At 50.5% G+C, this 70998-nt stretch overlaps 8 protein-coding genes across 8 annotated transcripts in view; 4 read left to right on the top strand and 4 right to left on the bottom strand.

The window, feature by feature from the left end:
• Window positions 1–9710: 9710 nt before the first annotated feature.
• MIND_01125700 (uncharacterized protein) lies at window positions 9711–11027 on the top strand (the record flags this gene model as incomplete). Its single annotated transcript, XM_037367811.1, has 10 exons — window positions 9711–9780; window positions 9832–9857; window positions 10270–10362; window positions 10397–10406; window positions 10466–10539; window positions 10614–10676; window positions 10722–10812; window positions 10856–10914; window positions 10960–10973; window positions 11021–11027. 10 exons carry the CDS (start codon window positions 9711–9713, stop codon window positions 11025–11027), a joined length of 507 nt encoding a protein of 168 aa, XP_037215643.1.
• An 8161-nt stretch (window positions 11028–19188) lies between these two features.
• MIND_01125600 (ATP-dependent DNA helicase) lies at window positions 19189–19629 on the bottom strand (the record flags this gene model as incomplete). Its single annotated transcript, XM_037367810.1, has 1 exon — window positions 19189–19629. One exon carries the CDS (start codon window positions 19627–19629, stop codon window positions 19189–19191), a length of 441 nt encoding a protein of 146 aa, XP_037215642.1.
• A 7582-nt stretch (window positions 19630–27211) lies between these two features.
• On the top strand, window positions 27212–27874 carry MIND_01125500 (CCHC-type domain-containing protein; the record flags this gene model as incomplete). Its single annotated transcript, XM_037367809.1, has 1 exon — window positions 27212–27874. One exon carries the CDS (start codon window positions 27212–27214, stop codon window positions 27872–27874), a length of 663 nt encoding a protein of 220 aa, XP_037215641.1.
• Window positions 27875–32654: 4780 nt separating this feature from the next.
• MIND_01125400 (uncharacterized protein) lies at window positions 32655–33122 on the top strand (the record flags this gene model as incomplete). Its single annotated transcript, XM_037367808.1, has 3 exons — window positions 32655–32690; window positions 32741–32893; window positions 32943–33122. The coding sequence occupies 3 exons, from the start codon at window positions 32655–32657 to the stop codon at window positions 33120–33122; spliced, it is 369 nt and encodes a 122-aa protein (XP_037215640.1).
• Window positions 33123–39769: 6647 nt separating this feature from the next.
• MIND_01125300 (uncharacterized protein) lies at window positions 39770–40678 on the top strand (the record flags this gene model as incomplete). The annotated part of the gene is made up of 4 exons (XM_037367807.1): window positions 39770–39790; window positions 40136–40320; window positions 40371–40611; window positions 40661–40678. The coding sequence occupies 4 exons, from the start codon at window positions 39770–39772 to the stop codon at window positions 40676–40678; spliced, it is 465 nt and encodes a 154-aa protein (XP_037215639.1).
• Window positions 40679–41190: 512 nt separating this feature from the next.
• On the bottom strand, window positions 41191–41643 carry MIND_01125200 (uncharacterized protein; the record flags this gene model as incomplete). Its single annotated transcript, XM_037367806.1, has 2 exons — window positions 41191–41541; window positions 41593–41643. 2 exons carry the CDS (start codon window positions 41641–41643, stop codon window positions 41191–41193), a joined length of 402 nt encoding a protein of 133 aa, XP_037215638.1.
• A 21444-nt stretch (window positions 41644–63087) lies between these two features.
• On the bottom strand, window positions 63088–63835 carry MIND_01125100 (uncharacterized protein; the record flags this gene model as incomplete). Its single annotated transcript, XM_037367805.1, has 8 exons — window positions 63088–63094; window positions 63147–63252; window positions 63300–63340; window positions 63381–63389; window positions 63447–63463; window positions 63602–63629; window positions 63689–63719; window positions 63781–63835. 8 exons carry the CDS (start codon window positions 63833–63835, stop codon window positions 63088–63090), a joined length of 294 nt encoding a protein of 97 aa, XP_037215637.1.
• Window positions 63836–69766: 5931 nt separating this feature from the next.
• Window positions 69767–70998, bottom strand: part of MIND_01125000 (uncharacterized protein) — a gene marked incomplete at both ends in the record, with an annotated part of 1455 nt that continues 223 nt past the window's right edge. The window contains one exon of the mRNA XM_037367804.1: window positions 69767–70998. This exon is cut by the window's right edge and continues 223 nt beyond it. Coding sequence (XP_037215636.1) covers window positions 69767–70998 — 1232 coding nt within the window.

The raw sequence follows: 70998 nt of genomic DNA, 5'->3' as shown, positions 1-70998 counted from the left end.
CTATGCAGGCTAGGCGGGCCGATTGATGTCGGCCGAATCAAATCGGCGAGTGTTGCAACAGCAGCCGATGGCTGTATTCGGCAGTTCCGGACTGGCTGATCAGCACATCGGCGAGCTTGTCACTTAGCTGGATCAAGTCGGTGGGTGTTGCGACAGTGGCCGAGTGTTGCAACAGCAGCCGATGGCTGTATTCGGCAGTTCCGGACTGGCTGATCAGCACATCGGCGAGCTTGTCACTTAGCTGGATCAAGTCGGCGGGTGTTGCGACAGTGGCCGATGGCCGTCTCCGGCAGTTCCGGACTTGCCGATCACCATCATCACACATCAACAGTCCAGGAACATTGGTCTTGGCAAAGAAGATCTTATTCAAGTCGATGTAGAAGTTGTGTAGAAGTGCAAACTAGTATTTCTTTGAGCTTCGAAGCTTCGCCAGAGCTTCCTCGACTGCTTTCCCACCCGCTTTCTTCTCAGCGGCCTTCGTCTTCTTACAGAAGTTGATCAATACAGTCTCAATCGGCCAACGCTTCTTGAACGCGTTAACTTCAGGGAACCTTTGTGCCACCTGCTCCGAAAGGCGGTCCAGTTTATCGGGTCCTGTTCCGTAAACACGACTCCAGCCGGGAGAGAACTCTCTGCAAGCTTGATGCCAAAAGCCTTGAAGCATGAGTAGTGAATCAGAAACAGCATGAAGACTCGGACACACTGTGAATCGTGCAATAAACTCTTCAGTCCACCCGGTAATAACAGGGAACTCTGTAGCTGTGACCCGTGATGCTCCTCCCTTTGGCGCTTCCTTGGCTGGCTGGGTGTCCTCGGGTTCAGCAATGACAACGTGTGCGATCCGTGTAATCAGCTTGGACGCTTTGGACGGCTTGGGCTGCACGAAGGCAGGAAGATCTTCATGCATAAGCACGGGCGGCAAAACGCGTTGAGCAAGCTCGGTATGGGTTAGAAGAAGTACGATGGGAGGAGGGGGAGGGTCGACACGAGCAATGAAGGATTCGGTAGTCGACATGTGGGGAAGAAGGTGTTGGTCCTTGTTCTTGCTTAGGCTCTTATTGTGTCGCTTGGAAGATTGATACCATCAGTACTCGTAAACAATTAGTTGCTTGTTCCTAATCTGGTTGAATGCGGCACATAAAAAAGACGCGGTCCTGAGCCTCCGTCATACATCTGGATGAGCTCCGACATCACCTATTCGTTGCAGTTCCAGCTCGACGGCCATACTGGCGCCGTTCTAACCCTGGCATGCCACCACGATGGGAAGTATCTAGGAAGCGGAGGTGCTTCTTTGTATATCGTTGAAATTACACACTCAACCTAACAGGAACGGACGGTACAAAAATCTGGGATCTGCAAGCCCGCAGCGAGGTGCAAGTTCCCGCATCCTCCACCCTCCGTGGTGCTACAACGTGCTTGTTGTGGTTGAAGAGGGATGACGACACCACCGAGGCGCTGGTCTATGGCACGCAATCGGGGTATCTGGTTTGTTGGACCGATGAGATGGACAAGGTATGACTCTTTGGACCATGAGCATGACTGAGTTACTGTTCAGGAGAAGGGCGTTACCGTGTTTAAGGAGGCTTGGTGTCGGCAATTGACCGAGCCGGCCGAGATAACGGGTTTGGCCTTCGACCCAATGATGAATCGACTGGCCGCATGTCATCGAGGGGGAGTCCTCCAGCTTTACGCACTCCGCGGAGCTACTATTCGTCAGGAAGTTTTCTCCTTCAAGATCTCCAATTGTACTCCTCAGGCCGTGATGTTCGGCTCAATGTTTGGTAATGAGCGCGAGCTCATGCTGTTTGGGCTTCACTGTGGGCTGGTGTGAGTGTCTTTTACTTGGAAAGAAGCATTTGCTGACTTACTTGATAGATATACAGTGCGTGGCAACCTGCCGCCCTCCGTTGGGAATGCATGGAATCTTGGGTGCCTGATGTACGATAGTTTCTTGTGGGTATTGGCGTGTGTTGACTTCATCCGTTTCAGCGGCGGTGTTGCCCTCGATGGGGCGAATAGCGTGCTCTGCATCAACGATCCATCCATGGGCGTTGATTCATACAGCTTCAGAGATAGAGAATGCCTGAAAAGTTTCCCGGTGCCGATGACGAAGTCGCAACGCGTGCGGCAAGTATGTTTGGGTGATAACTGCACCACAGTCGTGAGTGGAAGCGACCATGGGACCGTCTACGTCTTCAATCGGGCGGAGCGGCAAGTTGATGACAAAGGTTGTTGTCGACGCAAGTGAATGGGTTCAAACCATGTCGGTTCGTGTCCTCCAACAACGACATCGACATCCTGACAATCGACAGATGGGCAATATTAAGGAAGTGCCTCATATCTTCACTGCAAAGTCGCGCGAGATGACAGGTCGCAACGCGATCTTTGTATATCGGAAGAGGTCTAACGAGCGTCGTGCGCTTGCTCGCATTGTTGGTATGCTCTGGTATCTTATGGCTGTGGTGGTTGTCCTCTTCGCGCTAGGATTTGCCTACCAAAACTTCGTGTTAGTGATGCCTTTTCCCATATATCGGTAGTCCAATCACATACAATGTTGACTAGAATAAGAATAACAAGGTTTGGGGGGATGCGCGGCAAGCTGAGTGACTCCCAATGTGCAACATCTGAGAGGTCACGTCAGACCGGGAAAGCGTGTGGGGAGAGCTGTGGGGAGGGACGAGTCGGCGTGTGACGTGGCAAGAGGAAAGAAGCGAGGGCCAAGAGAATTGATTGCCGCCGGATCCTGTGGGCCGGGCGGCCAAGCATCGGCTGATCAAGGATCCGCCATCAGCCACCATCACGGTTGTTTCAAATTTAGACAATTACGGTGGGAATGGTTGACACAGCAAACCAGGGCGGTACTCTCACCCTATTGTCCCAGTTAAATGTACATCTCATTGTTCGCAAGGCTCAGCGGCGCCACAAATTTGTCGGACTCTCATCTCACAATTGTTCACCCAGTTATAAAATGAAGCAGGTTTCTGTCTTAACTCCCAGAGCTCGAAAGTGTTGCACACTTCGAGATCATCTATCCTCATTTCCTCATCCTATCAGAATCCCGTGTCCATGGGCGACGACATAGGTATACGTGAGCCGCCATCGAGCAACGTCAAGTGACCTATCAAACGCGCCCTCGTTTCTGGTCCCCAGCGCCAAAAGTTTGACGCGGCACGCGAGGAGGCCGCGTACCACAAGGAGACAGCAATAAACGCCAAAGCTGACCGTCGTCAGCTTGCGGATCACAACGCCCTTCTTACCAAAGCCCTTGAGGAGGCGCATCGGGTCCGCCTTGAACAGGATCAACAAATCCTTGCAATGCAAGTCCACATCGCCAAGACCGCCGAGCAGATCGCAAGTCTTGAGCAAAATGACTCCGCCATGCGCGACAAACTTTAAGAGGAGCAGAAAAAATTCGTCAACATGGTGCGTGTATTGATATTTCAACACATTCCAAGCAATTGACAATATCACAGGCTACCGAGATGCAAGGTTTAGCGGCGACAACTGTAAATCTTCATCGTGCAATGGTCAGTACAAAATGTATTCAAGATCAGTCACTCACGCGAATCGTCAGAACGAACGTGATGACGAGGTCCTTGAGCTGCGCTCCCAAATTAAGAGAGCGCGCACTAAGCTGAAGTCATCGGCCCCTCCGATACCGAAGCGTCGAGGTAGATTCAGTGGCGACTTGCTGCAGAACATGAGCAATTCCACGCCACAGCTTCCGCTGAACCCGGGCGCCGATCGCTGGCCCCACCGCCAATCCCTCTGGAGACGACGACGACGTAGATGTGGAAGATCTGGTAGCGAAGTTGAAGAGTCTGGGAAAGTTGGGAGAGGACAGTCGCATCACCATCGTGGTTGATAACCAGACGCGTCGAACGAGGTCAGAGAGCTTGGCAAAGGAGAGTGTCAAACCTCCAACAAGAGAACTAAAAGCTATCGCATTTGTGAGACTGAGATCACTGATTCACTAATATCATGCACTGACCGAGCGGAACCTAGGGTATGCTTCGCGACGCGATGCGCGAGTTATTCGGTGTCGACCAAAACTTGGATTTTGCCGTCCATAAGTCAGCTACGGCGGAGGAGGTGCAGAAATTTGCAATAGAAATGGAGGACGTCATGGAAGGGGAGATAATTGGGCTTCCGAAAGCAATCCCTCAATGGGATTTCAACCCGGCTACCGACATTCGCTCTGGAACGAGGTGCACATGCAAGCTGTGATCGAGAATGTGATCGCCAAAGATGCAGAGGGAATGAACTTAGTTGGAAAGGGCAAAATCAAACGGGAGTTCTTGGAGGCCATATTACCAGAGCAGCTCAAAAGAATCCGCGGAGACTGGAATAAGTTTCAGCCTCGTTTTATCTCGAAGGAACATCGTTTTGAAACGAAAGCGGAGGCAATGGCACGGGGTAATTTTATGCTGGCTCAACGTCGGCAGTCATCCAGATTGATTAACGCGCAACACTCGGGTATGGACGTCGATTACCATTGAGCAATGATGCTGATTACAACACAGAAATTTGAACGACGTGTTCGAACAGTTGAAGCTGTGATATACTTCAAGTCGATCGACCGCGCGGGAGATTTAGCTGCATGGAAGTGCATGCTCGAGCTCCTCCAGCTCCTCGGCCCTGGCGGTATGTCTAAGGAAGAAGAGGCGGACTTGTTGGTCAAAGGAAAGAAGGTGAAGACGTTCACGATAAAGCTGTGCGTCTGGCGCGAGCCTGTCATTGTGGACTACATGCGAATGGTGGATGACCAAACCGACCGCATCACCGAAATCCACCATGGAGGAATCCAAACGGCGCCCCGAGATCGCGGAAGCATTAATGGAGCCAGAAACCCGCCCAAAGGTCTCCCACGTTGCCTCTACAATGCGACTTGGCTCCAGTCCCAGCCAAAATTGTACGAGAAGAGCCTGAACATTTCAAAACAGAACTTTGCTCTGTTTGTAGCTGCTACTGATCGTATGTAAGCCGAAGGTAGTAGTGTGGGAAGTAGGCGTACACGTAGTTGTAGCTCCACTCGATGAATGCAATACAGACTGCACAGAGGACGCAATTGGCGTGATGAGAACTTGACGAAGCTCAAGCTGTCGTGTCGGCAATGAGAGTCGAAGATGTCAAAACAAGCAGCCAACGTGCAACGTATGGCTCGCGTGTCAGAGACGGGCTCATGGCGGAAGACCCTGCATGAGTTTATAAGTGAGTACTTGTATCACTGCGGGCAATGGAGCATATTCTGCCCTAGAATATGTTGAGAATATTATGAATATTACAGGCTGTATTCATTCCATTTTCTAGGCCGGAATATGACAGGAATATCCGTGGAATATTCTCAATTTTCTCACCATCTGTCATATATATGACAGCCTGGAAAATGTTAAGCATATCCGTGGAATATTCTCAATATGCCTCATGTTTTCTTTCAATATTCCGGCCTGGAATATATCACATGTTCCAGGCTGGAATATTGTGATTAGATTTTGACACTATTATTGATTGGGATTCTGATTGGGATTCTATAATTAACTCTATTTAAACTACATGACTGCTGGCTAGTACGTACTTAGATACCATGAAAATCAATCTAACCATCTCCACACCTAGTCCACAAGCAAGAACTTACTGGACCTGTCCATTCCACAAAGGAAAATTCGATAATATGAACAATTATCATATCTACTCCCGATCTATGTAACGACTCGTGCATTTTTCCAGTCCTCGACTCACATTCTGGCACCAGCAGGCGCATAAACTCACTTTGTTGGTAAAGTCGCACCTATGTATGGATGACCAGGGCTTGGCTCTCCTGGTATGTCTAATTTGTCAAACGAGGCCTTAACTGACGTCTTCTCGAGGCCGATATCTCTGAAGTCGTTCCTCGTTTCGGACGATGAGCCGCTCCCAGAAGCCAGCTATTGGACACGACCTGCGACACTTGCCCAGCCAAAGGGTACAGGCAAGCGTTGTCAGAAACGAGGCCCCCAGTGCGTTTTCTTGCCCTGTATCTATTGTCTTCACCAATGTTTGCGCAGCAGGCAGTACCAGGTCTACTTTCTTGACTCCAACAATGAAGGATCAAGCGAATGCAGCAACTTGTGCTGGTGTGTCTTTTCCTATGGCCAGCGATGAGCAGTACTTACTTACTTCATACTATCTCTTTTAGAGGCGTACGGGTCCTCTCAACAGGAATGTGATGTCGACAAGCAGCAAGGCCGTTATCCGAGTCGCGTTCGCGAAGCCCATCTTTGTTGGCTTAGCGCCCCTTTGCATCCCCCCCACCGTATCCTCACGCCGCATCCGTCCGAGCAAGACACTCAAAAGAAGCGCATGGTCGCTGACACATTTGATATCCATTCCCAACAATCTTGCGAGGCCGGAATCCCCACCATCGTTCCACGTCTTCTCCTCTCTGAACCGACAAGACCATCTAGCGCAAGTCTTCGGGCTAGCTGGCGCCTTGTGGTTTCTTTTTCCTGAAGATTACGTGACATCACATCCGAGAAACGATGTTTCGCCGCTGCTTCTGCACCACATACCGCTCTATAAACTGTATCTCGCAGTGCGGCACAAGCCTCCGACGCCAACCAATTCTTTTGGGACAGTCTCATCGACAGGAAGGCCTTCGTCGACACCGTTTTCGCCAAGGTCGCCACTTGTGCTGCAATCAGGTATACGGCTGCCTCAACGGCGACCCCGCCGCTATAAACTGTCTCTCGTTATGCCAGCGCACATACCCTTCCACTTCCACATATCTTTGGCAAGATATCGGTCGCAAATCGTTGCTCTGTCGTTCTTTGTGGCTGGAAATCATTGTTCGTGGGCTTGAAATGGTTCGCGAGGCGGCGCGTGGGGCTCTTTCGTCAGCCAAGCGTCTTGGGAAATGTGGCAGCTTGTTTTTCAATGTGTCGACCCGTGACAAGTCCTTGAAGGTCGAAAGGATGACACCAATCTGTGTCGTTCTTGGTGAGCGGCTTTTCTCGCTTAGCGTGCTCGGCAGACCTAGATATCTCCGGACCGTGGCGAGCACAAGACCGCTGAGTTGCCACTCAGTAGTAAGAACTCGACGGGGTGCCCCCATAGACAAAACCCAGACCGAGCACGTCGAGATTGGGAGTCAGGACAAGCGGCTGGCTCAGAGATTCGTCCCGGAAAGATGGTCGCTGCTGTTCGCGCCCAGCATCAAGACAAAAGCCATCGTTCCGGCGGGTAGAACAGATTTTTCAGCACAATGCACACGTAGTTCACATTTTTTTCTCGCGTAGGCAATGACATTATTGCGAGGATGGTGGACGATGGAGGAGTCATTCAACGCGTTGCGGCGTTGAGACAGAACGTGGAGGCATGCTGGACGGCGGGAGAGAGGCAAGGGTTGGACTTTTTTCTTTGGAGAGGGCTGTTGTCGACTTGTGCTGTCGAGGGTATTGCCGGTGTTGAGCTTGGCTAGTCGGCTTCAAGATGTGGGAAGCTCAATAGGCAATAGTGAGACTGCAATCAAGCTCCAATTCTGAGCAACAAACCGTGAACCAGGATTTTCCCCACTCCAATTGCTCGGGCATAAATCCTGCCCGCCCACTGACACGTTGTCGAGCTCTAGCTTGAAACGGCATCGGACCACCTCCAAGATGGATATGGCCACATATCTTTCGTGAGAACCAAGACCGTGACACTCTACGGGAAGGAAATTAGTACTGCAAATACTACATTTACAAATAGGCTTACCTGCGCTGGGGGTATGAGTAATACCACCCGTAATAGTGCTCTCAGTCCTCTGAAGACTGAGATCTTCTGTGAGCATATCTCCTCTGCAGTCTTTTCTCCCTGCACACGCGCCAAGATACCAGCACACTGTTCATGACCCCGCCGAGGTGGAGAAGGCATCGCCAATGGATTTGGGGTGTCGGGTTCGGTGCTGACACTGCTGAGCGCAAACTTGAAGGCGGTCATCTTGGCTCATGGAACAGTCGCATCGCAAGCGTGGAAGTTAGAACAGGGAAGGAATGGCATTTCGAGCGAAAGGAAAGATGGCAAGATCGCGCCCCGTTGTAGTACTTGCACAGCATGGCCGTCATAATCATCTGGCAGGGGATAGGTGCGGTAAAAAATGAGAGCAGGGGTTCAAGCAGCAATCTGCTGCGCTAAGAACACCACAAACACGCCCATATACGCCCCTTCCACGACCATATCCCCTCTTCTCCGTCCCCCAGCAAATTTCCAGCTTTGCGACCACGCCGGCGACAAAGTCCAGTCGCGAATGAAAACGCGTTCAGCAGAGGCCCACTAGCACAGGCGAAAAGAAATGAGCACCATGTGTGGGTATAGCACTGGCAGCACCATGATATCCGGTCGATAGAGTCCCAGGACGCGACTTGACAGAGTATTATTCGTGTCGTCCAATCGAGTGACAGGTCACGCGTGACGGCACGTGCAGAGCGGCGGGAAGGAAGACAGTCAGAGACGCGACATTTGGAGTCGGCGCGGTGAGCTGAGGAGATGGGATTGCATTCGCATCGCGTCGGTGAAGAGTGTTAAAGCAGTATTGAAGACTCTGGTTTGGCTTTCTCGTTCGTGGAGACGGCAAACAACTTTGGCTTGGGTTGGCACGAGAGGTATTTCCCGAGTACGGCTAGTCGTTAGCGACCTTCCCACTTTCTGAAGCGCAGCAAAAACGGCCCCGCGGACCCCTCATTCCCATCGTTTGCAAGCGGGAACAAGACGGGCAGCCTTTCGTATGGTCGTGGAGAGCGGCGAGTGGCAAGTTGTGTGGTAAAAGAGAGCGGCAGGCGAGTGGATACATGTTCTCGTGCCGCTGGGCTGTGGCGAAAGATTCGAAAGCAGTTAGAAGAAGTTGGAGAGGAGGAGATAAATAACGCACCTTGTCGCTGTCTGGTTACTTCAAGTCCGCCCCTTCTACAAGGCATTCGCAGGTCTCGAGGCGTGCTGGTGCAAGAATGAAAGTGTCATGCCGAATCTTGAAGGAGGCCAAATGTGTGGGGTATTGAGCGAGGAGTATGGGTGAGACAGGCTCGATGGGCTGGTCTGTCAAGGAAGAAGTCAGTGGATGCGCTGAAAACTTCAGTGGTTACGCACCTTTAGCCTTCCCAGTCTCGCTTTGCGACAGTAGTTTGAGGACAAGAGTCACAAGACGGTCTGAAAAGAGGACGTGAGATTCAATGCAAAAGCACAAGCAAAGTGGAGACGTACCTACATAGTAACCGCCTGCAACCCCGATAGGCACCGTGCAGCGCCGAAGGAGAAGACTCCCAAGCCATGAAGAGTCTATATACATAGTTGTGATGGTTTTCGTGTCGTTGGCCCGTTGCGGAAGCTACGAGAAAAATGAGCAAACACCGGCTGACAAACCGGATAGCGGACCTTACCGGGCTTGAGCCCTTCGCTGTCGCTTCGACCCCGTCAATATCTCGCTCCGTCGACCGTGAGCGGCTCCATGAGGTTACACGGGTAAGGCCTTATTACGCATTGCCCGCCTTTCCCAATAGATGAGGAGATACTCGAAGTCTACGATGGGGCAGCCGCCACAGACGATGGTGTTGGAGCACTTTACACGAGCGTGGCTGCTGAAAAGGGAAGCAGAGTCGTTGCGTATGTAGGTCATCGTGGTGGAGGGAGAAGAAGATCGAAGATCACGTGCTCCGAGTCGGACCGGTGCCGATCTTCCTTCTCTCTTCTCCACCACAACCATGTACCTTCCTCCTCGCTGTCCGACACCGCTGAAGGCCATCCGTGGCTCGCCCGAGTGCGACATGGGAGGTGCGGGCCCTAGAGTAGTGCATTTTCCCTTGTGCTGACCTGTTTTACTAGTGCTTCTTGCCCGACGGCGGGCGAATGTTGTCGCCACTCTCTCTTCTCCCACCACGCGACGGCCGACTACATCGTTCTTTCAAAGCTTGCCGGCCCCGCCATGCTCTCTCTCCAACACCAGCGCAAAGGCTCAGGGTCGTGAGCGTAAGCGACAACCACCGGCGTTTCGGGTCCATAACCGTGTCGCTTACCATCTTCTCCCGCCTTCGTCATCCCGCACGCTCACTTCACCGACGAGCCCGCTCGCAGCCCAGCTCGGACGACATGGCCGTGTCCCGCATCTGGACGCCGCGGCAATGCTACCGCTAACTCAACGCCAAGCTCCCCAAATCAAGCTGCAGTGTGCGAGGACGCATTACCTCCCTCCAGCAACCGGCAAACGCTTCGCACCTCGCGGCTGCCTTCGGAAACTACGAAATCGACACTGAAAATGGCAAGGTCATCAGCAACGGCGCTCTCCTCAAGGCGCAGAAGACGTACAAGTCGGAAATCGCCCACAAGACACGGGGCCGTGCTGCAATGGAGGGGAAGGTACAAGTCTACGGGGGGTTGTCTATCCGCTCAGAGCGATGTCGGTGCGTCGCCACAGCCATTCAGATCTGGAACGGTCTGATTGTCTTTCGTGGTTTCATAGAGTGTCAGCTTATGACCACACTACAACCAGGCGCGAAAAACCACCGTGGGGGAGTGCATGGATATGGACACAATGTGCGTCCCCGCTCGGCGTCCTCTTCATCACGACAACTGACACTGCATCTGGCAATCCGCTCTGGCGCGTTCAGTGTCTCACCACGCCAATGTCTGGACTGGCTGTCGCGCCGCTGAGCAATCACGGAGTCATTACGGTATGTGTTGTTTTCCGGTTGTTCCGTCTGATTCTCTATCCGCAGCTTCCTCCGGGCTTTCATCTACAATGGCCTGTGTTGCCGCTCGAGCGATCGATCGAGCTTCGATATCAACGGACGCTGGACGCTGGTCACGGTGTGTGGTCCCCAAGCCTCCGTGCCCGCTTACGTTTCCTCAGGCCGAGCGTTCCTCAAGACCAGCACGAACTGGACTGAAACTGGGCCGCGTGGTGCCGGTGTTGGGAACGCCCGTGGGATGGATGCAGGTGTATGGGTACGGTAGGCGAGATCGATTTGGTTCGTTTTCAATTTTGAATTTTGAATTCTGAATTCGCCGAGGACAGGGAATGACAGATGGATGGCGGATTGGTGATGGGAAATTGATGATTGATGTTATGATTGATGTAATGACATGACGCAAATTTTCCTTGCCTCCCCCCCCCCACCCTCCAGTCAATCCTGACTGGCGCCCGTGTTAGGGTTGAATCAGACCACATAGCAGGTGTTACCGTTGGTCTGAGGTGTCTTTCTTCTCCTTTAATCAGGAATAACATTGGTTTTGGCCTCCGGTAAGCCTTATTCAAGTACAAAAATTATGGTCCAGCTAATTTTTTGGTCCAGTCTGTCCTCTAAATCTATTTGCTGTACACAGATAGAAAGATTCCATGCCTAAGGTGATTTTATAACTTATTATTTGGGGTGAATTCAACACTAAAATAGAATAAACGCAAACGGACCCAAGACGAAGCTAATATTGGGTCTCGTAAGGCCAAATCTGGCAAGGTGCCTATAGAAAACAAGTCTCCTCTTCCCAAGAGTTGCAATGTTCTTCCACCATCAACAAACTATGTCGCTCCTGCTGGCTTTCTTCCCTCGAATACTGGCGATTCTTGGAAAAGCTTAAGGTAAAGCGAGGACTTACCATCCGTGAACATATTCTACGTGGTAAGGTAGAACATATCTTCAGCGAGATAACTGTTTACCATCGGTCTGTTCCGCTCATTCCTTCCATTATGATTTTGGCTAAGAATTCCACAGCCATCTCTTTAACTGGATCTTCCCTTCTCTGGTTCAAGCCGAACTTGATGACTTTCGTAGCTATTGGAATTCACACAAGATTCGCTACCAGGCAGACAAAATCATGCCTTCAGGCCATGTTCCTTCAGATACTGCAGAACACCCTCAGCTGTTTGGAGGTATCAATTGCTTCATCAAGGTACCGGTCGCAACAGTAGAAGACCTTCGCGCTGCATTATCAGATGAGGTTGGACCACGAGAGCAACACTTGCGCTGAGTGTCACCTGAGTTTGAGCAGTTTGCACAAACGGTCTATGAGTCACTTGGGAGGCCCGACCTCACCTTAGCAAGTAGCTGGGACGTATTCTCACAGATGTCATTAGAGATTGAGAGACTAGGACCAGATATGTGGCCAGAAATGGAGTAAAAGTATCACTTGGCATGTATTTCCCTTGCACCTCAACCCGTAGACACACAAATCTAGTACTTCCTAACATATAAGACTTGAGAGAAATAATATTAAATAAGTGGCCGCTCTCAGGTTTGAACATCCGCCATCCATCTGTCATTCCCTGTCCTCGGCGAATTCAGAATTCAAAATTCAAAATTGAAAACGAACCAAATCGATCTCGCCTACCGTAGTATGGGAGGATGAACTGGTGGGTGCACTAGTGCTTGGACTATAGTATCGTGTGTCGTAGCGTAGAAGATACATCGTTTTTTGATTGTGTTGATTTATAAAATGTGGTTGATTTTTCGGTGGTCATCACCTTGCTTGCAAGGTCCCTGCCCGGTGACTACTGTACATGATGATGTAATGTCGATCAGACAAACAAAGACAAACTAACCCGAAGACACTGACCAAAAACCCAAAACCTTCGTAGAAACCTCGGAGCAACATACACCGCCTCCTCTGTACTTTGTCATCTAGTTGTGTAATGTAATGTAGCGTAATTATCAATTAGTAAAATCGAGTTGCTCGTGTTATCAAGCCGTCAGAGTTCAATGATCGACAGAGACTTCCTATTGGAAATGTTCTTTCGACAAAGCTATTGCCCTCACTCCTTTCCATCTTTACATTGACGTTTCTCCTCCACAACCGTCAGGAATAACGTAAGCGTATTTACCTATATTGTTCGTTTCTCCATAGATATCGGGCCCGATGACGACGACACGAACCGCAACTAATCCAATGCTGCAAATCGCCTTCGTCTTCGGATCCATATATGCGTCCAACGGATAAAGTTTGCTGGGCGGTATGAAACACTTCTCCCCAAAGTCCGTGTGCACTAGCAGAGGCTCGAATAGCTGGTTAGGATAAACCATTCTTTGCAGCTCTATGTAGCCACAGTTCCCTGCTTGGATGGCCTCGACTCCGGTTTGGGTGGCGGCATTGGACTGATGAAATTTGACGTCAAGTCGTCGGGAGACAAGTTCGCGTCTGCATAGCCATTCTGGACTAGGGCGATAAGATGGAATTATTTGAGAACGGCTTTCGCGTGAACCGGTGTCGATTCTGACGTCGACGCACAGAACCTGGATCTTGGAGATATCAGCGCGAAGTTCCCACTAAGATATTCAGTGAATGGCACCGTTTCTTGCCCATTACTTGGTGTTGTCTGATCGTCAACTTTATGTAGTTGCTTTCGATGATTTCGTTGTCTTACTCACCATTTTCACCTCCAACGCTCCAACAATTTTGAGGTTAGGGCTGAGAAAGATTCTGCGTATAATGGTTCCTCGTTTGTCTTGGTAGGCGCCTCGGATAATGATGATTTGATCACCAAGGATGAAGTGCCGACGAAGGGACGCTATGTCCACGTCCAAAAAATCGTCGTTCTGCTTTTTTACCCGGACTGTTACCGCACCCATTTCACTCCGCATGCTATCGACGTATGCTGTCCCCATACCTCTGACCTCGACCCTTTCTCCTTCGATTGGTTGAAGATCGTGCGCAAAAAGATGACGTTGGATGCATCGTAGCGGCACAGACACTACATCGTTCGGATGCCACGGTTTGAGGAGTTCTTGTACTAGAGCGGCGGATTCGCTGTTGATGATTTCCCCTTGGCTGAAGACCCCACAGCGTGCAGTCAAGGTATCTGGAAAGTCGATGATATAACCCCCCGTTTGGAGAACATGGGTGGTTGGAGGTGAAGCCAACACGTGTACCTGGGGACAATTCCATGCCAGGTAGGTGTGTTACAATGCTGCCAAGTAAGAGAGAGTTCGACTGTTGCCACCGATTCAACATTGTTTGTGGTGGGCTTAAACCGATTAGAGAGACGCAGTCTTCGATGGCGCAATGAGCGGATAGCTTGAATCTTTGCAATATTCCTTCACTTGATTCGGCCAAGAAAAATTCGTGGTCTTCAAGAAGAATCCATTGGCCCCTGGAGAGCTTTCCTAGGTTGAATTGGAGTTGCGTCCACCGATATTGCCAAGCGTGTGGGTGTGTGGCTGAATTTGGGCCCCTCGGACTCGTCAACCGGTCGGATTGGACCATAGAACGTGCATCTACCGTGTTGCAGTTGAAGGCATAGGAAGAAATAGATTTTCGCGGACGTACTGCTTTGCCGCGTCACCGTATAGTTTTCCATTTCTCGTATCATTTCTCTCACAACTGGGACCTGGAATCCAGCAATAATTTGTTTCTAGCCTTAGGGAAGAAGTAGGGAAGCGAGTGATCATACAAGAGAGAAAGGAGTCATTGGCACGTGGTCAGTCTAAAATTAATTTTTTATGTTCATCTACAATCTCTGATAACGAGTTTGCGTTGCAATCGTGCAGGCATCTAATCTCGCGTCCTCGTCCCGAAGTTGCAGCGAAGGGTGAACTGTGAATAATTTCACATCAAACTCTCTTAAAATCCGGATGTTATCTCGGCCATGGCTTCTTGAAAGAGCGACATACGCATTGAAGGCCGTTAATTTCCCTGAAGGTGGTGGCGCCAAGTCAATGACGACGTGTTCTATAGTTTGACCTTGTGCTTTATAGTCCGTAAAGGAGTAGCCTGGTGTCATGGCGTATTGCCGTCGCGCGATTGTACTGGGTTCTTGTGGAGTGATCACTTCAAATTTCGCCACCGATGGTACAATGGGTATCACACCTGTTTCAAGGCCTTCGAAGGGGGGGAAAGTGCTATGATGAGGCTTGAATAAAACGACCGCTGGCGGGTACTTCAAGACGGTATCACCTGTTGTTGGATCTTCGTGGAGCGGCAGAGGCTCTCGATAGTCGAGGACGATATCTTTCACGGTCCCTCCAGTGCCGTTTGCTAACTCTGCTTCAGTAGAGATATTCCAGAGTACCATTGCTTCCATACCAATGGCAATTTGGAGTTCGTCCGGCAAACGATTGGATTTCTTAGTACTGATACTAGCCACGGCTAGCCTTTGCCAAGCGTTTAGCTGACCCCCACCTTTGCTTACTCGATCTTCGCTTGGTGAGCGATATACACGATGCCCTGTTTGCGCTGTATGTTTTCTCAGGGATTGGGTGTTCCACAGCGTTCTTGCACTGTGTCGTGGAGTAACCAGATATGCCTTGTCCCATGGGGGGGATTTCCAGTCCACTGGGGTGCTCTTCGGACTATCGATGAGCAGAGTTTCCAATAAGTCCATATCTTCGCCAGTGCATGCCCCGACGCGCAGTCGCTTGAGCAGCGCCATCCAGCCAGGATCTGTGATTCGTCGCTGCTCAGTCAGAGTGACCACGGTTGTAAACTGGCGATAGAGTAATAGGCCTTCGCTGCAGACTTGTGAGTCACCGTAGAACAAAGCTTGCTGAATGCTGCCAACCGGAGGAAATTGGTGAAGATCTCCGACCAATATACGTTAACTAGGCCAAACGCGTCCGATGGGAGTGCCTCTTTTCTATCTTGCTTTATAACACCCATGATCTGTGAGAGAAGGACTAGAATTTTTTTCGTGAGCATTGAAAACTCGTCGATGACAAGATACTTGGTGGGGCCAATGTTTCTTTGGCGTTTCGCTTGTGTCGCATCTGATCCTCGAGGTTTCGTGTCGCCGAAACCAATACCAGCCCAGCTGTGAACGGTTTGTCCCCCAAACATGCTCGCCGCAACCCCTGTTGTGGCTGTCAGGGCTAGCATTTCCCGAGCATGAAGTTGGTCAAAGGTTCTAGCAATCGCACCAAGAGCAACTGTTTTCCCCGTCCCTCCTTCTCCACGGATGATCATCAGCAACTGTTCGGGCTTTCTGCCAGCCAGAGTCTCGCGAAGGTGGTCCGCGACAATGTTGTGAGCTCGTCGTTGTTCTTGGTTTAACTCGGGCCCAATTGTCTCCCGGGAATCTGAAGTTATGTCCGTGATTGTGCCCAAGTTGCGTCCTTGATCACTACCAGAAACTGGAGGGTCGATGTCCATAGAGCCTGAAAGCGGCATGATGTTTGTGTCGCCCATAGTCAACGGTACATGCGGTGTAAACGCGTCGCTTTTGACATATGCAGCTACTGTTTTGGCCCATTGTGCGTATGTTGACATGTCTGCTAGTGTTGCTTGACGAACGTGAGGTTGAGGAGTAACTCGCGTATACTCATCGGAAAATATACCTTTTCGCAGGGCGACATCAAGGGCTTGCTGGCCATATAAACGTTCCCGAGGTCCTTGTTGTGCCTGCCGAGCACATTGTATCTCAGCCTCGGTTGGTTCTTGTGCCACGAAAACTGTTGAAGCAACACCTTGATTATTTGCTGACTGGACGACGGGTTCTGATGTCCTCGAACCCTCATTGTTTGCAGACCCCGACCTATCCTTCTGGCGACGAGCAGCGTGATCCGAGCATTCGTAGAAATACTGGATATTGATTAGGATCTGGTGTTGCTCCGCTGTCGCGTCGGCGGCAAACTTTTCAAACGCAGCGGTGAAAGTAGGTTCTCCGCCTGGCAAGTCTCGTAATGAACGCCACGGCTTCAAAAGCATCAGCATTTGCGCACTGTAATACTCACCGGCCACCCCAACACTTTTACGTGCAAACCATTGTCCCATGAAATGTAAATTGACTTCCTGGCTTTTTGCTCGGAAGATGCGACAATGACCCTTTCACTTTGCTCCTTCACGATAGGGTACGCGAATGCTAGGGGGTCTTCCGCCCCTGTTCCGGCTGGTGGGTGGCGGTTCTGTTGCTACTGGGATATCGTCAATGTCCATTGCATCTTCTTGCTGTGTCGCTGCAGGAGGCGCGGATTCTGGTGGAGCGTCGGTGTCTGCTGCAGGTTCTAGTAGAGCGTTCGGGACTTCTGTATTCGCTGTCTTGGAGCGTGGTGTGTTGAGCATCTTGCCATCGTATGTGAGAGTGAAATAGTCGTAAAGATTCATGTTTTCCAACTGGTCGCCACGGTCCGTGTACTCTTTGAGTTGATCCTTTAGAATGAATGTTCCGTCTGAGTTGCGTGTTAATGTAGATTTTTCATTCTGTTCACTGGATTAGAATCGTTCTTCAGAACGACAGATGACATACCGGTTCGTCCTCTGTTATTTCCGAAGTCATTGTGGAGAGTAACCTATCGTTTTCGCTGTAAAATGAGTGCAATCAGTGCTAAGTTTCAGGTCAAAGACAACACCTACGAAGCAACCATAAGATATGGAAATACCTGACGCAGTTGCGCTGTCATGCGGTCCCAATAAATCCGAATATAGGTATGAGAGATATATCGATCTCCCCAACCCATCAAATATCCCACAACCTCCGGTCCGCTAAATTCTTGTTGATGGTTGAGTACATTAGCACACGCTTGAACCAGCCGTTTGTTCTTGTCCAAGTTGCGCGTTTGTCTCGCGCTAAGTTTTTCCTGGAATTGGATGGCTTTGGCCATCAACGCGGATGCATTTGCTGCTTGGATTTGTCGCTTTGCGATATACAGTGTGATGTAGAAGGTGATGTCTTTGGTTTCAGCTCCATTGGTGATTAGTTTCATGTCGTGGTTGGCCCTCGTGATTTGCAGTAGTGTTGGATTCCAGGCGTTGATGAAGCGATACAATCGCTTTGGCCCCCAGTCTCCCGTCTCTGTGACCCAATCGTCTTCGGCGGTCCGCCATGGTGCTCTTCGTTTGCACTCAAAACGACCATTTTTCGCTTTGAGACAAGTTTCCAGCTTACAGTCATGAACTTGCACCACACGTGCAAGACGGGCTTCGGCAGCAGCGGCCCGAGCCGGGTAATTTGGCTTTCGTGGATCTTCGGGCCGAGAAAATGCGAGATTTTTCTTGGCTGGCAGCTTCATCAGCGTGTCTCCCGTGGTTCCAGCGATATGTGCGCGCATGTTCCTCGATATGAACGCGCGCATTTTTGCTCGAAATTGTTCCGATAACAGAGCCTCTTTCATCATTTGGGCGGTTGGTGCACCACGGAGCCAAAAAAGGACATGAAAATGCAGGGAGCCGCGAGCTTGTGCCTCCACAGTGCCGATGTAACCGTTGACGTAGCCTACTATGCCACAGCGGCGTTCGATTCCACCGTGTGGATTAACCTTGATACCAAAAACCTCCTCCAGAATGACTCGAATAAATAAGTGGAAAAATTCAGCGGAAGCGAAGGGATCACCCGCAATGGTTTTGAGACGAAAGTTGCTGTCTGGGCCTGCCGTCGCCATGAAGTTATCGAGATCGATTTCTACCCCAGCCAGGACTTGCGCAATGGGATCGCTAGTGTCGGAAAGATTGAAGGTTGCCCAGATGGTTGGAGGATTAAACCGCAAAGACATCCCCCATACTTGAGCACGAATGCTGATTCGGCTCTCATCGGTACCTGTAACCCATGCACGAACAGCTGTAATATGTTTGCGAAAGGTCAAGATGGTGGGATTGCTGATTGGTTGTTTGCGTTCTTCTTCCCTGCTTGCTTTCAAAAAGTCTTCTGCGGTGAGTCGTTGGAAGGCATCTTGGTTTTGAAAAAAGGTCTTGAAATCCAGCTGTAGGCATGCTGAACGACAGACCTCTCGTTTAACTTGAACCCCGAAGGCTTGAAACATAAAATACAAGTCCTTTCGAAGCGCCCGTCGTCATATTGCAGTGCCCATCGAACATGTTCCTCGTGCGACACTTGGTCCTGGCGATCGACTTCAATCCCGCCGAGGCCATATGGAAAGAGGAGGGGGAATGTACCAAGAAGATGATTGGCGTCCAATGGTCCACCAGTTGTTCGCTGACCATTGACCTCTCGTGGATATTCGTTCACAAATTGATTGCCAGGGCGGACTGCATACTTGCGAGTCTCTTCCGGTGCTAGGTTTTTCGTTGCCGCAGCAAATAACTCCTCACTATTAATGGAATCAGCAGATATATCTATAGCCCCATGAGGCTGGAGAGGAATAACATCGCATTCTAGCCATTGTGTTAGTATGGGGAAGACAGGCCGCTGAAGTTCACTTACCATATTTTCCTTGGTCATCATGATTTTCATTGTCTAGACTATCCACCGGCAATAAATCAATGGGAAAGAAATGAGTGAAATGGCAGATGCTGCATGAGGACGACCTACCGTGTCGCTGGCAAGTCGCGCTCTTCTGCTTCATTGACTTGAGTATCTGCGCCATCATCCGCATCGGATGGCACATAACCACCATGTTCACGAGCTATGACCGAAGCATCTTCTGTATATCGAGCTGTTGTTGTTAGCTCCTCTGGTACGCCGTGTTCGGGGAGTTCTGCAAGGCGTTCCGAGGAAATTTCGATGTTGGCATATAACGGGTTGTTGGCTTGAAGCCACACTAATGCGTCGTGAACCCTTCTTCGCTGTACCTCGAACATCTTCGGAAGGACAAACAAAGGTACATTCTTTGCCCCGACGAACGTGACAGAAATTGTCGCAGCCAAAATGCCGATAGGACGAGGCATTAGGTTGCCGGTAACCATTTCCTCGATGAGGGTAGGATTCAGTCTGTAGGTCGAGACATTGCCTCGCATTCCAGTTTTCATGGTGTCGACGTCCCCAGGCATCGCTTCCGGCCTTCTTTGGGAAAAGTTTGACGACAAAAGCCACCGGAAAATAAAGTCCAACAAGTAGTAGTTCAGGCAGGTTAAGAATGGACAACACAGATGGAACTTGGCCAATCCACATGTTGTTTGCGAGGGACAAAGGAGGGCGCAATCGAAGAACAAGTTTGGCGCGACATTTGAGACATAAGAAATGAGGAGGAGCCTGACCCAGTGCCGGTTGGTGAAGGAGCATGCCTCTATAAAGAACATGGGCACTATGTGGATGTGTTGGCGCCAAATAAGTAGGGTTGGGAATGTCGTCTGGTTCGCACACGACCAATTCCTGAAGAAATAATCTTCTAGCACAGACGAGACAGACCCCCTTCTTCAGTGCTGCATTCCCAGTCCGCTCAATGGCCCTCAAGTATTGTCAGTGAATTGCCAATGAACAAGAAGTGCCCTACCGTGCAATACAATCGTGCAGGACATTGTCGCTTACTGGCTGAAGAAAGGGTCCCTCGATCAATGCTTGAAGGTCGCCTTGATTTATGTTCTGAGTGGGCTGGATAATTTCAGCAACTTTTCGTCGTTTGCGTGGTCGAGAAGATAGATCATTTCTCGGGCCTCGCTTGCTACCTAGGCATGTCGACGCTGACTCTATAATTTGGTGAATTTGTTCCGTTGAAAGATTTGAAGCAAATCGGAGCAGTTGCTCGCGTTTGCGACGCGCGTTTTTTGGTGCCGGTTGTATTGCCTCGAGTACACCAATTATTTGGGGAATTGTGTGGTTTTGCAACGCGTCTTCGAGGACTGAAAAGGGTCAATGGATGCACAACGACAATAAAACACGCGTACTTCGATAGGACATGAGATATGAAGTTCCCCTCCCCGTGTTTAAATGCTTTTTTCGAAATCGCTCGCTTTGTCAATCGTCTTGTAAGCGATGTGGACGCGTTAGTGCTCATGATCTCAGTCATCGGCTTGAAATGGAAGTCCCTGGTCAATTCGCAATACGCGTTACATACACAGGTAAAGGTTTTGTGGGTCGAATTTACTCAGAACAAGTCAGCAAACATTTCCCAGCCATCGAGTCGCGCGACATACCTGTCCTCCTTCACCTTCGAGTATTTCCCCGCGCTTGATACTCCCACACATATACACATTCAGTCTGTTGGTGACCAGTATTGAACTGGAAGAGGCCTTGAAGAGGCCCTTCGCGATTTACCCTTCATTCAGAAAAGTCGCGGGTCTTACGTCTGAATATTGAGTAGAGTCAGTACTAGTTGTAACTCATAAGAAGAAGAAAACCAGAGCAGCCCGTGTTTTATTGCCTTTCTCTCGAAAGGAATTGGTCCAAGTCAACGAGCTTCAACATCACATGACTAATGAGTCAGCAGTAACGCAGACGTGACCGTGACCAGCTTTTGACCGACCCACATTCAATGGACATTCTTGAACCCACTGCCGTGTCCTCGTTCACCCAAGCGATAGAGGAATCTGTGTCAGCGGAGATAGAAGGTCTTCCTGAGGTTCTTTTTGCCTTTAGTGCTTACCAGCCATTGACACTCACTCTTTTTATCAGGACCATCCGACTTACACTTGTTTGCTTTACCCCACCTCCGGCACTACCTCTACGTTCGTAGAGGTTCCCTGTCATTATGGTGCTCGAGCTGCAGCTAGCCCGTATGACCTGGACATCATGCGGTGGATTGGTCTCGGGACAAGCGGTGATGCATCCTCTTATGACCAAGACGAGCAGGCAATAACTGTCCACCATTGGCCTCTCGATGACCCGCAGCCGCTGAAACGCTCTTATACGGTCTTTGCCGCTCCACAGACCGTTGCGGATCACAAAACTACCAGTAAAAGTCAACCCATCAACGCTATGGTCCATAGCATGGTTTCGACCTCAACTTCTCTCGCGCCATGGCGCGGCAACATTCTCGTTTCTCGCAGCTCTTCGCATCATGGTCGTAAATCCAAATATGAGATGGGTGTTTCAGATATGACTGACCGCGATTTGTATACTGCTGACGCGATTGTCCGATGGTGAGCGCTTTCGATTTGGTTTGTCACCACCCACACTCACTATTATTCATCGACAGTTTAATTCAAGAGGGCTTATTAGGTCGTAATTCGTCAAGGTACTTTGCGCTTGGAGTATAAAATCCTGGGTAGTTGTTGTTTGTCTGCACAATGCCAACCGAACATTCCCCACTCACTTCCCTTGAAGCCTTTTGTCTTGTCCTTCGTCACTCGACCTGGAGGGAGGTAGTCCACCTATCTCACACATGCACCACAGTCCGTCGCCTTGCCCAGAGCATGATCTCCAATAGAATCGCTTGGAGAATCGGTCGGATCCTTTTGGGTGCCAGTTCCTCCATTTCTCAACGCAAAAGTGCTACCTACCTCCTACTCGAGCTCCTCGAATCCACCAACACGATAGTTGTGGGGTCCATACCATCGGCCGTTATGACTCTCTCTTTCGCCGAAGACTCCAAACTCCGAATCGATAATCTTAATCTGGTAGTTTCCGATGTGGAGGCTCAGAAATGGTACCGATTTTTGTTGGAAACGATGGGGTTCAAATGGTAAATGTCACTGTTACACACCTCGAAATCTGACAACAACAGTAGGGATTTCAGCGACACGATACCTATAAGACTTCAGGGCATTTACGTGCGCATACTATCTTTCGTCGTGAAGTAAGGCTCCTCCATAAAGTGATACCAGCTCATCAAATACAGGGGATGGTTATTACTATTTCAAGCGACTTCAAGATGCCTATTGCGATCTGTCTTTGCTAGCGAATCCACTTGTCAAATGAACTTCATGACGTTGCTACGCTGTATTCAGCATACCCTCGTTTAACTATCGAACGAAAAGCTCTTCCGGGCTGGACCACCGGAGCCATTTCGTTCCAATTCATGGCCAACCAGATTCTGAATCAAATCAGCATGGGAGCGCATATCAAACTACTCACTGACAGTGCACACCTCCGACGACCCTGTGGGAAGGAGTGCCCTCGTGCATGGCGTTTAGTCAGTGGGTTGAATGGTTTTGGTCGATTCCACTTCAAAGCGCATGACGAAACCATCAATTTCGGTCAGTCAGCCAGGGTGTTTTGGAGGCTGTACGGCTCTTGTGAAAACGAACTTTGTCGTTTTCGAGGGGTTTGTCATCAAGTATTGTAATCAGTATATAAAGACTGTAGGTCGTTAGTGAGAAACAATCCTCCCCTCTCATATGTTCCAACTTGACTTGGACTGTCAACTTTTGATCGTCAACCAAGTTTGTCTCACGACTTTTTTGGTTCTCACCGCGGTTTGTCGACGAACACGGTTCCTCGCTCACTTTGTGCTGCGTCACCGGATCGACGTTCTTCTCACTTACTTCCACATTCTTCCGCGAGATCGTGATCGCTTCTGGCAAATCTTGCGAACAGCCAATGGCGGGCTAACTGGTTCTTCCCTTTTGTGGGTGACTGAACCAAACCCTCGCTGGCGACCAAACGACTTGAACGTGCTCATTGGAAGCAGTGGCCTCGATTTGTTTATCAATTTCTTTGACGGTCGTTTATGGAGGGCTCGCACTGTTGCTTCAAGGCTGCCGCGTTGTCTGCCTTATCCCGCTGCCAGTCCGTTGCTTTCCTATCCCCGAAAATCACACTGGGTGGCCAGAACCATCTATTTCATCTCCAAACTCGACGGCCACGTTATCACTGTGACGCAGTCTGTAGAAACGGTACCTGCACGCTTAATGCTGGAAGTGGAACATTCGCTCCAGGCAGGATTACTCACACCTTCAGCTTTGATACTGGTCTACCCGAAACACTTCCTCAATCGAATCACTGTGCGACGTCATGGAGGAGTACTGCGATATTCTGACCAAGACCGTCCCGTGAACCCCTCGACATTAATTAACCGTGACATTCGATATCGCCATATCACTGCTCGCCCGTCTGGGGTAGCTTGTTTGCGACAAGAATGCCCAGGCTTGATCCGCAGATTACGAGCGGCGCGTGGTATCTTGACGATTTCCTGGTCAAAGCGGGCCGATAATGTGGGCGAACACGCGCGACAAGGTTTTCTACTGGGCTATTACGCATTTTACTGGTCTTGGGGTATTTGCCTCAACTACAAGTGTGCATTGTACTTGCAACCTCGCGATTTTTTCGTTCCTGGACCAACTGAGGAAGTCGAAGAAGCCAACCCCAAGTACACAGCAGTTATGCGCAAAATCGAAGCCATCAATAGGATCCATCCGGTAAGGTCTTCAAATCTGACTCTCCAGTCTAAAAACTTTGGCAGGCGTTCGCGCATTCTTTTCCAGGGTTGCTTTTCCCAACGTCATGCCCCGCCCCCTTGGTCGTACCGGTTCCTCTGGACCATCACACCACCATTTACCGATCAATCGACGACCTTTGCGTGTATGCTTGGATTCAAGCCCAGCTCCCATCCGCTTACCGGCTCATTCTATTCTCGTCGCCAATGATCGGTGGCGGTTCTATCACCATGGCCAGTCTGAACGCGCAGCGAATCTATGTATCAAGCGACATTCATCTAGCTCTGTTCTTGCAGACAACCCAACCCGGGCTTCGTCAAAATCTTCTGCTTTCCCCGAATTACAACAGAATGGATAGCGCCCAACCTCAGAACAACGCAATCCATGGCGAGTCCTCGCAATATGTTTTCAAGGCGACAGTATTGTACACCCCCATGTGGTTGGTGAAGAACTGTGTATAAAGGCCATCCGAATGCAAGTCTACTCCTCATGTATGGCATGAAACTGAAATTTTTCCGTCTTAGGTGGTGGGAAACCAATCCTCGGTTTATCGACGCATTACATTATCCATCGTTGCTTACACCAGCGTAGAATCACAAGTGATTTGTCTATACTCAATACAAGAAAGAATCCCACCTCTTTGATTTAATTTTGAGACGAGAATGAAGTGGTGCATGAGAACAAAGAGACGTTCGCTCTCTAATCAGCCATGATCATGATGACATGGCCTCAACTCAGGCTTACTCAGCACTTCCCAAGCCGGATCAAATAGCTGACTCACCTATCCAATCGTGATTATCCTGGACCGCCATGCACACTAATGATGACACAAAAAACTTCGCAAAACCAGCCTGCCATTCCTATAAAAGCCCTACTCAAATGCTCAAATTGCGACCCTCCTCACACCGATGTTTCAACAACTGCGAGCGGCATACTTGGAAGGCAGTCAATACGTTGCTTCGTCGAAATTCGCCAGCGCTAACAAGTGGAAGCGCCATAAAACCGGGCACACAGTGACTTCGCGAGCAGATGGGGCTCCCTTGACCAATCCTCGTGACGACGGACCCATGTCAATCTCGGTAATGACTGTGGTGGGGAAAGTTAGCGAAACAGGACTTTATGTCGTTGGGCTTGGAGGCTGGAACCGTCAACGCACATACAAGCTTTCTGAAGCTAAATATCAATTTCAATTGGAGCGCCCAGGTGAAGTCGATTTATTTCGATCTCTCATGAACACTGACTTCTCCAAAACAAGACGGTACGGTCTTTCTTGAAGACTGGAACAACGTTCTTCAAAACATGCATAAGCTACAACAAGAAATCAAACAAACGAAACGAGCCGATAACTTCATTATAACGGACACTTCATCCGAGGGTTATCTTCGTTTCATCCAGCATATTTTCACGAAGAAGGATGACACCAACAAAGGTACGACATATGCTATATGCACCGTTCGCACTTTCTTACAACAGATTAGATGTGGTTGGATATGATTACGACAAGTGGCCTGTGGACGAGGAGTTGGAGATTGACTTTTATGAGCTTTGCCAGAAAAATATCTTCGCTCCCGTCTTGGTGCGGAATCCGGAAGGTCAACAACTCGGTCCCGGTGAGCTCGCACAAACGCTCAAAGGAAGCATGGTCGAGGTGCATTTCCAGTTGCGTCATTACGTTGTCAGTGATCAGCAAGGAAGCAAATACGACTCATTCAACGGTGAGTTGACGCCCAATCTTTGTCCATGACTGACCCCGTCTACAGCATATCCTAGTGAAGTCTTGATACTTGACAGCGGAATGACCATGAAGCCAAAACCGTATAAAACTTGGTTTGACATCATTGGGAGCTTCCCCCATTCTCCTGCCACTCCGGCGAGGCTACAACACCTTCCGTCTCCACTGCCTGGGGCCTCAATTCCTCGTCACATTCCTTATCTAGTGGGCAACAATCAAACCGCACGCCCGCTTCGAGTCTAAACCCTGCAGCGGGATTCCCAACATCCCTGAGACTCCCACTCGCCGTCAATTCCATGGTCAAAGTATCGCAATTCTCGCTGCACCGCCAGAATACCGCCCCCATGCAACGATGAACTTGACGGAGGACACTTCCCTGAGCACTGAAAGCTCCTTGACGCAATCTACCGACTCCAACATTCCCGTCCAACCGCGATTCCCTTACCCCGGTCCACCACCGCCTCCATTCCGTCCAATTTACGGTGGCGACGCTAACATGCGATTGGTCCCGAGAAACCCGATTTATCCTGCAGATGCCGATGTTTTCTCTTCGTCGCATGACCAACTCATATCGACAGCTTCGAGACAAGATCTTCTGGGAAATGAAATCCAGAGCGACGCGGAGATGCAGCAGTGGACCGTCGACCCAAGTTATACTGAAGGGCACGCCGCGTCGAGCCCATATGCTACTGCCCTCGATTCTTATGATCACGCCCAATCCCCTGGTAAGTCAGTGCCACCGAATTCCTTCACAGCTTTTGACATGTGTATCAACAGACTCGGAAAGAACAGAGTAAACATCAACGAAAGCTATCGTGCCAAGAGTGCAACAACGTAATGCTCCCAAGACAACAACAACAATCGCGAGAAACTGGAGAGGTTCGATAGCAATCCCCTGTTGAAGTATATAGCTCACGCGCGTCATTCTATACACGTGTATGCTTACATAGATCATCGATTCTTGCTTTTGCCCTCTACCGAGACCTCGCCGCTCTTCGCGTTTGCCTCACCGCGCCCTTTTCCTTTCGCGCCGACGCCGCCTCGCTTGCTGCGCTCAACAGGTTATGGGCCCCGGCCCCTTTTTGTCGGCGCCCGACCCGTAGCCGAGTCACGTCACCACCACGTTCCTTTTTTCCTCTCGCTCCCTACCTTCTCGACATGGGTCTTGCCCCATACCTCGTCACCACTATCGACCACATACAGGACCTCCAGCCAGACAACTTCAAGAAGCATTACCCGCTTCTCAAGCAGTTCTTCCTCGCCGTCGGAGCCGGATGGATCACCCAGGACGAAGAACCGGAGCCGCTCTCAGCCGCCAACGAGAGAATTGACAGTGAGGTCTCCTACCTCATTCTGGCGAAAACACATGAGGACTACCGCACGAAGCTCACCGAAGCTTTCAACGGCTCGTGCCCGCTGGAAGGCACTCAAGGACAACTTCATCACCCGTACCCACTCCGACAGGCTCATTGCCTTCCAACAACTCATCACCATTGACCACAACATCGAAGATCCCATCGTGCTGTATACAACACAGGTCTCTAACCTCTGCACGAAACTAGCGCGATGGACCTCACCATCCCGGACGACATCAAGACGTGCATTCTTCTTGCACGCCTGAACCCCGGCATGTACTCTACGCGCAAGGATCTGGTCAAAAATGAGAAGTTCCCTTCCTATGAAGATGCTGCGGCCCGTCTGCGTTCGGACGCTCACGACAACTCTAAATCCGACCACATGATCAAGGTCGAAGATGTACCAGTGGCCTTTGGTCTTGCAGCTCGCATTCCATCTCCCCCTTCCGAACCACCACCACAGGAAGCATTCGCGAAGGGCTTCCGTTGGTGCTCCCCTCGCTCTGACAAGGATTGTTTCCGCTGCGGACGTGAAGGTCATCGGGCTCAGTTCTGCCTTGCGGACATGCCGCAAGCAGTTCGTGACTGGATCCTCAACTCCATCTCACGTCGTGAACAGGCACCAGCCCCTGCGCCTTCGAGCTATTCCCCATCGCTCTCTGGGCCCAAGACAGCCCGGAAAAGTGAGCAAGGTCTCGCTGCCCAAGGCCCCCATGTTTCCGACGATGACAGTTCCTCCGACGATGAACCACAAATACCTTGGGAGATCCTAGACAAGAAACAAAGGAAGACGTTCAAACGCCTTGGCTTCATGCCTCCGGCAAGTGCTTCGACTGCAGCTGCTTTCGCCAGCACCAGTCGTTATGTGATCTGAATCACGAGAGCCATTCGGGTCTCCTCCACCCCCCACAAGACACGAGGTGTATCGGATTCGGTGGGAGCTCATTTTCCATCTTGTTTCTTTCACCCACTGCTCTGCGTTTTTTCTTGCACAAGACACAAGACGACATGGATTCGGTGGGAGCCTTTTGTACCCTACATACATTCTTCTCGTATCCGCTGCTCGCTAGGTGGGAGTGTTGAAGTATATAGCTCACGCGCGTCATTCTATACACGTGTATGCTTACATAGATCATCGATTCTTGCTTTTGCCCTCTACCGAGACCTCGCCGCTCTTCGCGTTTGCCTCACCGCGCCCTTTTCCTTTCGCGCCGACGCCGCCTCGCTTGCTGCGCTCAACATCCCCATTGACAATGTATAGTAGTACTTTGCAGAAATTTGACCCCCGCTTATCTTTTTAATCGCGCGAAGTATCCTATCTGAACCTTGGCGCGGGCTGGGCCGGGCTTGGGGCCCACCAGAGCACCAGTCAGCCTAAACTCCTCAAAAGACAAACAAATTTAAACATCTGCGTGCCAAAGGAACGAGACGGAGGAGCGATACATATGCGATATGTGATAGCTGGAACTGAGCGGGAAGAGGTTGGATACAAGTTAATACTACCGCAAGGACAAGTCATGCTCGTTCGTCGAGATTATGTGACCAAAGTAGGTGACAGCGTCACGTGGGCGAGAATGAAGGTGACGGCCATCATCATGTCAACTGCAGAACTGAGCACAACACGGAAGCTCGCTGTTACTTGTAAGCGTCCTCAGCCGCTTGACAAACACTAATTACCATGCATACGTAGTCCCTCTGCAATTATCCCAGCAAAAACACGAGTGTCTTAGTCACAAATGAACAAGGCGACAATATTTATTTAGCACACTCATCCGCGCCACTGCGACTGAATTTCCTCATGTCCTCGCCGGCTCATCATGCACTAAACTCGACTGCCTTCGACATGGCTTTTGAGTCGCTATTTTTCGATATACCAGAGTCGAGTCACCTGGTTCCCCTCACCGCCCCAACACCCGACCAGCGGCAAGTTTATTCCTTCAAGGACCAACAGGCCAATCCTTCGTCAAAATTACGGGGAAGGTATTGGCTATCACATGCAACAACAAGGGCGACCAGGTAAGAACATTACTCATTCCCGCGAGAGGTTGAAGTCTCTCAGTTCATCGTCCTCGACTGTCCGGGTGCATACTTGCCAGACCATCTTTTCTGCGATGTCGTAGATTGGTTAAGCGGTGCTGCTGAAGACTTCAAGGCGGCAGATTCAATGGTGAGTCCGCTTCACCTGCCATAAATGCTCATTCTCAGCAGTTGAACCTTTTAGCACGTTGTCGAAACCGCTACTTGGACGACTCCAGCGAATGAAGACTCGTTGGGTCTTGTGAGGGTCCATTACAGCGCTGACACGGACATGGTGCGCTTCGTCAACATACTATTCATTTCTAACCTGCTCTGTCAGTTCATCTTGAAGTCAAATGAGCACGCCTGGTTCGACCGCAATTATCAGCAGCATAATCCTCAAATTGTGGAGCGTGGAGCGATAATTACTTGTTCTGCTGCACTCTTCCGTATCGACGAGCCTCTGGTGGTTGTGGACGACGAAGTTTTATTGTGGAAAATCGTGCGTCTCTCGTCAATAAATTTGTGCACTCGGATTCTAACCCCCCTGTGTCAGTCCTTCCGACTTGAAGCCCGACACATTTCTCGCTGCATATATGAAGTAAGAAAACCGAAACAGATGCGCCGTATTCAGGTGGCGGTCCCTGCGATAGCAAGTCTGCGAGAAATAGCCATAATTGTATAGTTTACCTGCAACTCGAAATTGAATGAACCCCAACTTTCATCAAATGGCGGTGCTGATCACGTGCATAACTCATTCCTTTTTCTCTTGCCAACTTGATCAAACGACTGCGAACAATCTTCAACCCTCCAGTGGGGGTTTACCTTCCACTGCAACTGCTCCGCGAGTCCTTCGGTCCCTTTCGCAAATTAGTCAGTATTATTTTTCGTTCTTGAAAATTTGCTGACTGTAAAGTATTCCCTCGTCAGCAGCCTTTGTCTGTATCAGCCTGCTGAGTTATTGCGAGTCATCGTGCATCCCTGTTCGGACGTTCAACACCTTTATTATAGGCTCAACTCTCGATCGCAACAATAATTCTCAATATGCTAAACTTTCAGTCGGACTCATCTTGCAATACTTGCCGCACTGTTGATTCGCCGCTCAAGCAGTGTGGCGACTGTCTGAAGGTTCTCTACTGCAGTACTACTTGTCAACTAGCCGATTGGAAGACCCATCGATTAACGTGTCAACTGGATATAGCCTATCCATCCACAGACGGCGACCAAATTCGCATTCGAGAAGTACAAGATTTCATCCACCGTTGGAAGCGCCCATTGGCCCGATGGGGTGCTCACTGTGCCAATCTCGGTCGTCGAGATGCTAATTTCTTAACCGGAAATACGTTAGTTCTTCCTCTTGGATTAAGGGTGTACTCAACAATATCTCAGGTTTTTAATTTTGCTTGATCGAAACCTCGATACAGCCAATACCGTGTTTGAGGTGCGGACCTTCTAGGACCAAAACTAGACATTGACCCGTTTCATAGCCAGTGTCAGCCGGTTTTATCCCAAACGAACAATTACTTGCGTTGACTAGGGGACTCGCACCGCTCCGCGTATGTCAGCGAATCCAGGAGCACCAAAGTCGTCTACCCAAAGGACCATGCAACATACAGTTGCTTGTGGGTTGCATGGGAATATGGTCGTGCATCAGCGTCAATGTCCATTGGGTCTTCAACGGCGACTACGAATGTTACGGTGGAGGGCTAGTGGCGTGTCTGATGGAACGGGCGTTTGAAACGCACTTCTGCGCCGCGCTCAAGTCCGACGACAGTGCGTTCTTTCCATGACTGTTCATTTCTTAAACCTAACGTGTAACAGGATCTCTGGACCTAGAACTCCTGGCAAGCATCCGTGGAAAATTAGTGGACGCTATGGTGGGGCATATCACGCGAAAAATGCAAAATAATGATTCACATTAGATGTATAATGTCTTTTTACCCGTCTCTAATCACAACTCAAGTTTATTAAGCACACCTCGTAACAGCGCACGACAATTTCGACCGGTCAGCAGAACTACTCAGCCCTTTCGTGTCCTATAAAAACTCTGACGTCGCAAGAATTTCTTGCTCATTATGAAGGACTTGGTCTCCCCGCACAAAGCCCTCACGCATCGTTCAGCTCCTCGCATAGCACCGATTCTCTTTTATCTCCAAATCAGTCTTGACCACGTAGAACTTCCATCGACAATTGGGACTATTCTCAAGCCAGCCAATCTACTTGATCGCAGCACAATGCCAGCTACCGCATCGCAAGTCGTCGTGACTGGCAAATGTACCTGGCTGACCATCCGAGGACAACAAGTACGTGCCACCACAGATCGCGAGAAATGCTGAACAAAGTTTAGGCGTACTTTATCTTGGTGCCCATTGAAGAGTCTCCCGTCTACTACCAACAGGCTTTCTTAGCCATGACAACAACGCTTAGCACTATTTTTTCCAGAATCAATCCACCGCAAGAGGTTCGTCCATAGCATTGCCTCGTCGTCGTTCATAACAGCCAGTAGATTCACCCTGATAGTAAATGGGCATGGATGGAGAATCATGGCGTCGAGCCGATGATCTTGGTCCAGTGTGATAATCAGGCGCTGAAAGTACGTCGTCCCGGGAACCTTCTCTGCAGTGGCTTATGTTCAAGTAGGAAGTTCGGAGATACGAGTACTTGGATTGGCTCCCTCTGCACCGTCAAGAACCAACGGAGGTACTTGACAACGGGGCAATACTCAAATGCAAATTGAACCTTAGTGTCGTACACGGACAAATCCATGAAGACACGAGTTTTCATGTCAAGGTATGGTTAACTCGAGCTACCCGGCATATCCTTATTGTCACTTGCAGCATTGGGTTCTCAACGCAACTCAAGTAACCCGCTGTTATCGTACTCCGTTTGATTTCTATATGACCCCAAGTACAGCACGCAAGACTCACTTAGAAAAACCGCTTTTGACAATGGGACAAGACTGCATCGACCTCACACAAGATGATGACAATGTCGTTTCCGGGGAGGTCATGGACGGTATAACTGAGGCGGAGCAGTATTCTTGAAAAACATGTGGCCAGCACTGCTTTACAGAGTCGTATTGTGCTCAACATAAGCAACTAGTAATCTATTACCAACTATTCGAGACCGATATGTGTCATCTTTTTTTTGCGACTAATATTTAAACTAGATCAAAGTCGACTGCACCCATCACGTCATGGATCACTTCCTCTTCCACACTCCCGACGATGCCGTTCAACTCGATGGAAACGAGCTGTTGGAGTTGTTACCAACATTTACGCGCAGGCATTACTTCGTTTTGGAGGGCACGAACCTACCTGCGAAGCTGTTTCTCAGTGGCAAGATATACACACGTTATCAAGACCCGATGTTGGGGGTAAGATGCCATGTGCTTCGCTCCAACTTGAAATTTCTAATTGGTTGACAGGATACTATCATCCTATCCAACCCTCATATAGCGTCACTCGAAGCGGGATATCGGAAGGTCATCGAGTTTTTACAGCAAACGATGTATGAAACCTTGCCAGAACCTAACCAGGTACGCTATTACTTGATGTTTCATCGAGCCGTCATGGAAATGATCAGAATGTTTTAGGCCATTGGCTTTGTACTCCACTCGGTGCTGACGCGACCATGCGATGGTGCGGATTCAAATACCTGCTTCAAAGACTGCAGTAAGATAGGCTCATCCTGGACTGTCTACAATTCACTCAGATGTTCAAAGGTTGCCTTAGAATGCTACAATATCCCCGAACTCGCGTATGCGAGTGATCAAGACCCTCTTTTGGAACCTGGTGCCTTTGTTCGATGCGGGTTGAATATTATGCGAGAAGAGCATGCACTCGGAAAAGCATCAAATCGCCAGGCGTGGCAATGGGTATGTCCTGCCAGCATGAGCTCTCGCGATATGATGACTTGCGACGCAGATTTGGGCTTTGCCAGTTACTGAAATTTGTCGACTCTACAACGGGGACCCACGTATCAACGCCATGCCCCCAAACATGCAAGTCAGCAATAGTACCGCTCAAGCTGTTACCACCCCAGGAACTCCAGATATCAGCGCAGAAGACATCGAGTATATGACTGGTCATATGAATTCTTCTTAGCCTGTTCTAGTATCGATATTCCGAATAAAACTCCGCTCTACTCTCTCACTGGTAGAACTTCCAACAATCCATACTCCCGTTGACTTCGAAAACAAAGTATGAACATTTGAGTTGAGTCGTCGCTCGCGTGAGGAATATTGGTTGAAGGAAGCCTGAGTGGAAACGTGTTTGGACAAGACTGAGCCAGAAAACTCGATGTTAAACCATCAGAGGTTGTAGGTTACACAGGTATATGGCCGATTTTTGTGCCAAGGACTTGTAACTTGTTCTTGTCGAAGTTCAAGCGCAAGCCTCGTTGGACACCCGAGACGCCGGAGGTAGTAGTAGCGGGCCGCTGGGCGGAGCGAGTCTTCTGCGGAAACCTTGCGGAAACCCGGTACATCTCTCTAGCTCCTTGAAAAGAGCGAAGAGCAAAGAACACCTCGTCAGTCGCACCACGCTCCTGTTGACCTCGAAAACAACATCTGCCACTTACCAGTAGCACATATAAATTGGCTCGAAGGTTGAGTGGTGCTTACATTGGTTCGCCCATTGGAGTATAAGTGAGTTTCGATTAGGCACCAAGTAGAACAACAGGCTCCATGCTATGCTAGACCACCAGAGTAGTGAGGCTGCAACAGTTCTGGTGAGGCGACGGACTCTGGCCAAGTTCAAGATCAAGATTCAAATGTCGAGATCAACGGAACAACGGCGTCGCTCTGGCGGATCATATTCTCGGAGGTCCTCGGATCATGGGTGATACCCAGAAAAATCCAAAATGAAAAAAATATTCTTTATGAACTCCGTTGAGATAGTTCTGAGCTGGTTCTGAGAGGCTGAGCTCAATGCTTGCGATCAGTTCGTATGTTGAAGTTGACAGAAGAAAATTACGTTTGAGGCGGTGACTTCTCTAGGATTTGCTCATCCCATCGCGATTGACTGGGAACCACATGGAAATCACCGAGAGGTTTGTCCCAGGAGCCAGAATTGGGCCAGGAGCTTCGGACTTTGGGCGTTGGAACAAGAGAATATGTTTCGAAACATGCCAACAAGAACAGGGCCTAGCACCAACGATACAACTACACCTTTTTTCAGTGCTTCTCAAGTAAAGCTCTGCTGAACTACCTGCCTTGTTCTGAACTCCCTGCCTTGTTCCACCTCCATGCGACCGAATGACCGAGCGGCTACCTAGACTTCAAGCGGAAGACCGATTGTCACCGACAGCACCGGCAAGAACTTGAATGAATAGTCTTGGCGATCAAGAATCCACATCCGCTCAGACCACATGAACTCCCACACGGGCACTCTTCCTTCCTCCCACCATGCCTCAATGCGCACTCCAATTCCAGCTCCCTGCAAGCTTAACCCATCAATGAATACTGAGTATACCGGACAAGTTCTTCAAGAGAAATTACCCCTTTTGCGCTCCAAGAGTCTGCAGCTATCGAGTTTTTCAGGCCAGTCCACCACAGCATCACCGTGGTGTGCTTATCGCTCCTCTGCTCAATATCACCGGAACTGCGGCAAAGGATACTTATCTTACCATTGGCTGATTCATAAGATCCTTGCACAAGCCCGACGACAACTTGGCCTGTTCTAGTCCCAACGGAGATTCTCTATGAGTTGAATATTAACGATCATTGTGGAATAGCAACCCATACCAACTCGGTTCCTAACTTGAGACCCTCCCCCGTCGACCCAGCGCTCCTTCAAGGGCTTCGTCTGACATTGCCATACCACACGAGATGGACTCTGCGCGTCTTCCCACACCTGGAGCTAGTTGACAAGCACGTCGGCACCTCTCACGATTGAGCTATGAATACAGTTCCGATGCCAGAAGCTGCATCCCTTCTTGACGGGGCCTTCGGGACAGGATGTTTCCCCGGACGACCGCGGAGCAAGCTATTGCAAGCAAACCTCGACATGAGATACACGCAAACTGACACGAGACACCATGAAAAGAGAGTGGGTGATCAACGAGCGACTAGGGTGAGCAACAAGGGTGAACCAGAAGCGAGTCGTTGAGGGAAGTCTCCTTGGACGCCCCAAGAAGATAACTTTTGCGGTCCAATCGCTCAGATACTAAACGAGGGCGGGAAGGCGCTATCAGCGCATCAGCTCATCGGCGCATCGGCGCATCGGCGCATCGGTGCATCGGCGCATCAGCGCATGTGCATCAGATGTCTGACTAACGTCACGAGGAGAGATCAAAACTGTTGAATTCAAGAGATGGGGTTAGATTTCTACGTGGGTGAGTTTACTTCCTCTTCTTTTCAGCCTTCGATTCACATCCTTTCTTGACCTTGCTTGTGCTTCGATAGCGCACCAACTTCTTGGCCAGTCGCGCGCCAATTGCAAACACACCGCGACGAGATGCATTTGAACGGCGCTTGTTGACTTGTTTCCGAAAGCCTATACGTCTTCGAACTCGGTGGAGCGGGAGTAGACCCAGAATGGGTGAGCGGAGGCAAGACAATTGCGACATCAGCATTGACGTCCAGCAAGGCCGCAGGACGGTCAAGGCTGCCTCCATCGTCGTTTTCTTGCGTTTTCATGGTTGCATTCGAGCGCGAATTCGCCTTCACGTTCTCGTCGACTGTCAACTGACCGTTCCCAGCGCTTTGTAACCCAATTTTCGCACCTGCCATCAAGATGTCCACCGCGATGTTGTTCTGGGGGAATCGCGTGGCGTCTGGGGAACCGAGGGCGCCATGGATGCTAATGGATTGGATGGATTTGGTGGGCACCATGACGCTCTGCAGAAACATCAGGAAGAAATAGAAGGTGGAGACAATGCAACGCACCGTGTCACCCTGTTGCACTACAACAAACTCCTCACGCGACGCTGTCCCCACTCGGCGTCGAATATCGGACTGCAGTTGAAAGGTTAGTGAACAATGCTAGATTACCGTTCCATTTCTCACCTTTGTCCATTCCTGAAAGGCCCAGGTCGATGTGGCGCTGGAGACGACCGCCAGCCCCACCATTTTGGTGGTTGAGGAAGCGGTGTAGCACTGGCTGAAGCGAAGACACTGACGAAGGAACATGGGAGGAGGGAGTAACACCGTCACACATAATTCGATGGCAAGTTTGACCATCGGACAAGATACGCAGCCGCTATCGCCATCATACACGTCCATGTACGTTTTTCGTGGGCTACCACACCAAAGAGGATCGTTAATGGATGTTGATGACCCTCAGTACGCTCACAAATTTTTTATGACCAACAAAAACGGAAAAAAGGTGCAGTCGAGTCTGAAGGATCGTCAACGAAACTAATGGGTGTGTCGTAGACCAGGATATGAAGACGCGGCACACCCTTTCTCGCAACATTCATTGCTCTGAGAGAAACATGCGACGTAAGAATCTGCGTCGAATGCGGTGCACCTTTTGATGATGATCATCGGAACGGCCCGGTGCCCTGGTTGACTCATCATTGCTTGTGACCTGACTCACGCTTCCGAAGATCCTCCATGAGAGAGTGCGTCATCCTATTTACTCAGATGGTTGAACTGACTGACGCATATTATCTAGCAAATCGTAAGCAGCTTCAACCAAAGCTGAAATTCAACGCGCCAGCCACTAATCAGACTGATTCGACAACGCTATATAGACTCACTCAACTCGGCAGACCTTGTCTGAATATGGCTTCATCTTCATCTTCCAGCGAGGACCCCTGGGCTCTCGTCGTCACATCGAGGTCTTACCAGTGCAGCAACTGTGACCAGAGACAACCTCAGAAGCAGTGCGGAGGGTGTCGAATCGCTCGCTATTGTAACGCGACTTGCCAAAAAGCACACTGGAAGAAGCATCGAGACGAATGCCGACTCCACCAAATGAAATGGGCCGCGATAGGGACGACAGCTCAGCGGTGCGAAGAAAGGATGGGCAAATTTTTCCATGACTGGTGTCTTGCGCTTAGTCGCTGGGCTATTTACTATGCCGACTTGGGACGCCAGCCCGACAATTACCTGGACACTCATTAGTAGGTTTCCTCAACAGTCGTAAAAAACTAACTGACAAACAGTTTTCTCGTGCGAATGCAATCAACCTCTCCACAAGACGAGTTCAAGGATTACAAGGTAATTGCTTGGTTTACGCCGTACAAAAAGTAACTAACGAGCAATCTGATAGCTTCTAAATGTGGCAATGTACGATGAAGACTCCCTTTTACGTGAACTATTGGAGGGCGAATACCAACAAGCCACAGAAGCCTTTCGTGGACAGCTACACCGGCTGGGATATGGGGGCGACAAGGTGCGGGTTGTTCTCGCGTGGGGCCAACGCTGGCTTTGCTATTCGTCGCCAAGAGCCGAAGACATATACAAGGGTGTGTATCCATATCGAGAAGGCAACGCGTGGACCAAGATGATGCAAGAGATGGTGAAGGATGAGTTGCCCATGGCAATTCAGCAAGGCAATGGTATGAGTATCATTTAGCTTCCGGGAATTCATACTCAGTGTTTCACAGTGGACAAAGATTGGGAACTACTGCTTAAGACCAGCATCGAGGCATACAACGACACCGGGAGCGCGTACTTTACCATTGCTCACCCAACGATAGAATAGTTATGCGCTAGATTTTACCTACCATTATATCAATCTTCTCCTCACTCATACGACACAGAAAAGCATGAAATGACTGAATCAAAGGATTTCCTGCAAGAAAAAAAGTTGGGATTGACGACATGAATAACAACGGTACATTTCTTCCCGCTTCAGATAGAAACCGATACCCCATTAAGGATGTTCAACGCACAACGCTCTGTGGTTGAATCCGAATACATTATTGGTAAGAACAGTTGTGGCGGTAAATGTACTCCAAACGGTGGTGCCCCAGCAAACTTGACGACTCTAGTCGCTCGAAGGATCCACCGCTGCGTTCACTGAGCCAATTGTCGCGGTATAGGGAAGCAAAGAATACGCACCACCTTCCACATCTCCAAGATATTGTCGATGACGAGGCTTCGATACCCCAAACAGTGCAGCCCCACGACACATTCAACGGGGGTGCCAATCTTGAATTTCGTGTCGCACGGTCGTAAGTGGTGGAAGTCGGTAGGCGCGACTGTTTCCGTCTTCAAAAAATGGATGATATTATTGTTGGCAATGCGCGAAAACTCACCACAGCAACATGCGTTGCCAAAGTCACTGGCACCTCCATAAGATATTCGCCTTCTGCGGTTGTTGTTGACCACCCTTCGCTCCGGTCGACAGCCTAAGTATAACGCGTCAATAACTCCTGTTGAGTCAATGTCGCGTACTTTTCCGATGCGCGCATTGTCCATGAGCGGTGTTAGGATGTCGTAGAGGGCTTTATAAGTAGTCGTTTCCACATCCACCGATGAACAAAATCTGCATGTTTTGAGAGCCCATATCATGTCTGGCGAGAAATAGACTGACCGTCTTGTCTAGACCTTGGTAGATGTGTCGAACACGTCCCTTGAGAACGAGGAGGGTTGGAAGCCCGTTAAATATATTGCAGTATGTCTTCAGGATGCGATCTGGATCGTCGCAAGGAAGATCCACAAGCTGGACCATGAGTCGCAGATCAAACGGGTTCATTGAATAACTTGCGCTAGCTTACATCGTGAGCCAACGGAAGCTTTATAGTCTTCATAAACGCACCCACTACCCGAATCTTACACGGCCTTCGCCTGCGTTCCCGTTCCGACTTGACACGATATCGATGACTTGGGGAGGTCGAGTCAAAAGTTATGTCACGCAACGCACGACTCACACTACAAGGGAGAAAAGAAAGTTGGTACTGTCAACTGAATAATCAAGCCCAAGCAAGGTCGAAGACGGCGATCAGCCGGCGCCTAGTGCTTAGTCAGAGTCTAACTGGAAGACTCTGACAAATCACTAATCATATGACTCCAACTCTTAGGGTGTCTTCGGGTCACAACGCCGGGCACCCACGTTGCATCCACGACCTCAACACAAGCCGGACGACAAGCTGGGAAAAGAGGACACAGACGTGACAATGGTTGTTCAGTCTGAGTACAGTAGTCTCGTTCTGGACATGTTGGATCCAATATTATTGACAATTTCCATGCTACACAGGTTAATCTACTTGCCAAACAATTTTTAGCCCTTAAGAATATATCCAGCAGTTACTATTGCCGACTTACTTGAAGCTTTGGGCCTTCGGCACACGCCACTCCAGCCCGCTCGCCCTGAATACCTATGTGTCCACGCGCTGGCCCGCCTGAGCACGTGCATGGGCCGAAATTGCTGGCACCGAATGCCGCAACTTGCTCTCCAGCGCGGCTCCATGTCTGTGGCTGTTGTTGAGACGACCACCTGCTGGTGGCTGTTGCGCGGGCTGAGCTCCCGCGAGGTTGCCATCACTGAGCCCATATTCCTTCATCACTTGTGTCTTGTAGATGGGTCCACTGGCCGCCGCCACTGCCCGTGGCCGGTGTAAAACATGTTGGATCAGAGGAAACGATGACCTGGGCACTTGGTCATGCTTAGTCAGAGTCCAACTGGAAGACTCTGACAAAGCACTGTGATTCTTCGAGTCACAGCGCCGGGTTTCTCTCACGCTTTCCAGATCGTCGGAGCAGCGCGTTCAATTCGTAAAACGATCGAACCGGATTATACAATAGCACAGTGCCGCCGCAAATCCCCCCCGAGGACTTAGCATCACACTTTGTCAAACTATGCCTTGTCCACTTCAAGCGGTTAGTCGTCTCCAATCGGCTAAAATTTTGATATTGACTGCAACACCCTTCAAGTGGGACACTAGACTTCAAAAAGTCTGTGAGCGCTGATGTATATCGAGCAATTATGAGAATTACATCGCTCGAGACGCAAGAAGGTATGTAGTCACTCGTATTCACTCATTGTCACCAGGGGCAATGCTAGCGTCAGTTGGCTAATGGCAGACCTAGCGGCAGTTGGGCAAAGACAAAGGTTTCTTTGTTTTTAACAAAGCAAAAAAATTGCCTTGCAAACTGCCAGCAAACTGCCATATGCTATCTGCCGCTAGCTTTGCCCCTGGTGTGTACTCACAATTGTGTCGGTAGATTGGTGGGACCATAAACGAAAATTTCCGTGGATCGTGCTGTGTCTCGTTCGCGCGTTCTCTGCTATTCCATCCACCTGACGACTGGGACAACACACCTTTCACAACAAATACCGGTGAATTGCAGCACCACTGGACAAAGGAACATACTGGCAAAAAGCTCGCTTTTGTTGTTGGCACAGAGAGGTGTGCCCATTGCGCTCTGACTCAGAACTACGATCTAATGATCTTCTTAGCGCTCGGACCCTTGACCACAATGTTCTCCGCGATGTCACCGGCTCAAAGGCCAGCAGTGTTCTTTCGAATCCGCTCAACGAGTCCTCCAATCGTCGCGGTCGTGCCCTTTCTCGCAACTTCAGCAAAATGCAAAAGTCGGGGCTGGCAACTCGAAGGCTGCAGCTGCTCCGAAGCGTCGGCCTCGCGGACGAGCTGCTGAGGCCGAAAGCAGCTCAAGTGGGAGGGTCAAGTCGACTTCATGTATGTATCCACCAACTCAATTCTCCATATCTTGCTCAATATCGGCCAGACACTGCTCGACCAGTAAATGCTTGGGACACAGCAGACAGCGCTAATGGCGTACACGCTGGACTGCCGATACCAAGCATGGCGTCGTTCACCTTCCGGCAACCAACCTCGGTTGATATGGCTGCGAAGTACCTGACCCCATCCGAAGCTGTCGGCGGTGTCGAGGTTTCTACTTTTTCACCACCTCCACCGGCCCACTGGCAATTCGAGCAATCCTATGGCAGTCTCAGCGACTACGACAGCACAGCATTATTCGCACAAGACAGCACAAACTTCGGAATGGTCAACGACAATACCATCTACGACCGCACCATTCCGGCCCCCTCAGAGCTATCACTTACCGCCAAAATGGCTAGGATAAGCAGTCAATTCACTTCTGCCGGCGCCATCGCACCAGCCCCAAATTATTCAGCAGCGGAGGAATGGAGGAATGACGAATATGGCGACTTTCACTGGAGTGGCAGCCTGGGAGTGCGTTGACATTAGGCGTGGGTTCCGGAGAGCTGGACGGGGACGGTAAGGAAGGGAGCTTCAAGTCGAAGCTGGTATTGTCGGTGGGCGGAGTTTTGACAGCGCCAGAATCCGCATTGAGTTGGGCGAAGTACGCATTAATTGTTTCGTCATCCCGCCGAGTCCAACCTCAGGCTGCTCGAGTTGCCGGCCGCGGACAACGGCCAATCCCAGCAAGTGCCGGTGCCGGTGCCGGTAGAGGGCGAGGCAGCACCTGCTGGCCGACCAAAACGCAATCCGCGCAAACGCCGTGCTGATGACGAGCTGGAGGAGGTGGCTGTGAAGGCGCCACGAAATCTTGACCCACTCGCCGGCTGGGATATCATCATAATCATGGAGAATGGTCGCATTTTCACACCCCGAGAGTTTGCACTGCACAACCTGGCTGAGTTTCGGAGACGTTATCCAAAGTTTGTCAAGCACCTTGACTAGTAGTGTATTGCTGCTGTAGTATTTGAATACAGTGTCGTGCATGGCGTGGTGTCGGACTTGGTCCCTTCAGTGCCGGACTTGGTTTGACAGGTGTCGCGTTTGACGGGGTAGGTGCCGCATTTGGGTGGAAGGTGTCGCAGTTGGAGGCGCCGTGAGTGTCGAAGATGAGATATCCCGCCTCACTCCAACGTTCACCACACTACCTTCACCAACATTTATTACTATCACTGTTCTCGTCTTGTACAAGCATCTTCCACTTTGAGCAGTGTTTGTCGGGTCTTGCCGGATCTTCCTGCTGCTTAGGCGCGCCAACCGTCTCCGCGACCGGGCTGGCCGACAAGCCATTGGCTGTATCGAGGCGCCGACTAGACTTGCGCCGTCTGGAGCGCGGGCCGGGCCAGGAAACGGATTTGGGTCCCTGATCATTGGTAAGTTGACTTGTCAAAAGACTGCATGTCGCTCACCTTCCCAGCCAGAACGAGCTGCGCCGAGCCCTGTCCTTGTTCGGCACGAATGTTGTGTGGAGCTGATTTGTAGGTGAGTTTTCGTTGTTAACTGGGCGAAATGTGAACATACTTGATAGTTTTCTTTGCGCTCGAGCTGCTGACTAGGGAGTTTTCGTGCCGAGAAGCTGGGTTAGTGTGAGTTGCTTGATCAAACTTGCAGAATATGTGTATAACTGACCGTGATAGCCAGCCCGGAAGATGCTGCCGGACCGCCCCAAATGCAGCAGGCACGCTCGCGCCGCAGATTTCCGGAGGCAAAGCAGGCAGTGCCAAACTCATTCGGCTGGCGCCAACGGGACTTGGGCCGCCTAGAGAGCGAGCCGGGCCGGGAAACGGACTTGGTGAGTTTGCGAGGGGGGAGTTTCTTCACCGAACCTGGACAATGTGAATCGGAGCACAACTGACCGTTATAGGCCCACTTTCGTCCAAACAAGAGAGGCAACCCCGGGACTTGGGCCGTCCGGAGAGGAGGTCGGGCCAGTGGGGACACTGCATTCGGCGCTGGCCTCAGTTGAGCCAGCGCGCGATGGGTCGAGCAGCCGTAGTCAGTACTAGTTCGCCGTGAGTTGCAGCCGGCATAAGTTTTGAGGGAGTGGTGGTGGGCGCTGCCGTTTGGGCCGGAGAGGGTGCGGTCAGCCGGGCCAGGTCGCCGCTGAACGCTGGGCGTGACTTGGAAGAAGCAGTCAACTGGGCCAGACTCACCACTTGGATACCCCGGCCCGGCAGCCCTTGTCGCCATTTCTCTCCCATTTCCCCGCTGTTCCCCAATATCTGAGCCACGCATGCCGTGCCTGGAAGGCCAGCGTCGTCGTAGAGCCATCTTGGTGGTCGTCAGCGTAAGCGCAGAAGCTTGGGATGAAGGACAAGAAGAAGCGATGAAAGTCACGAGCGATGTGACGGCCCGCGGAAATGTTCTACTTAACAATGTGTACTCGGACTTGCTGGATCCTCGTCCGGTCCATGCCCTCCTTCAGCTGGCGAATAAAACTGAACGTGAGTTATCATTGACTTGGATTCAATGTTGCTTACCTCGTTATCAGGTCCAGCGCACAGCGTACACTCTGGGCTTGTCGCAGTTGCCGGCGCTGACGTTGTCTCGGTCCATGCGGAGCTTGGAAGCAAGACTGAAGATAAATAAGTAGGTTATTCTCCAATTCATCAAGCCCGCCGGCACGGCGCGACAGCTCGGCCGCGCTGAGCACATTCGCACACTTAACCTGGTGGTACACATTGCGCGCATCGTACATGGTGGCATTGGGCCGGGTGATCCCTGCAAAGTCAACGCCGCTGCCACCAGTGTTGTCAAGTACATGGGCTATGCTCAACACCCACACCACGCGCGGGGGTCGGGAGAGCCAGCGGCGAGCAGCTTCGGCATGATGAGGTTGGTGAAGAGGAATGGGCCAACGTGCCCAGTGGCCATCTGGCTCTCAAGACCGTCGGAGAGGCAGAACTTGCCGCACCATGTTGGCGGTGGGAAAACTTGCGCGGATGGCGGTGGCGGCGAGATTGTAATTCACTCCCTCCCCACAACCCCAACCCCAACGACCTTCTCACCCCCAACAACCACAACAACAAGCCTAATATGACGCATTCCCAGCCCCAAGGAAGCAGGACCCCATCATTGGCGGCAGCGCCTTTCTATTCTGGCGCATTCTACCATCAACCTGGACAGGGGACCCCTCCGGTCTATCCAGCAAACAATCCGTATTTTGACCCCGCAAACGCGAATGCCCAGTTGGCGGCCCAGTGGGCTTATCAGCAGATGATGTTCAATGCGGCAGCTGTTCAGCAACACCAGCAACACGATACTTCCAGCAAATGGCGTTTAACCCCTTCCCCAGCTGGACTCCGCCGCCACGACCAGGTCCCACTGATGATATGTCCGCTCCGTTGCTAACGGCAGGACAGCGGGCTTTGCCAACAGTATCAACTCAGCCGTTTTGCGCTATGCTGACACACCTGTTTCTGACCCAGCGACTCCTCTTGTCGCCGCTACCAACGCGCTTGTCAAAACCAAGCTCCACCCGCTTGTTGCCCGCCCCGGCAGACCGGTTCCTGGCGGCCCCGACATTCATCAGGAGGAAGATGATTGGTGATGTGGACTGTGGACGCGGACACTTAATGTATGCCTGTATGTAAATATCATAATGCAAGAAAAAAGTATGCGAGTCTTAGCAAGCAGCAAACCTTTGTGATGAGGGATAAGCTATATGTGTCATAGTATCCGCTAGCCAGCATGTAATTATATAGTGGTATATCACAGTTTTATGGAATCCCAATCAGAATCCCGATCAATGATGGTTCCAGAATCTGATCACAGTATTCCAGCCTGGAACATGTGATATATTCCAGGCCGGAATATTGAATGAAAACATGTGGCAGATTGAGAATATTCCATGCATGTGCCCAACATTTTCCGGGCTGTCATATACATGACAGATGGCGAGAAAATTGAGAATATTCCATGGATATTCCTGTCATATTCACTGCGGGAGTTTGGGAATAAACAGTGCCCCTTTCGATCCATTATACACCTAAAATCAATGTACCAAAAAAAGAATTTTTTTATACCTCTGTTTGCACCCAAAAGAAATTGTTCCAAATATGCCTGCTTATATGAGAAATAGATGCTATAAACAGACTCAGTTTTGTCCCCTGGTTTGGGGGCAGATTAAACACCCTTTTCTAGACCAGCTTTTGCATCAAAATAGGGACCAAAAAATATGGTCCAGGGCCCTGATATATATCATATAAGTGAATATATGTGAATATTTTTGGTTCATGTTTTGATACAAAAACTGGTCTAGAAAAAGCTGTTTGATCTGCCCCAAAACCAGTTGACAAAACTGAGTCCGTTTATAGTATCTATTTCTCATATAAGCAGGCAAATTTGGAACAATCTTTTTTGGGTGCAAATAGAGGTATAAAATTTTTTCTTTTTTTGGTACACTGATTTTAGGTATATAATGGATCGAAAGGGGCACCGTTTATTCCCGAACTCCTGCAGTGATTCCGGCCTAGAAAATGGAATGAATACAGCCTGTAATATTCATAATATTCTCAACATATTCCAGGGCGGAATATGCAAGGGGGGCATCATGATATGACGATCTGACCACAGGCTGGGTGGTTGGTCACCCTAGCAGGGCTTAGAAATATTTTCTGTGCATGTTTATATTTTGGTTTTATTAGGCTAATAATAGGTGGGGTGAATACACTATAGCCTCAGAATCCTTAGTTGACCATGGAATAGGCCAAGAATAGGTCTTGGAACTTGTTGGAAGCTCTTTGCAAGCTGTACCATGATTACAGGCCAAAGGGTAGTGTATATACCAGCTCTATCAAGCTTCTTATTGGCCAAGAGCTACCATGTCAGAATGAAGTGCAATGTATTGTAAAGCTGTGGTCTGTCCTACCTGCCACAATCCTGCTGGTACTGCTTATAGACTGGCAGTCAAGCTTGTGACAGTGGTAACTAGAGCAGGATTGGTGGCCTTGGGGCAGAGAGATGTCTATGTCCTTGGGGCTTTGGGCAGGGCTCCCTGCCCAGAATATGGAGACTGTAAGTGCTATGGGTGCATGTCACCCTGATGCCACCAATCTTATCAGCACCCACCTTACAGGCATCTGTAATCAAATAGTTCCTTTTATAGTATATCTTATCTTATCTAATAGTCACGTGGTTGGTTGGTCGCCTGGCCAAGGCTTAAAGACAAAAACTGGCATGTGCTCCACCATTCACATCATGATGCCCCCTTGGGAATATGCTCCATTGCCTGCAGTGTATCAAAAAAGGACGTACATGGGAGCAGGAAGCAAGAAGGAATGCCGATCACTGCGGCCGAAACGCTGATCACGAGGGCCGATCATTATCTCATCTGCCACGTCACGTCACAGACGGCTTCTTCTTCTTCTCCCAACTCACCAAGAGCCAGTCCCGACATCCAACTACGTCGACACAGCTACTATTAAACGACCCAGACGTTGCACGTTGGGTGTTTATATCGGCTGCTCCGCGCAATGTCAACCTCGAATCGGATCTTGCTCCCAGTGAGCGCACTCGAAGATAGGGAACGACCCCGTGTATGTCCTTCCTCCCAACTTGAATACAGATGACAAACTTATCGCTAATACAGCCCACTGTCGCCTTCACTGGCCTTGTTCGCGCAGGCAACGCGTCATTTCTTGTCTTCAATGCGGATCGTCAAATTTTCGGCCAAATGCCCAGCATCCACAAAGCGCCTCCTCCTTTCTCCTCAACTCATAACCCGTATCAGACCTCCTGGATCGACACCGAGTTCCCATATTCCGTAACAATTCCGCCCAAAAAACCATGGGTCGGCCCGCTTCTCGGATGTCTCGAGATTTCGCGACAAGTCATCGAGCGTGAAATAGTGGAGGTGGCGTCTGACACTCCCCCTGGGGATCAACTCCGCCCAAATTACCCGTGGACCACGCTGGAAGCTAAACCCGGCTACCACCAAGCGTTGGCTGAGATTAGAGGGCTTCTTACTCGCCCGTTTTGGAATGGCAATGTCGTCAGATAGCTTCCGCATTCCCTGGTCGATTCGTCGGTTACTTTACCCACTCCCCGTCTCACTTTCACTATCAAGACTCCTTCATGACCAAGGAAGCTTTGTTAAAAGCGGTGAAGGACACGCAAGAGTCTTTTCTCCCTATGCTCGCTGCAATCGCAATGAACGCGATACTTCTGGACATTGCCTTAGTCGACATCGATTGGCGCGAGAAAATGCTGTCTTCCACCGGGATACACCCCCAACTGTGGGATTCCCTCGACGAAATAATAGGGAACATGACCAGCAACCCTGTCGGCGGCATTATTAGTTTTATCACTGCAGACGACATCAGCAGTTTCCGTCGAATCGACTGGATCTTCGCATTGATGCTCAAGCATTCCCGCCCCCTGCCAATATATATCAGATTCGACTCGACTACACTCCCGCAGCTCCTTCAATTAGAGCTGTGTCAAAACTTTAAAAGTTGCGATTACAACGAATGATTTAACGGCACTCTACGATTCTAAAGAAGCGCACCCCTCCATTGAGTGGGTCTACATCGACCCAAATATTCGGCGGTTCGGTGTTTTCACCAATTACGACTACAAGCCACCCCGTAAGCATCCCCGCGTTGAGCCACAGAGCGGACAGAAGCAAGATGAGTCGTTCCGCGACTTCTTTTATCGTCGCAAGCTGGAGAACGCGCGGCGGGAGGCTGCGGAGACGGAGGATGAGACACGGCAGCGTCTTGTTCGCCTCGCCTATGCACAGACGAAAAATATCTATACACGCAAATCTACAGTCTGGGAGTGGAGAGATACAGACAATGATAAGTTCTATATTCGCTATCGCATCCCCCGTTCGGAAGTCGCAGATACCTGGGATTTTTACTCAAATGAAACGCGAGTTTATGACGAGTACAATAACGAGTGGGACCTCTGTCAGCCGCTGGATCCGCTGGCCATAGACGATAGGTCTCGGATGGAAGCAGAAGATGAACTGGAAGCGCTGTGGTCCGACAAGTCTCATGTCACCCTGGAGTCGCCGGAGATTCATCCTGATGCTGCCGCTCTCGTGCAAGAGCCCAACGCAGCGGCTGATGACCTCCTTGTGGAGTCTATGTTGGAGGCTGATGAAATTAACAAAAATCGTGGGGCCTCAGCAGCATTGGACTCTATTGCTGGCACTCTCCTTGTTCGTTTTGGTTTCCGAAGTTCCAAGGCCGAAGTCACGTCCACCGCAATGGTGAAACCAACCGTGGCACGCAATGCTTTGGGCAATGACGACTTCGCCAACCAGCCCACTCCCACCGAAATGGCGTTCCTGCACGCGCTGCACTCAGCCAAATCACTTTCTGATGTTCAATTTGACGACTTTGATTTACGACACGATGACCTGTGGGAGCAGCGCGGGATCGATGTTCAAGTTGTGGAAAGAAGCGATGCGACTGAAGAGTACAACAAATATGTTTTCATCATTCGGCCGCGCAGCGAAGGAAACAATGAACAATCTTGCATTGTACTTTTCCGTGCCCAGGATGTTCTGTACTTGCTGCGCTCATCTGCCAGAGACTGGTCAGCAATCATAGCTCTTCTTGTTTGGACCGGAAGCAAATTTCATACCAGTGTGGAGGACGCTCCGACGCAATGGAGGCCTGCAAAAACGCCGTCTCATCGTCGACTGGGTTCCCGTTGGGCAAACTATGTCCCTACAAGACTTGACTACTACGGATATGTTACAATGTGTGAAGAATTCTTATGCTCACCCCGAGGCAAACTTGCCCTTCATGCTGGCGGCATCATTTCACGGATTGCTCAGCTTACCATCAAGAGCCCAATTAGCCTGTGCTGCCGAGACGACCTCTATATCGATGATGCCAATGCATCACTCCCTCTCCCTGGTCCGAATCGGGCCGTTTTTATGAGCAATTGACACCAGCGGAGGAGGATCTGATTTGTGGAGTTTACTGGATTGCAACAAGTAAGTCAAACGAAACTTGTTCGGCTACAACTGATTATTTCCAGAACAGCTCGATCAACAGAACGACACTGGCCGGCAACAGCGCCGGCTGTCTTGGTGGCCACTCCCCTCATCCTTTGAGCAATCAGGTCTGAATGTTGGATGGTGGTCGCCAAACTGTGAAAAGTGGTTTCTTAAGACATTGGAAGAGATGGAGGCAGGCACGGGTCAATTGCGAATGCAGCAAGAATGGCGAAAGACCCTCCGCCTGACAAAGAAGTCGGTGCAGATCCAACAAGTGCAAAATCGTCTGGGAACTGAGTATCTCCACACACATTCATGACTTTGTATTTTTTTTTGTGAATAAATGATTGCTCTGCCGATTTGCGGCTGTGTGTCGGCCGATCCGCGGCGACTTAAAATAATCAGCCTTTTTTTCACTACTATCTGAGCTTTCTTTTTTTGTCACTTTTTTATCTTGCAATCTGGTTCCATTTTTTGACCCATTTTTTGCCCAAAAAATGGGTGAAAAACTGGGGAAAGATAGGAAAATAATCTAGGTTGAAATGTGAAAGTATTTTTTGAATCTTTTTTTATGTTCAAAAAGGCTCAGTCTTTTAAACCTGGATTGTCATCCAATCTGGGCCTTTTTTTTTCACTTTTATTTCCCTCAAATATGCCCAGAAATCTCAGACCATTTTTGCATGGATATCTAGGTGACAAAAATGGTAAACATTATTGATAGCTTTATTTCCCTCAATAAAAATCAAAAAAAAACCCCCACTTTTGTTCCGAATCCTCGGGGTGATATGTAAAATTCGGTCCAACGCCTCACCTAGACCCTCAACCTCCTCCTCATCAGTTTCATCTCCATCATCCTCCCCTCCAACCACTTCTCTATCTCCCTCTCCCTCCTTATTACGGTCCATCTCTGCAGGAATGCCTAATACCTCCAGCCCCACCTCCCAATTCACATCCTCCGGCACTCTTCTTTCTCCACAGACCCCACGGCCAGGGAGTATAGAGCCTGTGAAGCCTCTCAACTTGGTCAGCTTCTGAAGCCGAAGTATATGCAGGCCTGAAAACCTTCCCTGCAGCATTCAATATTGTTGAACTTGCATTGCGCGGGCATATCTTCCCTCCGCCTTCAATCGTCCTTCATGGAACACAAGAAACCTCTCTTCCTCGTGAATATATGTCACCAGCCGGAGGATCTCAAGGTCTAGACGTAGATGTTCTTCTTCAGCACGAAGCAGCTTGTAATAGAGGTCCATCGCCTCCCGAGCGCCAGGCTGCGCCCATGGAGCATCCCGTATGTCTTCCCGGCCAAGCCGTAAAAGGTCAAAGTCGGCCAGCAATGCGTAGTTCATGACCTCGTCTGAACTCAGTATGGGCCGATCTACTGCTGCTGCCGCCTGATTGTATTTGATCAAGGCGTTCTGAACTGCCCTCGAACGAGCTTGCAGGGCTTTTGCGATATGCTTCCGAAGCTTATAGCCTACCGCCCGTAGTCAGTTCCCGTAGAACAAAAACAAAGAAAGGAAATACCAGTTCCTGCCAAGTTGATACGGCCCAGTTCCAGCAGTCGGGCTATTACCAGGCCTTGTATATGGTCCAATGCTCGCTGGTACCGTCGATTCTTGACCAACTCAGCAGCTTGAACCCACTCGTTGCTCCCAGGCTCCCATCGGGTGTTGATTTCCAGTCTCCGCTCCAGATCCTCCACAACCTCTAAACATTTGTCCCGATGTTCCGTTGCGTGCCGTCGTTCCCTTTCGATTTCGTTGGTTCGTCTGACTGCAGCCGCGTAATCGACGCTGGTCTCCGGAGGTATGATAAGAAAGTCCATCCCGAGAACCTTCTTGAACCGATCTCTGCAGAAAGTTGAGTTAACGACATGTTAACGACATAAATCCAATAAACACGTACTCTGCGTCTTGTAGATTGACGAGCTTTTGGTAGTATTCCATCTGCATTGTCTCCTCCTCAGGCTCTTTAGAGAGCTTCTTCAGGTGTTGCTCCTCATCCTCTAACCACTCCCGAAACACATCTCGGCTCGCCACACCAAGCACCTTCATAGCCTCTTCCAGTGCGGAGGCGCCATCCAGAATTTCCAGCGCATGCTTGTATTTGCTAACCAGCGTCGAAGCTACATCCATAACAGTAAGTAGATGCTCCAGATTGAAGGAAGTGACTTACAGAGGTTGGCATATGCGTCAAACACATCTGCGTGGGCCATATACTCGACGATTTCTTGTTGGCGATGGAATCGAGACATGTACCGGGTAACCCCAGCCAGTGCGTTGGATTTGGAAAAGTACGACTCAGCCTCTTCAAATGGCTCGAGTCCAGCCCCAGTTGTGTACAAAGGCAGCCGACGAGTTTGACACCGACAATTGTGTCCGTATCCATGAAAGGCGCCAACGACAGTCGAAAAGCCGTGCTGCCTTGCCAGAGGTGCAACGAGAGGATGTGTATTGACCCATTTCAAGAACTTGCAGCCAATGTCGTATCCCGCAAGGAGTCGTCCTACAATCTTCAGCAGCTCCGCAGTAATAGCCAGTCCATATTTCGCACTGAAGATTGAGTTAACGACAATTAATATGGGACATTGAAGCACTCACAGCTCCCCGCTCCGAACCATGTCGGACACAAAAATTCCGAAGCTGTGGCGGCACAGGGCCACGAATATGCCCGTTTCCTCATAGAGGCCCCAGGCCTTGTTCACGACATCCTCCTTCATGTTTTGCCAGCCATCACCACATCCATCACCTTCTTCATCGAAATCTGGGTCGGGAACAAAGCCCTTCATGAGTTCGGATAGATGATCCTTGCCATAGCGATTGACAACCTCACGCGGAATGTAGTAGTCTCGAGGAGGCTTGCGGTCATCAGGCGATTCTCGAGATCGACCAGGAGCTTGAGTTCCATCTTCGTTGGTAACACGCTCCCTCCGGTCAAACCGTTTGAGGGCATTATTGCCATCCATCGTAACAAACATCCCCGGCGCTGCCAGCTCTGGCTCCCCCTCCACCCGATATAGGCAACAGGGGCAGGCATTCTTGACCCGCCAATTTGGCCCGTCGCGCTTCAATTCGGCAGCAACTCGGAGCCTTATGACTTCTTTCGTCCGGAGGAATACATCGTAGGCGACGGTGAACTGTTTAACCAGGTAGGGATGGGGGGCAATTCCATGGAGATCGCAAGTAGACCGGATGAAAGCTTGCTTCCCAAGCTTTGGGCACCGAAGATGGGCGGAGTGGAAGAGTGAAAGAAGCCTTGTGGTAAACCCAACGGCGGGGAAGATGGGAGAGGCGGGATATATGCCCTGCCGTACGAGTGCCGAGGCAATATACTGGTCGCCAGCAATATATTGGATAGGCACTTTTGATGATTCTTTAAAGTTGTTAACTCAACGAAGATGGTCAAGGAACAGGAACTCACTGAAGACATCAACGACGTGAAGATTAACCTCGTTTTCGACCACAGCGTCGGGGCGGCAGTTGATAAGGTGCATCCAGGCCATAGGTCCCAGCAAAAAGACCGTACCCTTCTTCTGCATCAGCAATGGCCTCCATTTGTCGGGCGAAGTGGTCAATAATCCTCTGCGAGCGATGACGTTGTACTCGCTGCCTTCGTCTGCCATGGGGACGACTACTCCCAACTCCAATGAGTGAGGGTTCAGCTGCCTCTTGAGCCCGCTGCAAGTTGCTTGCTTTTGCCGAGGTGAGAGACGATACACGCGTGACGCCACCAGGAGTGGTGGAGCCCAGCGAGACACGCATTTTGCGCGACGAAGAAGAAGTACTGTTGCCCTTGCGTTTGGGCGGCATGGTGGTGGGTGGTAGACTGTTGACGCGTTGACCTCATCACGTGCAAGTCACGCATTGTTGATTTGTGATGGCATCTTCCAGGGTCGTCCTTCACCACGCCGTCGCACAGGTGAGTTCTGAACATCCCCGCTCCCCTTGCCCATTCCCATCCACCTCCAATTTGCTTGCCATTGAGCTCAAACTGGGCTCTGGCATCGTACTGGGGGTGTTACGCCCATGGTCATCGAGCTCAAACTGGGCTCTGACCCATCGTCTTCATTTGTTTTTCCTCCCATCGCTTCTTCTCCCATCTACATACTGAACAAACCTTGTCTTAGACGCTGAGATGCTTTAAACGCCTACCAGAAAGGTGCGTGGCAGTCATACATCTGACATATTTCACCATCTTCATACAGACACGGAGCGGAGCCATCTTTGCCGAATTCTTCCAGTCCTCCGACTTCTCCATCAGCAAACCGCTTCAACTTGCCGTAGCCCGCGAATCTGACAAGCAAGTCGACCATGAAACCGATGACGAACTCAATGACGAACAGCTCAACAACGAACCGGATGTCTTGGACGACCAGCTCAGCTCTCCGCCGCCTGACCCACTTGAGCAACTAGATGAGTTGCCACCTGCAAAGCGGGTCAAGCGGAGGGGCTCCATAGACCTTACCGCAGCTCCCCCACCCAAAGGTCCACAGTCCCGGGCACATTGCCGCCGTCAACGGAAACGAGATGACAAAGTGGCCTCCCATGGCCATGTTCCTCGGCCAGCGGCGTACGCAAAACATTTCCATGCCAATCTCGCAATTATGACCGCCCTCAATACGCTTCAAGATATGCCGGTTGCAAACGGTGCCTATGTTGCCTTGAAAGAAGGAGCGGCGGAGGCATATGGCCGCAAGAAGTGTCGCAACGTCGATCAGCTTGTCAAGAACGGTTTTCAGCTGATCACTTGGGATGGAAAGTAAGTTTCCTTTTGTGTCGTTTTTTTTTTTTTTGAATCCTGTTATTTGGCCTCTACAAGTATATGTACGGTAGCCATTATCATGCACATTGAAATTCTAATTTGTCCATCCTTCCCTTGTTTGTTTTCCTGCGGTATCATATCCTTTCTGGTCTGCTGTAATGCCCAAGCAAACCAGACCATCTAGACTGCCACTTGCCTGAGCAGACCAGATATAACCGTACTAGGACGGCCGCACCGGAAAGTGCTAGAGTAGGTAACCCGATAAGGAAGTCAGTCGCAAAGAAAGGGGATGGGGGGGATAGAGGATTATGACCGGTATTTTGCCGCCCTGCAAAATGCATCAAATAGAAACAGGCCCCCCTTCGAGGCCAGTCGAGAGGCTATCTCTTGATCTGCACATGCCAGCTTGATCGAGACATATGGGACAGCCTCCCGTTCTATGTCTGCCCGGACCATTGGCAGATGGGTCAGCACCTCACCATCACTATAACCTTGGGAAACCAGCTGTGCGGTCAACTTTGAACCACCAGCATCCAGATCGTCCCAAAATGCTGTGGCTGGTACACCGTGTAGCACCATCCATGTCCATGGAGCATCAGCGTCCAGGATCATGTCCAGCGACCAATCGTTGAATGCCGTGCGAATCGCATACTCCACATTTCTGCTCACACGACTCTGCTGGACAAGCTGTGCAGCCGTATACGGTGCCCGCGTATAGACTGCCAGGTTCCCCGCTGGTGTCCACGCAACCCCCTGTATCCGTGAGCTCTCTTGATTCCCAGGGCCTGTAGCCCCCTCCAGGGCTGCAACCAGCTGGGTCTCAGTAGGTCGCTCCTCTGGCAGGGGGGTGTAGCCAATCCAGCGGATTATCAGTCGCTGTGGAGACCGATATCCCTTCTTCTTCTTTTTCGATTGCTTGTCTTTCTGCGTCGCCTTTGCTGGTGCTGGGGTGGTTGGTGTGTCTGTTGTTGCTGCTGGCAGGTTATTTTGCGAAGACATAGTTTCGGGGCGGTTCCCCGATGGCGTGGGAACTGCGGGCAAGGTGGCCGGGGCGTGCTGCGTCAGCAAGATTGATGTCACGCTCGCGTAGGTTGGGGCCGGAGTAGGTGTCGGGCGGCTCACCCGCGCTACCAAGGCTTGGATGAGGGCTAATGTTGTGGGAGGGTAATCCGGGGTTGTTTCACCCTCCAGCTGGAGTGCGCCTGTGGTGGCAATCACTCGCCTGAGCAGAGCCTCCAAGGCGCTGAGCAACGGCAGGTGCTCTGGTGGCCAAACGGCTGCCAAGCCCTCCATTGCTGCAGCTGTCCCAGCAGCAAGTGCTGTGGGGAGTGCTTCTGTGAGGTGGTCATGGTGGCTGTTGTCCGGTTGGGGAGGTCCAATGTCCGCTGGTTGGGCATCAGTCTTCCCCCGCTTGACAACGCGTCGTGTGTGGGGTGAGCGGGTCGTTGCAAGTGGCTCCTCAGAGTCTGAGCTGCCGCTGCTTGAGTCGTTGGGTCGTGGGCGGATGGTGCCAGCGACTAGCGGTGGGCTTGTTGGCCGTGCCGCGGTCTGGTGATGGTGGTGCGGATCAAGAGCCATCCTCCTTTTGTGTCGTTAACTCAACATTTTCTGTCGTTAACTCAAGCCATCCTAGACAAGCTCGACCTCTAGTTGACAGTGACGGGCGCATCTTCGCCATTTTGGCTAGGCAGCCTGATACGCCAGCATATGCTGCAAGTACTCAGCAAGCTTACGCAGCTATGCAGGCTGCAGAGGCTGCTGCTCGATTCCCCAGCGCTATTAAAAAACATCGACGCGGACTCTTTGCTGCTATCAACGTTGGGATCTCCTATGGACAGGGCCAAGTAAAGCCCGCTTGGCTTCGGGACAAATATTCCAACACGGCAGAAGCATTATTGGCTAACCCCGACATCCAATCCATGGCCATATTTGCGAGTGGTGAGCTTAGCCCCTTCACTACTTCCTGCGCTGAGCTATACTTTAAGCCGCCTTCTCCTTCTGGAGCCCCCGGCTATACAACTATTACTTTGGCTATAACCGTCAGCTCAACGACCTTCGACGTCCATTCAAGAAGTCCGTGTTCTCATGCGCGGCCTTCAACTTCGGGCCCAACGTGTGGACGTTCAAGCACCGCGACGTGCTTAACCTACCATTTGGCTGGTGTGCCATCCAGGCACTGGGCCGGTTTGACCCAAAGAAGGGGGGCCATCTCATATTGTGGGATTTAAAACTTGTTATCGAAGTTTCCCGCCGGTGCCACTATCCTCATACCGTCCGCTACCTTGATTCATTCCAACCTCCCCGTGCAAGCTGGAGACTCCAGATGCTCGTTTACTCAATTCACAGCAGGTGGATTGTTTCGATTTGTGGACAATGGGTTTCGAACGGAGGAGGAGTTCCAGCTGGCGGATCCGGAGGGTTTTCTTGAGTCAATGTCTGGACGGGAGGGACGGTGGGCAATGGGACTAAGTATGTGGAGCACTATAGATGAACTAGCAACCTGTACAACGCAATCAACCAATGCATCCCAATGAAATGAGTTTTGGGTGGACTACTTACGCTGTCAGTGTGAACAAAGAAGAACAAAGAATGCAAGTTACTACCAGTCGGTTCAACTCAGATGTGTAGGGTCCTTAGAGGGTCAAACGAGCACGGGACAGCCCAGAAACGGTGAGCGATTCAGTGACGGATTGGTCGACTAATATTAAATGTCGTTAACTCACTCTCATCAATGTTTTCGATGTAACTCCACAATTACTCCTCCGATTACTATGAAAATTTGTCAGTAGCTTAGGAACACTATTCCGGATAGATTTCATCAAATCGTCAAAACGTGAATAAGTGAGCGTAAGCTGTTCCAAGAAGCTTGAAATTTTAATATGACGTGTGTACCAGTCATATGAAGCCCCCAAAATATACTCAGAATTTTCCTAGGAAATCTATTATCTGGACAAGGAATCTCAGCTTTGAGTTTGGCGGGGAAGACCAAATTGTGTCGATCACATTTGACTCTAAGTGTCACCGTGACGCAGGTCTCTTAACTTCGTCCACCACAGTGATCTTCAATGCCAGCTCGAGCGAAGAAAGCTGCGAAGAAAGCTGCGAAGAAGGTTCCTCCACAGGCTAGCCCTTCAACCTCCGCTGGACGCCAGCAACAACGCGAACGGCCACCCGATACCGTCGACACATCCTCCGATGGTTCGGCCTCTCCAGAACCGCCTCCTGCAAAACGTCCACGAGGTCGACTGCCACTACCGCCAGCACAAAGGGCGGCCAATCGAAAGGCGACTCACGAGCTATACCGTAAAACGTGCGCACCATACACGGAGACGGAATGAAGTCCTAACTTTCTTTGCAGAAATCATAGCCTCACTAATCAACGGGCTGCCGTGAGTATGCGACGGTGGGCACATTTCTCGAATGATGGACTGGTTTCTCACAAGCAGCAGCTTGAGAGCAGCGCGAAAGAAGGCAGGAGGGAAGGTATTGGACGACGCGAGGGCACGAGCGGTGAAGCACACCCAGGATTACAACGCAAGGTGCGTCGCAAGTTGCCTTATTTCCTACTGACAACTGCTATCTAGACAAAAGGAGGAGGCTACCAACTCCGCACCGGCCAAACAACGAGCCGCCAAATACGCAGCTGCCGGATACGCAGCTGCCAACTACACTGCCGCCTTGAAACGTCGACGGGTTGCTGAAAGCGAGGAAGATAGCGTGGAGGAAAGCGGTGAGGTCACTGAGAGCGAGGAGGAGGGCAGCGAAGAGGGCAGCGAAGAGGGCAGCGAGGATGGTGGAGAGGAGGGTGGCGAGGAGGGTGGCGATGTCGAGGGGCCCGGACGAGGTCGGCTACATGAAAGCCGACTACATCAAAGCGTTTGGCCCCAAATATGCCGACGAAATGGCCGCCCGCGTTCGACAACGGGTTGCTGCTGCTGCTGAGGACGAGGACGCTCCCGCATCTCCCATCGCTCCCGCATCTCCCATCGCCACTGCACACTCTCCCTCTCCCGACACTGCAGCCAACTCCCCACCTCTCCCCGATGTCGCCAAAATTCACGACTGGTACTTCCTCCGTCTAGAGGGGCGCGCCCTACGAATTCCAACCATCTTTCATCTACAAACCTCTGCCACCCGAAGAGATCAAGCGGCTGAAGAAATTGAATGACTTCCAGTGTAGCCGCCTGGCCCAGAAGAGGTGTCTGACGGGGCCTTCCAGAGACGGTCGTGAGGGTCGAGCTTTACGATTGCGCATGCCCATACGACCTCCGCACCAACTACGGGCCGTTCCCAATGCACGGATATGCGCCGCTGTGTTTATCTTGCTGCCATTGGTTCAAGAGAACCATGGAGATTACGGAAACCAAGTGGATCATGTATGATGCTGCTCACGAAGCTGCGGAGGAAGCCCTCGCTAGGCCACGGCCTCCGATTGACGAGGGTGCACTGAGACCCTCGGTATCGGTGCTCTTTGCTGCGCGGGAGGAGGAGGACCAAGCCAGACCCTTGTTTCTGGAAATCCACAATGAGTCATCCGACGAAGACGCCGCACCTCGAGAGCCCCTCTTTCTGCCAGCCTCTGATGAAGAATGAGCCACCGAAGGATGTTGGCAGTGGGATGGGCTATATTTTGATGTCTTTTTGAACTGCACCTGCTTGAACAACGCCTACTGTATATAATTGAATAGCTATCATAAACGAATGCCAAAATGTATCTACGACACAATCCAATACCGAACAGAATTCAAAACGTGTACGTTTTGAATAAAAGTCATTAACTCAACGTGCGTTGAAACTGAAACGAGCCGGGCATAATAAAAGTCATTAACTCACATGCGTCGAAACGGGCCGCGCATGATTAAAATTGTTAACTCAATGTCCATGCACAGGTGCAAACGATAAAATGCAAACGATGTATTCTTTTCTACTTTCAGTGGGCCGACATCTACTCCTTCAAGAAAATCGAAAGCTCCATACTTGCTCGGGCGTCTCCAGTAAGACGACCTCGGCACCCATCTTAGAAGCAAATTCAGTGGCAGCCTCTCTGCCTAACATCAGTTTGCTGTCCAATACAAGAGAGGAAAACGAAAACTCACCTGCTATCGAAGATCTCATTGACGCGGACCCCAAATTTGGGCTTTCTGAGGGGAATTGGCGGGTCCAAGTAAGCAGGGGTTGGGGGGGCAGCGGAACGGGAGCCCGCAGGAACGTAGGGGCTGCTTTTTCCTTGTTGGTGTCTCCGCAAGGGCCTGCTTATTCTTTCGCGGGGTCTGGAGGGCATTTTTTTTCTGCTGGGAGAGCGGCTGCTTGTTGTGAAGACCTCTATCCTCCTCGATCTTCCCCTCGTCCTCGTCCTCGTCATCGGTGTCTCTGGATGAGATCCAAGGTCCGCTGCCACTGGGTCCATTCTGGAAGATGTTGCTTGATGGAGAGTGGTCCCAAAGGTATGTTTCGTTGGGTGGAAGCGCAAGAGCTCGGCGGACGGAGGCCCGTGTGTGTTCAGAGAGAGTGAGCTCTAAGATGAGATTGCTCTCATCAGCAAGGTCGTCAGGAACGTATGGAATGGCATTTCCAAGAGCTTTTGCAAGTTCTCCGTCCGTTGACGGGAATCCTTCGGGGTAGCCAGCTGGCTGCTGACGTTGTCGGGGCTTGACTGGAGACCGTGACTGGGAAGGGCTCTTGATTGGAGAGCGCGACCGGGAAGGCGTGGAAGACATCGGATGGAGAGAAGCCGGGCCTAAGCACGTGCGGACTTTCTCTGATTGCTTGGTCACACTTGGGTCACACCGTGACTTTCGACTCTTACCCTGCCATGTCGGTTCCCTCTGCTCACGCGCTTCGCAACCCCTGGGCAGCCCACTCAACCTGTGAAGCACAAAAGAAAGGGCAAGGCCGTGCTGTCCTTGGCCGAGAAGCAATCCAAGGCTGAGGTCAGCAGCAGAAAAAAAGCAAATCAAGAGCATCTCAACCTCGCGTTCACCAAGTTCCACCAGGAACGTGAGGCCTTAATTGCTCAGCTCTGTCTCGACTTCCCCGACCGCACCGAATCGTACATTCGTGCCAACATCTGCAGCAGCGCGTCCACACCAAGAAACTGCGAGCGCCAAATATATGGAATCTCTATGTAAGCCAGAAGTCTCGAGAACAGCCCAGTATGCATGTCTTTTCTCAATTCTAGCTCTCATTCATTGTTGTTGATAGACCGCGAAATGCATGAAATCCACGAAATCATTCAGCAGGAACTGGCTGAAGCGGGTGTGAAGAAGGTTAAAGATTTGTTGTCGGAGGAGGAGGTGGAGGCTATGGTGAAGGCAGCGGTGGACAAACAGGTCAACGAACATAACGGCATGCGTAAAACGAACCTGTCCAACATCGGGGATGTGAACCAAACGGTCCAGGGTAGTCAAACAAGGGTGAGGTTTCAAATGCCTGATTTATGGTCGTTAACTCAACAGTATACAGCATGACGGCCTCTACTCTCGCACCGGCACACTGTCGTTTGGCGTCACGTCAAAGAGTGATCCTGCAGACCCCTCCATGGCGCACTTCTTTGCAAGTGGCGGGGCGGAGCTATTTGTGATTGAGATTCTCAAGATGTCTATGATAGAGCTGGCTCGTCGATTTGAGATTTGGGCTCAAGCTCGGGCAAAAGGTGCATAAACTTGTAAACTTTGTTTATGATTGCCATATTGACCAGATTGTAGGGGCACAGGAAGCTGAAGACCTCAGCAGCGTTCGTCAACAGATTGTTACGCTTATCACCAGCGGCCTTCGGGAAATCACGAATAATCCCAAAGCGAAGACGTTTTACAAACACTACGACTACGCAGTCCGGTACAAGCACCACGTCCAGCTCATCGGCATCCCTGGGGGCAGCACTGTCCCCCAGAGCCCTTCCCGAATCTACCTCATTGATGTACTTTGAAACCTTCGGCTTGCTTTGCGAAGCGGTACTATGCGATGGGAAGTGATGTCAAGCTCAGGGATCAAGTCTTTGGAGGAGCGTATTGAGCATCAGCGGGCCAATGGCAAGCTTCGTTTCCGGAGCAAAAGATCAGACGCCAATGTGCCCCGGGGGCCTCGAAAGAAGGATGGCAAGTCAGCAGAGGTGGTTGATGATGAGGAAGACTTTAGTGAGGACGACGAGGAGGATTTAGGGGAGTCGAGCCAGAAGACGAAAAAGGCGAAAGGGAAACGCCGAAGGGTGGAGGAAGAAGATGATGAGGAGGATGAGGAGGATGATGACGATGTCGAGGAGGAATGGGGAGGTATTCCCTTCACCGAGGAGGACGAGTGGTCCGGTATCCGGTCCAGCGAACAAACGCATTCGCAAGGGACTAGTGGACAAGGCACGGAGATCTCAGTGGAGCAAACGGCAGATGAAGTCATCAACAACCCGCCTAACCCGGAGGAGCTTGTGTCAACAACGACCCACACTCCCCAGCTGGATGCAACAGCGGCCAATGCTCCAACCCCAGTGAACAATTCAACCTCAGTGGACATTCCCGAGTCCCATGATGCTGGGCCAAGCCAAGTGTTGCCTCAAGAATCGATGATGGGAGTTTTCCAAGTGGGTGGGGAAGATGGAGCGATGGACATTGCCAACTTGGATGGGGGGAAAGAGATTGGACCACCAAAGAAGAAACGGAAGGTCAATCCTGAGCCAGATGAGCCCCTTCTTCGTTCATTGCCTGTTCGGGAGTCCAAGAAGCTGGCGGTGGCTGTCATTTCAAAGAATACTGCCTGGTTGCGAGGAAAGGACAAGTAAATCTCTTGAAAATCTCTGATGTAATAATTGAGTTAACAACGAATTTTTTGACCAATATTTATTATTTGAGTAGAAAGAAGAAAAGTCTAGAGGTTGTAGACAAATATCTGATCCGTTGCACTTGGGGCTGTGTGGGGCAAGTCCATGGTAAATGGGATTGAGTTAATGAGTTTTATTGACTTTTCTGGACTGAATCATAGGTCAAAGGGAAAAGTGGTACATTGATGACCTTCTATAGGTCCACATGTGTTGCTGAGCCTGGGGAAGGATGACTAACTTCTCCGAAACATTGAGTTAACGACTTATATTCTACAACAATCAATGATTTGGTCTACATATATCCATTGAGCCAGTGGTACTTTAGAAGGATCTATATTCTCTGTGCTACAGCTTGAAGTAAACTGATTCTTTAGGGAATTGAGTTAACAATTCGTATTAAATATCGGAACAGATACAACACTCGAAGTAGCAGCTTGCACTAAGCAACTTTCTGATGCTAGGGTTGGGACACATTGGGCACCTGATGGGGTGGGGGGCGGGCCGGGTTCAGCACTGAGCAACCAAGGTTGCGGGCGGACGGGTTGAGTTAACAACTTTATAATTGAGTTAACGACTCTTTTCAATATCTCTTAAACGAATGAAGCTATTAATAAGTGGTTTGTCCTGGGATGGTTTTTGTGACATTCCGCAACTTTTTCATTTTGGGGGCGGGAGGCGTCAGGGGGCGCGTCGGGCGGGGCGTCGGGGGAGGGCGGGATCAGTAGATGGCAGCGATGACGCCGTCATTGTGTTGCGATCATCAAGTTTGATTGGAAATCACTTTATTTGACAGAAAATGATGGAGAACTGAGCTTACCGTCGAGGGCAACGTCGAGCACGACGTCGGCGGACTATTTGACAGCGGCGGCGGGGTGCCTGACACCAGCGGGCAAGAAGCTCCGCGGCCGACGACAGCGGGCGGCGATCGGCGACGTCAATCAGCGATCGGTGACATAAGTCACGATCGTGACGACGGCGCCGAGGCCCTGGGGCGGGCGGCGGGCAGCGGCGGGCAGCGCGCACAGTGGGCGGGGGCGGGGAGGCAGCCGGGAGGGTGATGGCAGCCTCCGGGCCTCTCTCCCCGCTACCAAGACCCCCCTTGGTAGCCATATTTAGCGGGGGTGCCCACTACTGGCTCAACCCCCTCTAGTTAGAGGGAGAGAGTACCCCACTCTATCCCTCTAACTAGAGGGTATTAGGGTGCACTATAGGTGCAAGAGACACAAGCTGGCAGAAGATCTCGAGCGAAATTGACGTTGTACAGTCGCATTGACAAATATATGTTTATTATTTTTCTCTCACTGGCCTGCTCCGTCAGGGTGTCCGAGACTGCCGGTCGTCGGACGCGCTTCGCTGGTCGCAGTGCTCCGTTTGGGTTGTCCGGCGCCCGTTTTGGTTGTCCACACCCTCTCCCGCGTCGTGTGAGGCCGCCGCCAGACCAAGCCTTTCCCATCAGTCACGGCTCCACGGGCCGCTTCTGGGAGGCGATTCACGCGGTTTCTGGCCTCACCCAGACAAATTCCCTCAAGCAGGCGTATATTTCATGTTCGAAGTACACGCAGTCTGGTGTCCACTCCCCAAGACCTGCCGACTACCACTACCTTATCCGATGGACTTGCGAGACAATGCAGGTGTTGGGTTTGATAGCAAGAAGCGCGTGCGATTCGAGCCCGCACGAAATGACAGACTGCTGAATGTTCACCATCGTGCGCTGATCTTGGCCTGGAGAGCAAACATCGACGTTAAACCAGTACTGAGTACAGCGGCTGCACGAAAGTCAGTATTTTGACCAAAGGTTGAATGAACACTTACTTCAGATAGTTACATCGCAAAATACGCAAGCAAAGCGGAAAAACAGGCACCAGCCTTTCCTCAACTTCTCTCGGACATCACTTCAGCATTCGGAGAATCAGGGACTGCAAAAACAGCATGTCAGAAATTGCTGAACAAGATGTTGGGAGAACGCACCTATTCCGCTCAGGAAACTGCACATTTAATGCTTGGGATACCACTGGTGCGTTCGTCTGTCTCGTTTCAAACGTTGCACATTGCACCAAACGAGGGAATGCGTCCACTGGAAACAAATGAGGGTGAGGAACCAGACAATCCCGAAGAACGTACCGTTACTGGTGAATCGTGGCTCCAGCGGTACATCAAGCGTCCTGCTGACCTTGAAGACCTGTCAATGCAGCAGCTCTTCACGCATTATGCCTGGGTTAGAAAAGAGTGGCGTAAGCGACGAGTTTCGACGGACACAATCCTACGCACCTTTCCGCGGTATTCTCCTGATCCCAGCGGCGACAAATACGAGGAATATTGTCGCACAAGGATACTGCTGCACCATCCCTTTCGTTCTCTTGAAGAATTTGACCCCAACGTGACACCTTGGAGCGCGCTAGTGGCTGCGTGTGGTCTCGACGGACATGTACATCCACGAGACACATTGCGTTGCTGGGAAATGGAGAGTAAGCAGACTGAAGAGGACGAAGAGGATGAAGATGAAGACGTACCCGCAGAACCACAGCCTATAAACAACGACGACTGGCAGCTTTTTGCTCAGCTGTTTCCCAACGGTCGAGTCCCGCAGTTTGCTCCGAAGGACCTGGGTACACGTCCTGTTGACAATGCTTGGGATGTTGAGGCAGCGCGCGGGGCATGGGAGGACGTAGACCAGATGGGAGGCTGGATAGATGAGCAACGGAAGGCAGCTGGCGAAAATGATGGGCCAGAACAGCCACCGATGATTGACATCGGATCTCTTGCGGATGAGCAACGACAGGTACTTACCGAATTTCTTCTCTGACCTCTACCGCAGAATTCTATCTGGCGCACAACCTACACACCAACTGGCTCAAATCGACGGCTCTGCTGGATGCGGGAAGACATACGTGATTCATGCTGTCTGTCAAGTCCTCCGTGAGATGGCACAACAGGCAAATATGCCAAACCCGGTTCGCGTTCTCGCACCATCGGGAGTTGCAGCCCTCAATATTCTCGGCCAAACGATACATTCGGCACTTGGGCTTCCCATCAACACCGACTTCAAGCCTCTCTCTGGCCCAAGACTAGCACGACTGCAAGCTCAATGGCGCGGAATCAAATTTCTCATTATCGACGAGAAGTCAATGCTTGGCTTGAAGATCTTGGCAATGATCGACGCTCGTCTTCGACAAATATACCCTGATGCTTCCCACCTTCCTTTCGGTGGCCTCAATGTCGTACTTTGCGGAGATTTTGCACAGCTCCCACCAGTCGGAGATCGTCCACTCTATCGTGAACCTACACCTGGCTCTGAGCTCAGCTCTGATGGTGCCATCTTATACCGTCTGTTCCACCAGAGCTTCAAGTTGACAGTCCTCCATCGCCAAGAAGGAGAAACACCAGACCAACTCCGATTCAAGGCAATGCTCTATCATGCTTCACACGGTGGACTCAGCGTAGAGGACTGGACCTTTCTCAACACTCGCGCAGAATCTGGGTTGTCCCAAGACGAGAAGAACACCTTTGATGATGCTGTCTGTTTGTTCACAACACGCGACGATGTTGAGGATCTCAACTTGACACAGCTAGAAGCGCTGAAGGTTCCATGTGCAAGGGTTGACGCCAAGCATGAGGGCGGCACTGGTGGCCACAGAATCAAGGCAGATCAAGCTGGCGGCTTGGAAAACCACGTATATCTTGCCAAAGGTGCGAAAGTCATGATCACTCGGAATCTGTGGTCCGAGAAAGGTCTGCCCACTATTTGCACTACGAGTAATTGCTTACCAATTCAGGCCTTGTGAATGCTACAGTGGGTACAATTCAAGATGTTATCTGGCATCATGGCGCTCAACGCTCAGATGTGCCTTTGGCCGTCCTTGTGGCTTGTCCTGGTTACACTGGCCCGACGCGCTGGTACACTCAAGCAGGCATACCCATCATTCCGATTCCACCAGTCAAGACAGCGTTCGAACACGGTGGGAAGACCATGTCACATACCCAAATTCCGTTACGCTTAGCCTGGGCAGTTACAGTCCACAAATCACAGGGCTTAACACTGAGGAAGGTTCGCTTAGGACTTGGCAAGAAAGAGTTTGCCAGTGGCCTCACATTCGTTGCGCTCTCACGCGTCAAAACCATTGACTCTCTTGCCATTGTTGGTCACTTGGATTATACACGGGTGCAGCGGCTGGCAGGGACTAACTATGATGCACGATTACAAGACTTGTTTCGTAGATATCCAACTGTGAATTGATGCTGCGCGAGCTACCCCGTTGCAACGGATTCCTAGTATTGATGGTGCATATCACGGGACTGATGAGTCTACCCTAAACACAAACGAACTGCCATCTGTTTGTGAATGAATGAATGTGAATGAATGTGAATCAACCTCCAAGACAGTAATTGTGAGAGGGTTTAGACTTTGCAACGGATTCCTAGTATTGATGGTGCATATCACGGGACTGATGAGTCTACCCTAAACACAAACGAACTGCCATCTGTTTGTGAATGAATGAATGTGAATGAATGTGAATCAACCTCCAAGACAGTAATTGTGAGAGGGTTTAGACTACATCCTAGGGAATGATTTGTATACCGAAAATATGTTTAGGGATGTGGCTAGGTTAGATACGAGAACAGCTGTTGAATAGCTCGCACAAGTCTCATATGTAGCGAAGTTCACCATCCCAATACCACAAACGAGCGCAGGAGGAATGGTCTTCATCCGCATCAGGAAGACGACAGGTTGAATGTTCTGCATAGATACGTTTGCCGGCCTCTCCATCTCTGACTAGGTGCTCCTGGAATATGCGTCTCACCAAGTCCTTGCGAGAATCGGGGTATGGAGACAAGAGGGGCAAGGGTATGACCAAGAGAAAGACGGTAGGAAGAGCCAACGCGAGGGAAAGGAATTCAACAAGCGAAGTTTGAGACCAAGCGCCGTGCACATGATCGATAGTGAACCTCAAATCCAGAATATCGAGAGGCTGCAGTAGGTTCTCCGTCAGTATCGGCAAAAGCTTTGCTCGACCATGGCCGCGCTGAACAAAATGTTGTATGTCACCCACTAAACTGAGTGCAGTGACGGTAGAAAGCTTGGAACGATTGGCCAAAACAAAGTTGACCGTGTTGCGAATATTGACTATGCAGATAGAAAGTCTTTGGAGTTGCGGAACTTCGATGAGTGATACGAGGAAGCCATATTGGTGTGGCAGCGATGTTTTGCATACTTAGGTGGGACAGGCTGTGGAGATTTGGTAGAACAACAACGACAAAACCATGGGAAGCGGATGGAACGAAACGCTTATTCAGTTCCCCGATGGCGAGAGCGTTGAGTTGTGGAGTTAAACGCAGACAACACAACAAGTCCATGAGAAAGGTCTGCCATGACACTGCATCATCGCAAACTGAATCCAAGTTGAGCAAGGTCAACGAAGTGAGGTCGGAGCCAACGATGGAGGGAGTGAGCGGCAGGCCCTCGAGAGAAAGCTCTCGTATGTTGGCAGCAAGCGCCGGAAACGGTTGTGGGATACCGTCTGGGGACGGGCTTCCCAAATGAGTACAAGAAGCCGCGTGAAGCTGTCGAAGCGATGTGAAACTGAGTTGGACATCGGAGAGGGATACAGCTGATTGCAGAAGTTTGTGCGGGTGTGGAGCTTCGTTTGGGCTCCAATTCTGTCAAAAAATTTCCATATATGGTCGCAAGGCTCCACCAAATGCTCTTGCACCAGCGTTAACTCTTACGGCACAAACACTTGCAAACAAACGAACGAAGCTCCACAGCCGCACAAACTTCTGCAATCAGCTATAGTCGGCAAATAAAATCATTCCAGTCAGTGGAAGAAGCGTAGCGCACGGAGAGGTGCGTAATGGTGTCGGCTACTGCAACTAGCAGGGGAACGAAGCGAGACGAGAAGGTGTCGGCATTGGTTTCCAAGTTGGCACAGAGGTGAATATCCAAGCGCTTAGGAGCGACCTTTGAATATCGGAAAACTTGGTTGAGATACCATTGCGGCATCTCCGGGACGAGGATGATGTTCGACCACAATTCCGGTGTCGACTCCAATACCGATTCCCAATACCTGCACACCACTTTGAGAGTCGTCCTGTTCTGAACATCGATTCGCCAGTTATCGAGCGAGCAGGAAGAAAGGAAAGCCTGGAAAATGAGTTCAAGGATGACCTGGTATCCCCAAACACCTTGAGCATTGCTTTGTGAAAGACCGGAAGTGGTTGAGGAAACTTGTAACTGTGAATGCGCGTTTGCGGGAGCTGAGGTGTCATCCTCCATTGTTGACGTTCGGGTTATAGCTGAGCTGTGACGGGTTGAGAGTGTTACTGAAAAGTTCCGATGATGGGGTGGGCACACGTGGTGTTCCCGATTCTGCACCAATTTGAGGTGGCCAATCGACGCAGAGGTTTTTGCCCATTCAAAAATAGTTTATTTGACCAGTCAAATTGCTGGGGCCCACAAGAACAGACAGCGCCGGTATGGCTTCCTGAACCGACGAAGGGATCTGGTTTGCATCAGTCGTCAGTAGGGTGGAGAAAGCGGGAAGAAGACATACGGGGCAAGTCGAGTGTTGGACGAAAACGCGATTTGAAAAGCAAAAACCTATCAAGGACGAGGATAAAGCATGGACCAGTTAAATCATATCCGCGGGGTGCAGAATACTTGTTCGGCTATGACAGTAAAGATTTATGCCTCTGGATTGCCGAAGGTTACTAGGATGTGGCGGTAATCCGAGGCAAGGTTGTCAACAAGTGGCGAGAAGCACGCGTTCAGTCGGAGTGAGACCGACGTGAACGATGTGACGAGAAATATTTTCGTATATGGGCGACCGATCATGGGAAGGGACTGGGCGAGGTAGGATATGAGACGATTTAAATCCAAAGAGTGGCTCAACCTGGGAAGCCGTTCAACCAAACACCGGTCAAGCTGGCTGAGTACAGAATACACTAACAAAAGAATCACGATGACCGGTGAAGGATATGACGAGAAAAAATCTCGCATATGGGCTACGATGTGGACGGTGCCGGCGGTTTCAGGATGCAACAATGGCAGCAGATATAGTTGCTGCTGGACCAGAACTGAGTCAAGTTGATTGAGGCAAAGGAGAGAACACTCACCTGTTAGCATGCCGACCATCTTCGGTGGGCTACATAGCGAGAAAAAGTCTCGTAGATGGACCACCACAAAGACGGAAGGCAGAGATGTGACTAAGCGCCGTGACTAAGCGCCGTGACACAGGCAGCGATCGTCATCTCGACCTTGTGCTAGCATCGTCAACGGGATCCTCTGCCTATCAAAGTGATACTTGAACCTCGCAAGAAGCTTTCTTTGAATCTTTGTCATATTCTCCATCCGCGCCTTCCATGCAAACTATCTATCAAGGCAATCCAAAGAAAGTGGCAGAAGGGAAGCGAGCTATGGTGTCGGCGAGTTTAGTTTTCTGTATGTGACCATAGCCTCAGGTATGGCTAGCCATATTCGTGGTATCTGCTAGCGATTCCGATGCAACGCCAAACAGGGATGTCGAAGACGGCACAGGAAAACGCAAGCCAGTCGCTGAACTTCTCGGATTCAACGGTTGTGTTCCACCACGGACAATTGCATACGTTGCTGTTCTTGTGCGCATTATGAGCTGTCTGTGTTTCTTAACAAAGCTTTCAGGTCTACTTTTCTTTCTCGGAGATCAAAAACTGGCTACGCAAGTTCAAGGGTGTATACCATGGTCAACTACTTCGAAAATCCGGTGCTTGGAACAAGGGCAGCCAAACGTGTGGAGGAGGTCCAAACAGGAGGTCCAAACAGGTATGTGTTAGGCCTGGGGGCACTACTGTACCTACTAACATGGGAAGGTTTTTTGCTCCGATGGAACGTCGCTGGCCGCATATGCAACATACGTCTTTTCGTAGAACTCCCCTGTCAGAGAGAAAACCTGGCCATTGACTCCTTCAAGTCCACAATGCACGGGCGGAAAACCCCGGCCGCCGCGGCCGGCGCCGCTACCCGGTATACCCGCCACGATCCCGTTGATCAGTGGGATTCGTGCATGTGGTGTCACGCTTGAATGCACGAGTGCGCGGTGAATCAGTGGGATTGGGCGGCATCAGTGGGATTGGGCCAGTCCCAGTCCCACTGGTTTCGTTCGTATGCACTCGGACTTGAAGCCGCGACAATAACATTTTTGTTCGCTGGCAGCCAGTGCACCCATAGCAATTTTACAGCCGTTGAAGTAAAACCTGACCTGCAACGACGACGAGCACCAGCGGCTAAGTCCAAATGGACCAAAGAATGGCTCCGGAATGTCGGGACATCTTCTCCACTCTCGCTCTTCTTCCAGCCCGATCATGATAGCTCAGGCTAGCGTCGTTGCTGATACGGAGAAGGATGCTATTTTGGAGAACACCGGAGACATGCTCAATTTTCTTCATTTTTTCTCTAGTAAAGCATACCATTGTAGTTGATTACATTCGAAATATACCAAAGTCTATACGAAAACATGAAACATCGGGTGAGAAATGATTCAGACTGCTGGAAGTTCACGACCAAAGACGGTCAAAATTGGTTGGCCGTCACAAACGGCTGTGATTCAAAGGAACGATCAAGACATTTCAACGTTATGGGGGATCGTCCAACGAAGGAAGCGGGAGTAGAAGGGAGTTGTTGGGTGACTTGGTGTATCCCGATAGCGGAGGCGATCTTCCCAAAACCAGAGACGAGTACAGATTAAGTGGTCTTCTTCGACATCTGAAGGATTGCACAACGCATGTTCCTCGTAGATACGCTTGGTTCTAGCGCGCATCAAAACCTGCCCGAATACAGACACCAGCGAACTCATGCGCGAAACTGGATGCGGGGGGAAAAATGATGTAGGGATGACCAAGAGCTGAATCGTAGGAAGAGTTAACGCGTGCACCAATATTTCCACAATGAACGGTTGGTAGAACGCTCTCCGCTCAATATTAATGTGAAATCGTGCCACTGTATCAAGAATATACAGCCGTTCCAGTTTGTTTGGCGTCATCAGTAGCAAAAGCCTTGCTTGACCAGAGCTAAACTCGACATAATTATTGACATCACCCAACAGGTTGAGTTCGGTGACGATGGAAATCTTGGATTGGTTTCCCGAAATGAAGCTGCGTGTGCCATGAATATTGGGCAAACGGACGGAAAGGGTTTCAAGTTGGGGGACTGTGATGAGCGAGATCAAGAATCCGCAGTGGGGCAGCGGTTGCTTGCAAAGATAGGTTAAGCGGTGCAGATTCGGAAGCACAACAACCTGGACAGACTCATGAACGCAGCATTCGTTCAGCTCCCCGATCATCAGGGTGTTGAGTTTTGGAGTTGAACGGAGACAATCCAACAGGTTCACAACCAAGGTCCGAGATGAGGCTGCGTTGCTATGAACCAAGTCCAAGTTAAGGAGGGTTAAAGAAATGAGATTCGAGCCGGCGATGGAGGGAGTGAGTGGCAGGCCCTCGAGATGAAGGTACTGTATCTCAGTGGCCAACCCTGGAAATGGATGCGGGATATCGATCGAGTTTCCTGAGTTATGAAGGGACGTCACGGTTGCATGAAGTTGCCGAAGCGATGAAAAAGTAGACTGGACGTTCAAGATAGATAGTTGGCTTGCGAAAACATTCCAATCAGCGAGGGAACTGTAGCGCATGGAGAGGTGGGTAATTGTTTCAGCGGCCGAAACTAGCAGAGGCCCGACGTGAGACGAGAAGTTTACAATGCCGGGCCCCGAGACATAGAGTCGAATTTCCAGACGCTTCGAAACGGCCTTGGAAAATCGAAAAAACTGGTCCATATAACTCGGGGGCATCTCCG

This window comes from Mycena indigotica, assembly GCF_014461135.1.
Source record: "Mycena indigotica strain 171206Taipei chromosome Unknown Mind.scaff0010, whole genome shotgun sequence".
In the NCBI taxonomy this organism is placed as follows: Eukaryota; Fungi; Basidiomycota; class Agaricomycetes; order Agaricales; family Mycenaceae; genus Mycena; species Mycena indigotica.
The sequence above is the reverse complement of the archived record's forward strand: the minus strand, read 5'-3'. Positions and strand labels throughout refer to the sequence as shown.